This window comes from Catharus ustulatus, chromosome 1 (assembly GCF_009819885.2).
Source record: "Catharus ustulatus isolate bCatUst1 chromosome 1, bCatUst1.pri.v2, whole genome shotgun sequence".
NCBI lineage: Eukaryota > Metazoa > Chordata > Aves > Passeriformes > Turdidae > Catharus > Catharus ustulatus.
Genome location: NC_046221.1, coordinates 141322503 through 141394591, shown reverse-complemented (window position 1 = coordinate 141394591; position 72089 = coordinate 141322503). Strand labels below are relative to the sequence as shown.

General features: G+C 38.3%; 1 protein-coding gene across 1 annotated transcript; it reads left to right on the top strand.

Moving 5' to 3' along the window:
• Positions 1–13017: 13017 nt before the first annotated feature.
• Positions 13018–64384, top strand: LRP12 (LDL receptor related protein 12). The gene is made up of 7 exons (XM_033068056.2): positions 13018–13163; positions 41675–41731; positions 48471–48606; positions 50014–50216; positions 54764–55865; positions 56713–56845; positions 61163–64384. Exons 1-7 carry the CDS (start codon positions 13085–13087, stop codon positions 62024–62026), a joined length of 2574 nt encoding a protein of 857 aa, XP_032923947.1. The 5' UTR covers positions 13018–13084; the 3' UTR covers positions 62027–64384.
• Positions 64385–72089: the final 7705 nt, after the last annotated feature.

The following is a 72089-nucleotide window of genomic DNA, read 5'->3' as shown; positions in this document are numbered from 1 at the left end:
TTGATATTAATTAGAAAGATGTAATTTCAAACATTGTCATTTGGATACCATTAAACTCTACTTAAATTAAGAAATGGGCATTTTATTTTTTTATTTTCATAATTTTGTATCATCTGATTACTGAAATTCTATCTTCTGTATTTCACCAGTGACCAGCTACAGCAGCATTTTGGGTTCGTTGTTTTGTTTAGTTTTTTTGGGGTTTTTTTAATAAGAATTATGACAGTAGATCAAATGCTAAATGGGTTATCTAACAGATGTTTTACATTTTTCAATTTACCAGTCTTTGATGACATTTTGTTTCAAACAATATTTTTCTGATTAAGACACTCTGTATGAACCCTTTGTATCCTGCAGCAGTTGACTTGACTTCTTTAATTTGTCAATAATTACTCTTAAAGGACTGTTTGCTGAGCAAGCTAAATAAATGTAGATAGCATTCCACCTCCACCTCGAGGTCCTGCATGATAATAAGTACAAACTACTCTTCTGAATTAAAAACGTGCGAAGAGGAAGATTCTTGGAATTAAGATACTTTGGACAGGATGAAATATAGGTCAGATAACTCAGAAGAAGAAAGACTGGCAGTATAAAGCCATGAAAGTGAAATGTCATTGCAAATTCCCTTATCCCTGCAGCTCCTCATTGCTAGCACTCTTCAGACCTTGGTGTAAGAGCCATACAGTCAGGCTGGTGAGATTACAGACATGGGCTTAGACCTTCATCCTGGCAGCCTCTCTGGCACAGAAGAGCTCCCTTCAGTGGCCAAATCCATGTGGTAGCCACAGAGCATATGTGCTTGATACTTCACCTCCAGCATCCACATCCACTGCAGTTTTCTCACACTTGCACTGGAGTAACCTGGCAGGGTCTGTCCATTTCACCTCTGGAGAAAAGTGTACCACCCAGCACACCTTCACTTCTGCCCCAAGGGACCAGCTGAGTGGTAGATAGCTGGCAGTCATCATCCTAATGCCCTGCAAAATACTCAGAGACTGCAGCAATAAATGGAGTGTAAAATCTTTGTGTTGAATAAAATAGTACAAAATATTATCTGTCTCCCACAGGCATTCATGGGTCTTTTGTTGTTGACTTCAAATTCATGTAGGATTCCACCTATGTTTTCTCAAGCTGGAAAGTTTTCTTGAAAAATTCTGTCAGATTTGGAATTTTTTTTTTTAATGAAGGCTTTCTCTGTATTTAACTAGGCTCAGCTTGTTAGAGTATGTTGCTAATAACAGCAGAATTGTAGGTTCAATCCCCATACAAACCATTTACTTAAGAATTGGACTTGATCCTTGTGGGTCCCTTCCAACTCAGAATATTCCATGAATCTGTAATCTTACATTCATATTGCTGTTGACTATGGAATTTCTCCTCTTTCCATAACTCCCAAAGTCTGATTAGATTTTACAGTTGTATCTAACAATCTAAGGAAATCTAAAACATTAAGGTGCTATGTACCTTTGCGTCTATATCCTTTGAATTGTTATTAGTCCTCACTGGTGTAGACACTTATAGATATTCTTATTTATGATCTGAATTGAATTTATGATAGTTCAAGGTATGTTTAGCAAATTGTAATTACAACTATTTCTTTATATATAACAAAAAAAATTAATCAGTCTATCTTTTCATTTCCAATCCCTTAGATATAATTCTGGTTCTCCTTTAACTTACAAAATATAATTACAAGTCATAGAGTAATTTTATTAGTGAATACCCTGAAGACTACAGGATGCATATCTTCTAGACTGGCTCATCCTTGTATATTCTGTTTCTTCATGTATTCCCTTACCTGTCAAATCACTAGATATAGTGGCATAATCTTCATTACTTAATTATAATTATTAGTCAAGGGGTTTCTACCCCAAACATGCAGGTTTTGAGCAGTCTGTTGAACAGATTAGCAACAAGTTTAAAAAATAAACCATCTGATGATGGGAGTATCATCTACTAGCAACCTAAGAACAGTAGGAGAATAAATACACCTTTAATATTTGGAGAGTTCTATATAATGAGCAAGTACAAATATAGAATAAAGGCTGTTTGAGCATCCATTGCTAAAATTTATTATGCACTTTTGAATGCACAGCAGTTTAAAGTACTTTTTCATGTAACATATGAATTATGCATGTATATATATACATATATCAAAAATGTTTGCATATTCCTTATGTGGGCTAGGGCATTTCTTGGAGGAATTAAAATAAGAGAGGAGGGACGTTTGATATTCCAGGGAAATCTAATTTGCAAGCAATTTGCAACTATAAATTTCACTCAAGAGATTTCCAGGTGTTTGTTGCACATCTACACATAGGAAGAATTTCCCAATAAACGAACCTTTAATGGCTGCAGTAAAATGGATCAGAGACTTTACCTTTGCATCTCTACTCTGCGAATTTCTACTTTATGGATCTGCCTTTTGCTTTTGTAATGTCCTTGTTTTTCTAAAAGAAGGCAGATGAACAGGCTTTTTACTAATGAGTTATACTAAGAGGCTGCTGGATTTCCAGACATATATGTCATGACCTATAGTTATATTTTACAAAGACAGTTTTTCAATTCAGTTTCCTGAATACACTATAGCATGCTTAAAATCAGAATCCTTGAATTATGGACACTATACATTTTTGCAGTGAGACATCCACCATCAAAATCTTCCCAGTTTAAAGAAAATGGTGGATAAAAGAATATTACCTCATTCTTTGCCTTGGAAACTCTGAAAAATTTTGGTTTTCACAAGAATGAGGATAACTGGAGCAGAGACAAGAAGATATCTCTTGATTTAGCGCCAGTTTGTGCCAGCTTCCATGGATGTCCTGTCAGCAGCACTCCAATCTTCTATTACTCTTGGTCTTCCTTTTTTTCTTTTCTGGCAAAGTCTAAATGTCACAAATTGTCACAGAGCTAAGTAGATCTTATATAGGTAGGCTGGATTATCCTATGCAGAACTGTCTGTACTGAAAGTGATACTTTAGTCTAGGTCTGTTTAATCGGCAGCTGAAGGAGTCAGCAAACTGAAATACCAAAGTTCCACTTCTCTGCAGTCTTGTCTTAGAAGAGCAAGAAATTAGTAACTAAAAGTCTACAGAAAAATTGCAGCAATATGTGGAACTTTCAGTGACCTTTCCTTTGCCAAGAACACTTCAATCCTTAGAGCAACAAGCACGTCTGTATTGGGCCTGGTCAGGAAAAGCCAGAATGTTGCCTGCAAACAGCCCAACAGCAGCTGAATGGGAGGTTGTCTTGATTAATTTCTTGATGCCTCAGATTGCTGGAATGAAGTTTTATAGTTCTGTCCCTCTTTTCATCAGATTTTATCTCCTCCTACTGGAAGAAATTGCCAGGATTTTTTCCTTCACTTTATGTCCACATTCAGGTTAGTTAAAGCAACCAAGGAAGCAACCAAGGGAGTTTTATCTCCTTCTTGGTAACTACAGCAACTACTCTAGAAAGTTGTATCTGTTCAGGGCACTTAGAGATTAATGGCAGGCCAGAGTGTATACTCTCTGGACACACAGATTTAGTGTGAGGAAATACTGGCTTCCCCTCAAATTTTATCCTTCCAGCTCTAGATCTGTGATGAATAAGGAAGGGGAGAAGGGCACACAGGGGAGTAAAGTAAGAGATGGGTGCAGCAGTGTCAGCTATCTGGATTTCTGTGACACAGGCCAGTCATCAGGGACAGTGATAGAGGGTTTAGTGCTGACAGAGCCTGTGTCTTTACCCTTTGGCCCTGGACAGTCATGAATAAATAAGTAATTGTGAAAAATGACAACATGTCTTTCTGAATTTTAAGAACCTCACGTGCTAGTTCTCATGAAAATTATTCCTGCTGCCAGTGTTTCCAGGAGTCCCAGATATTTCCTGCAATGCAATTATGCAGGCTCAGTAGTAAACTGTTCTGCACATTTGGAGCTAAAAGACAATGTAACAAATGACTGCAGTGAACTACATTGATATTGCATCAAACTGCATCTCAATCCACTACTAGTGGGTTTTCTGGTGTTGAAAATCTGCCCTTCAGGATCTCATTGTCCTCTTGTTTGTCTGCTTACATCCTCCTTGGTACAGCAACACCAGTGTGAGTCCGAGGTAGATTAGGAGCAGCTGTTCTGTAGCAAACAAACAAAAGCCTTTGTCTGTTAACCACTATCCCTTTTTTTCCAGTGGAGGAAAAAAAGCCAGATGTCTGTTTGCAGACAAGTGAAACTTCATTAAAAGCTTGAACTTTTCACAAATAGAAAATCTGAAGCTTGATCCAAGAGTGATTTCAGGCAAATCTGATCTTAGTGGAGTTTCATTCACTTTGAGGAACAATGCTGATTCCTGCAGTTTATGATACAGCCTCTAACTCAAAAGTCTCTGAATGCTGCCATGAAAATATTTCAGTGTTATTGTGGTACTGCTCACTTGGAGTGTGTCAAAGGCCTAACAGGGATATATTAAAACAATCATTTCAATAAATAAGCAGCGTAACATAGCTGAATTGCCCGGCACAGTGTTTTACATTTACTAAAATGTAATACAATTGTGTCTAGTCCTAAATGTATTTTTGGTATTTTGAAATGCTCCTCCAAATCATCATTCTAGTTGTAACCCACTGATATCTGTAGCTACAGGTATACAGGGAATATGAGGACATCTCTTATGCTGTGAATCTCCCACTGCCACTCATGGGAGATGCATTGAAAGATGCAAATGGAATTTAGATACTCAGGCTTTAATTTACTCCTGTAGCTCTAATGACTAGATGTAAAATGTACTGTTGATATGTTCTCTGAAGAATAGGTGACAGGGTGTGAATGTCATAATTTTAATCTTCCTTTCACATTTTCTTGTATTTTAGTTAAAAGATGGGGAAATGCTAAAATAAAAAGGTAATACATCTTTCTTCACCACAGGATATCACCCTACCACAAGGTCCAATTAAAATACTGAATTATTACATTTAGGACATTTTGTTTTGATTTATATTACTTGAATATACTAAGGTACATGTTCAGGAATATGCACAAAGTCTTCAAATGCACTTGCTCTATCTTATGAGCTATTTAATACAGGTTTGCTTTTACAAATAAGGAAAAGTTTGTTATGGGACTTCAAATAAAGGTGTTTTCTTCAGAGTAGACTAGAATGGTCTACAAAATACCTTTGTAAATAGAAACAAACTACAGAATTAAATTTGCTTTGAGTTCTAATTTACATGCATATTTTGTGCACACTTCAGAACTAAAAAGTTTGTGTTCATCTTGGGGACATCCAGAGCTTTGTAAATCCCTGGCACTTTTAACATATTAGCATATGGTTTATGTCTTAGCTTTACTACATTGCCAAGTTTTCTGAGTCAAGTAATATGCAAAGTCTTATTGAGAGCCATACCATTTTTTAATAACCATGCAATTTGGGGCATGGGAAGGTGAGAACTAGGATGACTCCTGGGATTTTTTGAAATACGTACTATTAAGATTAAAGTACCTCAGTAAGAATGGAAGGTGTAACAATGTATTTTAATGTAATACATATACATACACACTCACACATACACACAGACGTATGTATGTGTCTGCTATAAATTTGGACCTTTGCCAGAGTAACTGTCATGTTCAAAATATAGGCAGAGAAGTTTGGTACTCCTTGGAATGCTTTTACTCAAGCTGGTAGCTGTCAATTGTTCCATCTGTAATTAACAGCTTGAGAGAAGCTCTTAGAAGACCCTCTCATCTAACCCTGGCAATCCTGTTGCTTATCAGAAGGTCTTACTATAGTTAGATGATGTGACTCACAGTTCTCATGAACCTAAGAGATACCATTGCTTTTGGATTTAAGAATTGTAGTTCCTCTTGCCAAATGCAGTTCAGTCATGCCTTAAGACCGAAGTTATGACTTTGAAGGACAGTTTCCACTGGTTGGAACAATGGAAAGGATGAGTAAGACTGAAGTATGTAATCCCACTCTGAACATCCGGCTCCTCTAGGGGCTCCTCTCTTTGAAGTTAGCAATTATCCTACAGAGTGCTCATAACCACCTCTACAAGTTCAGACCCCATGGTTTTCTCCAAATCACAAATCACATCAATGAAAGGGCATTAGATATGACTAAGCCAAACAAAATCTGATAAAGATTTTAAAATAGCGTCATTTCAACTGCCATCATGCAAGAAAAACAAACCGCTTCATTCTTGGTCCTGGACAACTGCAGACATCAGTTCTGGCATCCACTAAGGAAGGAGACTGGATTAAGTCCCTGAATCATCACAGAATTGGGTTGGGTTAGAAGAGAACTGAATGATCATCAAGTCCCAAGCCCCCTCCCATGGGCAAGGACACCTTCCACCAGGTTGCTCAATGGACCATCCAATCTGGTCTTGAATATTTCCAGGGATGGGACAACTGTAACTTCTCTGGGTAAATTATTCCAGTGCCTCACCATCTTCACAGTAAAGAATTTCTTTCTAATACCTAATCTAAACCTGCCCTCTTTTCAGGTTAAATAAATTCTTCCTTATTTATCAATATCCACCTACGTAAAAAAACCCTCTCCCTCTTTTTTATAAGCACCCTTTAGCTACTGACAGGCTACTTTAAGGTGTCCCTGGACCCTTCTCTTTTCCAGGTTGAACACTGTTAGTTCTGACAGCCTGTCTTCATAGGAGAGGTGCTCTAGCCCTCAGATGATCTTCATGGTCATCCTTTGGACTCACTCTAACAGGTACACAGCTTTCTTTTGCTGAGGACTCCTGTATCTGGGATCCTTCCCTCAGACTCAAAGTCTTCCCTTTGGAGGCTATGGGTGCACAGTAGAAAGAGATGATCTGGAACAGTGACTAAATACTAGCTGCACTCAACAAGATTAAAAAATCTATTTGGGCAAAATATTATCATATTACGCTTGTTGCTTTTTCTTCCAGGTCTATCAACATGCAGAACACGATTACTACTATAAAACTACAACTTAGTGTGCTTCTTCAAAATTTAATAAATTCAGTAAACTTTAAACTGCTGTACTTTAGAAGTAGTTCACTACTTCAGACTTTGTGCTGTTTCTGCTTTAATGACTAGTGGAGACATAATGTGCATGTGCAGGGCAGATAAAGGAGGTTCTAATTTAACCTAATTAAAAATCAAGAATATGACCAGTGTCAGTATGAAGCTTGAAAAGATAATTGCTTCAAAACTTATATGTAAGAAAAAATAAATTTAATTTAGAAAATGAGAAAATCCACCAAAAAAGTCCCCAACTGTGTGCTTTTAAATAGTTCTTTCCACACTAACTAATTAGGCTCTTAGGTTTTGAAAACTGTTCGTGAAATGTTCTGTTAGTATTGAAGAGATTTTTTTGGGGGGTTTTTTTTGCAATCATGAAGTCTTTTGTCTTGGTTTTTTCTTTCTTTCTTTCTTTTTTTTTTCTTTTCTTACTTTTTCTTCCCTTTTGTCTTTGGGCTTGCTCTAAAATTAAAATAATAATTTAGTTCTTAATTTTATCCATGAATCAGCTGAACAGTTGTGCTGTTTCTGTGACTGGATAATTGTTAAAAGATATTTGAAAGCTTTATACAAATATCTTCAGCTATAAATACATTGTTTTAACTAGACTTTAAACTCAGGCCTTCCTTATGGGTTTATTATGTTTTATATAGTTATGTGTAAAAATCAAACAGATTTCAGTGATAGAAATGTCTTCCAGGTATCAACAAGCAGATCTGGTTCCTTAATCCTGAGAAGATAAAACTGAAGGTAAGAGAATTGCTGCAAAGAGCAGATTTAGGTCTCAAATAACTGAAGTGAAAGACTAAATCTTCTTGTGGGATGCAACGTAACTATAGACTCTGATTATCTCATATTTTCTGATACTATTCAACCACTTGAGATAATCACTGCTGTTTATCTAATGCACTGGAAATTTTGTAGTAAAATAATGCTAATATAATGGTTCTTAAACCACTTCTGGGGCTGTTATTAAGGAAGCAGGCAAAAGAATGAAGATATCACCACACTTGTTGATCTTTGCCTGTCATCTAGGTCCACATTGCTACAGTAAGAGTTAAGTTGCTTTACTTAACAGTAAGGAATGAACAAAAGCAGTTTTAATACCGGTGGTGTTACCACATTGTACTTATCTAAGCAATAAGTTATGCAGTGTAATTGCAGGCTGAATTAGGTCACACTTTGTCACATGGCTTATTCCAAATTGATGTTACTTCTGTTTGATTGTCTTTTCAGAAGCAGCAAAGTACTTCAATAAATGAATAAGCTTCAGTAACATTTCCAGAACTGTTTAAAACTACAAAATTAGGCAATTGCTATTCATGCAGCATATGACAGAAGTGCTATTACTGTTAGAGAAACTACAGAGCTTATGACCACAACTCATGATTTATTCTGCAGAGTCAGTTGAACATAAACCAGTTGTAAAAATATTTAAAGCATAATATCTGATATATGTAAGAGAGACAGTCCAGATTTGGATGACAAGCAAAGGAAACCCCAACTACTATCATATTAGGGACATGAAGTACTTTTAACTGAAATACGAAATTTTGCAGACAGTTCTTAAAACTCGTTTGTACACAAATCCCTTTCTGCTGAGGGGGATAACACAGTTACTTTGTTTAGACTCTAGGCAAAGAGCTTACAAACTGTCTACAAATAGGTCCTCAGTCCAGAAAGCATGGAAAAAGAACGGTGACTTACTTACTCCAAGTGCTCTGCAGTGGTTTGAAAAAATGAACGTGAATCCCAGAAGAAGCTAGTGGAGTATAACACTTAAACTAATGTGCCCTACAAAATTAGTTTCGGTGGGTGCAAGCTACAAGGATGCGGCTACACTGTCACTGTCTCCAGGCACACCTCATTTGCTGTTAGCTGAACTATATTTCACTATTTTCACTGCTAAATGTACAGCATGTCCTATGTTTGTAGAGTCCTTAGCAAAATGGGACCCTGCTCTTGACTGACCTCTAGACTGCACAATGATACTAATAATAAATACCAGGGCAATAAATGATGACTTAACACATTTGATATACTTTCTCCAGTATGGAAGAGCAATATGAATATGTATACCAGCACACTGTAAGCATAATCTGATGTATGCTATATATTTTTAGCACAATGGCCTTGATCCAGACATTTCTGACATCTTCTACTGTCTTTCATCATTTTGCAGTTATGTAGAGTACTCTAGACTCGAGGTAGCTGTGCTCTAGTGTTAAAATTAACGTTGTATAAAAATGTAGTTTAGTAACACCCTTTAGACAACTGCTTTGCAAACAACCATTTGTTAGAAAAAATAAATGACTGACTAGATGGCACAAATAACTTTTGTCCCAGTGTTCATATGTTGTGTTGCAAAATAAACATAAGTCTAGAAGAGAAATTCACTTCCTCTGCTATTTGCTATGCTTTACTGTTTATAAATAATTGTTTTTTTAAAAACTAGTAAGAATTTAGAACTCCACTGCTGTCCCTCTTATGATGAACTTCTGCAAAAAACAGCTCAAGTAAATTCAGATGTTGTAGAAGGCTCACCAAAAAGTTAAATACTGGTACTGATTATAGCAATGTTTCTTATCACTTCAGGTAAAGGGAAGTTATGGGACAGAAAATAATGAGTGGTAAAGGAAGAATACTATTACTTTATTTAGCTGAGATCTTAGTCAACATCTTAAATTTTCCTCATTCTCACTGTGTATTAAAAGGGTGCTGAGAGGTTCCAACCAGGACTTGGCATTAGAGAGACACTGTAAGATTTTTTCCGATTTTACATACAGTCTCCAGTATGCTCCTACACACAGAGCAGGAATAGAGAGAAAGGAATTAAATGTGGAGTAGTGTTACAGTAGGCCATAAAACTCCTGTTAAATCTGTGGGTGGCATTTGGGTGGCATTTGCTAACATCATAGTCTGAACTGGGAGAACTAATGAGGGAAAAGAAAAAAAGAAGAGCAAGGATGGCAAAAAGGAAGTGCATTTAGCAGGCAGTGAAGTGAAACTGAAGTGACTATACCCAACTGATCATTAAAAACATGAGAATGTTGCAAAGAAAAGTACAGGAGGAAAAAAATTCATATGTTGATATTGTCAGTGAGTGCCTGATAATTCTTGCTGAAGCTGCCTCAGTAGCTTTAGGTGCCAACCTAAAGCATCAGACAGAAGAATAACTGCCTGTAACAGCAATCTTGATTTGGTTCAAGGTGAAGCACGTGTGCTTTGAGGATGTTTTATCTTTACCTGCCTTCAAATACAAAAGAAAGATGCTGTCAACATCTGTGCCAGTTCAAAATTATTCCTAGTAATAAACTCCTATTAGTCATCTTCAGATAAGAGTACAGGAAAGAAATCCAAACAAATAATGCAGTAATGATTAGAATTTCATGTACATAAAGTTATGACTGTGATTTACAACATACTTTTCTGGCATAGGAGTAAAGATGTTCTCCCAAAACATCAAAGAGATGAAGAAAGTTCTCAGCAGAGACCAAAAGGAATAGCAAAAAAAAATGCCAAAAATGAATAAGACTTTTTACTCAGGCAATTTGGCTAGGAAAGAAGTTCGTAGATCTGGTGGACTTGCTAAGGGTGTTATGTGAGTAGATGTTGCTTGACATCCTGAGTGTTTTATCTGGACTGCTAACACGTTTTCTTCCCTGGACTTGCAAGATCTGGCTCATCTCATATGCAGGCAAACTGCTCCTACAGTTTTTTTTTTCTTTAGATATCACTTTGGTATTTCACCTTTAGTTTGCCAAGCTCATTTAGTACTGAGGCAAGACTCTTTTGCATATAAATCTTCACTCTGCATCTTTAAGAAGCATGTTGGAATAAAGCCCCTGATACCAGGGGTTGATGGTCCGCTCTCTGTCATGAACGGTCAACCTGGGTACAAGGGTAGCCACAGTAGGTTGAAAGTAGGTTGTAGTTTTGCCAACAGAGATATTTGAGTTGCTTGGAATTGCACTTAATCTTAAAAGATAATTAGTGTTGTCTTCTTTGTTATGCAAGAAAAATCTATGGAAAGAGAATCATATCACACCTCTCAGTTTCAGCTGTAATTACTGTGGGAGGGTTAGAAGTTCCTGTGTGTTCATTAGCTTTGTGTGGTGTCTGTTCATAAAAGCAGTAATGCCTCTCTCAGTAGCTACAGACCAGACTTCCTGAGCATTCCTTCAGTGCCCTATTGTTAGTAATTAAAAATAAAAAAGGAATGGGATAGAATGAATGAAAAAAGGCCACCTGCAGTTTTACTGAAGAAGTTAGACTTGTAGCTAGAAAGAAACCTAAAAGGTTGTTGGCCAAGCTGCTGTGAATGCTTTATTTATTTGTATAAAACTACAGGTTGTGTATTCTTCCATGAAATGTTAATTTTGGGTGCAACCTCATGGCTCTGGAGAGATGAACACTCATAGGTTCAAACTGCGACTGGACAAATGCACTGAAGACCAATCCATTGAGTATTGTTAAACTCAGTGATGCCATCTCAGGGTGTTTCCAGACAACAACTTGGAAAGCATTCATCCTTGGTTGGTTTACCCTCTTTCTTTCATGACAATTATTAATGTTGAATCTTCATCCTGATGGTGATCCTTAAATAAACATCTCCTCCCTTTCAAATGAGACATACTCCCAATATATTTTTCTTCCTTCCCAAATAGATGGGGATTTGGAAACAAATGCAGGAGAAATCACAGAACAATAAATGAAAGGATGTGGCATCAAGTTGTGACAGAAAAAGTTATTGGATATTAGGACACATTACTTCACAGAACGGGTTGTCAAGGATTTTAACAGGCAAGTAATTGACTCACCATTCCTGGAGTTATTTAAAGGCATGTGGGGACATGATTTAGTAGTGGACTTGGCAACAGTTGGATTTTAAGGGTGTTTTCCAACCAAAATGATTTCATGATACTATGAGAAAATTACATGAATGAGAAGAAATAGCATAGAACACTCCCCATAGCAATGACCATTTGTGGAGAAAGAACTCTGGTCTGATTAAACACTGCTTACAAGGTGCAGCTATAAAAGCCTTACCAACGAAAGTAAACTTTTGCTTTTCTTAGGAATGGCAATACTTTTGTTATTCCAAACAAATGATGGTTCTCGTCAAACAGGGTCAATAAACACTTCTCATGGTCTGCAACAGGCACTGAAAAATTAAAGCTAAATATAAAAATTGCACTGTGAATCCCACTTGCTTTTGACAACAGATAACTACGCAGCAGGAAAATGGGCAACCCTAATCGAACAGAAGTGTCACAAGGAATTTCTATGGGGTCCATAATTTAGCATCTACAGCAGTTGCGTTTTTTGTGCTCCCACGGCAATTTTTCGGTCTCATGTTGAAATGCAGATTAGGAGGTCAGAAGCACAGCAGCCGCCAGCTGCCAGAGTAGCCTGTGCTTTATAGACTGGGTTTGGATTCAGGCACTTTTACTCAGGGCGGAGAGCCAGGGCACTTAAACACCCACTGGGTTATCCCGTGCGGGCCGGGGATTTGGGCTGCTCAGCCGCCGAGACTTTCACCCCTCTCCGCCGGACGCGGCCTCAGCCTCCGCGGGTGGCGGCGGCCGCCTCCTCGGGACGGGACGGGCCGGGCCGAAACCCGGCGGCTGCGGCGGCGACGGAGTGGGAGGGGAGGGAGGAGGTGCCGCAGGAGGAGCCGGAGGAGCCGGCAGGGCGGTGCAGCGCCGAGCGCGGCGGCCCGGGCCCGCCCCCGCCGTCTGGGGGCCGCCGCTCCGCCCGCCCCGCCCCGCTCGCCCGCCCGGCCCGCGGCTGCCGGGAGCGGCTCCATGCGCTCGGGCCGGCAGTGCGCAGCCGCGGCGGAGCCCAGCCGGGAGGAGGAAGCGGCGCGCGGGGAGGGAGGCCGAGGCCGGCGGTGGCGGCGGCTCATGGCTCGGCGGGCGGACGGGCGGCCGAGGCGTGCGGGCCGCTAGCGCTCCCCGAGGCGGCGGCTCCGGCGGGCGAGGGGGCGAGGCGCCGCCGGCCCCTCCTGCGGCGGCGGCAGCAGCTCCGGCTCCGTGTCGGGGGCGCGGCGGTGGCAGCTCCGGCTCCGCGCCGCCTCCCCGCGGGCGGGTGTTATGGCCCCTTGGGGGAGCGCAGAGGGCTCCCCGGCTTGGAGGTCAGCGCAGCTCCTGCTTCTCGTCGTCTCCTGCTGCGGTAGGTACCGGGCGGTGACGCCGCCCGTCCGCCTCCGTGTCGCGGGCCGGGAGGCGGTCGCGGGGAGGGGAACAAAGCGGCCTTTCTCCCGGCCGGCCTCGCCGGGGTCCCTGGAGCCTCCCAGGAGCGCCGCCAGGCCCGGCTGCTGTCCCCGTACTTCCCTTCTCTGCCCCCAGCCTCGTCTCCTCCTTCGAGCTCGACTGCTCCAGAATTCGCTCCGGGCTTTTTTTGTTTGTTTGTTTTGTTTGGGGGTTTTGTGGGTTGTTAAGTTATTTATTTATTTATTTTCTATTTGTGGGGGTGGACGGAAGTCTCTTCTGGGAAGTCCTTAAAACTGCGGCCGGGATTCTGGGATTTGGCCCAGCTGCCCTGGGCTTGCTCTCCCGCAGATGTGCGTTGCCGAGAACTCCGGAGTTGGCGCGGGGCCGCACAAACAAGCCAGCCCCAAATCCTCTGAGTCACGAGTAATCGCTGCCTGTGGATAATAGGGATGGATGCTTGGGAGATGTTCCACGTCCGGCCGGGACGAACGAGGCCTGGTGTCGGGGGCAGGGCGGCCCCTCCGGGCCGCGGGGTCGGGGGCTGGCACTGGTGATGAGTTGGTGACACATCAGCACAGGCCTGAAGACCTTCCGGGGACCTTTGCTTCTACTCAGCCTGTCTGCAGTTCATACCCGAATAGATTTCATCCCTGGGTATAAACACGTCTTTAAAACAGAACTGCTAATGAAAAATATTTGCGTAAATGTACTGAGGTTGGTTTTTACAGTATAAAGGTGGCCCAGTAACACATGACAGATCAAAACAGATACTTGACAAAGAGAGTTGTGTCGTGTTTTCTCAGGGAGTTGTGTTTATTTTATGAAGTCGAGCATAGGTTGTGTCCGTGGGCCTCAAGAAGAAGAAGCCGCCTTTGGCACAGAGCTGGGCATGTGCTTGCCCTGAGGAGGACAGCGACAGGGGCCCTGCTTCAGCAGTTTCTGAAGTAGATGCCTTTGCTGTAAACAAGCAATTGAGCATAAGAAATTGAAATCTCTTTCACTGTTAAAGAGTAAGCTTATGTCTGGAACATCAAGATATTTCAGATTTGCCTTTGCAAAGTGTGTTGTCCAGCACATACCTGTGCCACAACAATCAGTCCAAGCTCTAAACATTTAGATGTACTATATAAACTTGTAGGAGCATTTCCTATTTCATATTTACATGAGTAGAAAGGTAAGGAAGGCCTCTTCGAACAGAGCTACAGCTATACCAGTACCCATAACCAAATAGTTACAGTAAAGTTTAAGTTTTGAGTGGGTGTATTTGCATGAACAAAGTGGGGTACTGACCGGTCTTTTAAATTCATATTGTGCAAAGCAAGAGAGTTTCATGTCAAAAGGTAAACTACAGGCAGAACTGAAAAGGAGTTAGCTAATGGTGGGGCAGGAAGTGGTAGCAAAAATCTCAAGTTTGGGTATATTAAACTGTTCTTCTGTTTGCATACCTATGTTTTGCATACTTAACGTACTTTAAAAAATTAATTTCTGTGAAAACGTTTTGTAACAAACTCGATGTGCTGGTTTTGTTATGCTCATCACAGAATTGAAATGAAAAGTCAAAATTAATAATATTGCTCATCAGCCTGACCTAAGTAAAACATTTTGAATTGTGGTACTGTAACTTAGGTGTTACTGTCAGCATTTCCCTTACAAAAGCTTAAATCACAAGCGTAGTCTTTGTTTAAAGAAAAACCAACCAAATTAAATTCTTTCTGAATAACATTTTCCATAGACCTTTAATCAAGACTTTTGAAAATTCAGCCAAGAAGGCTTCATAAGTTTCCTCTGCCTTGCTGAGAAACATGTCGCCATCTGTTAGTACCACTACTAGGAAGGAGAAGGTGCTTCTGATTTTGATCAGCACACTGTGTCACTTCATCCTCCTGAGGAATTTGTTTCTCTTAACAGTTTTTTTAAAAAATGTCTGAAGTTCTGACCAATTTCACTGCTCAAAGGAAAGGAACTTTATCTTCCCCAGGCTGTAGTATCCAAAACAAAGGCAAGCATTTACTGTGTAGTGTAGCCCCTTCTCTAGCTTTCGCTTTTTACATTGGGGGAAGAAAGGGAGACTGGGAAGCATGTCCTATTAAAGCATTTTACCTCCCTGTACAACTACTTTTAGCTCTTGCAAACTAAACTGATTGAGTATTGACATGAATTTGATCAGGACACTGCTGTCAGCATAGTTCTGACCTGTATTGTTGATCCTGAGCAGAGCCTTGCAGATATCATTATGTTAAGGCTTTGAATGCAGTAGGCAGTACCCAAGGTAAATGCATGCTTGGAAAAGCAGTGGTGCTTCAGTTGCCTTCCATTATGCAGTTGCGCAGCTAAAATGTCTAGAATTTTCTGCTAATTAAAATACTAAATTCACCAAGGTTGTTATGTGGGCATTGAGCTCTCCAGAGAATGTTTCTCTGTTTCCCTGTAGTTGGTGAATTTTTCAAACCTTCTTTCTGATGATGACTATAATTATAAACATTTGAGAAGGAGGAATACTGATGAGTGAAATATTGGAATAGCACTGACTAACAAGAGTTACAGCTTGGTAGGGCATTGGCCATTGGTGTTTTTTGTATGTTTCCAGCCTTCCTGTTGGCTTGAGAGTTTTATTTCCAAGAAATAATTGTTCTTATGTGACTCTATATAATCCTGGCCTAGCTTTTACTGGGACAAATAGTAAGATATTTCTGCTTATCTCAAAGGCTATAACAGTTATCTGAGTTTGAAACAGAACCATATGTTGTACAAGTAATTTTTTTAGGGGAAAAAACGCTGTTTGAGAAATCAGTCCTGTTCTTGAGGGAAGTATTTTTCAAACCAAAATTTTGTGATTGATCATCCGGAAATTAAGTAGATCTTGGAATCATAGATTTAGGTAGGTTGGAAAAGATCTTCAAGGTCACAGAGTCCAACCGCAAATTCAGCAAAGTCTATCATTGAGCCATATTCCTAAACAACACATTTACACATGCTTAAAGTACCACCAGGGATGCTGATCTTACTTCTTTCCTTACAAAAACATGAGCTTAGGTTAGAGAACTGAATTTCTAATATTGCTATTTTGTTTGATTTTATTTAACTCTTGAGAAGGATGATGATTTATATCTAATTGGTACTGTGATGGAGCACTTACAGGAGCAGTTTGTGACGGATTGGTGTTCAGAGCAGAGGCCGAGTTATGAAAAGTCTCTGAGGTGGTATAATGAGGAAACTAGGACATGCTTTCCTTTGGAATGGAGTCTGGAAGCATGGATATTTGGCTTCTTCAGATTTCTGGAAATTCGAATTTTATGTAGTCTTAATTATATTTGTCACCCAGATATATTAATTTGAATTTCTGTTGCACTGAGCAGAAAACTACAGGCAATTTCTATAATATTTTGTACAGTTGGTAGTAGTCAGTGCAGTGGTACAGTAGATGAATCTCCCTGCTTCTGACTTCCAAGTGTAAATGTGTGTCAAAAATATTTACAGTAGTAGTACAGGGACACTTAAAGAGTTCTAAGGTAGAAATGCAGCAGAAGAGGTTAGTCTTAATTATCCTTATCTCTAGGTTGGTTTTTGATTTGGTGAGTACCCTTGGAAGCATTAATGACTGGGAAACATTAATGGAGATCCGAAAAGGATTAGTCCCAAAACTGTGATTGAAAGTGTTTTATGTTGGACTAGTGAGACTACAGTGCTACTGGTATTATTTTGTCCTGTTAAAGAAAAGCATAGTACACTTATATAAACTTTAAAACATTTAATTTTTTTATTAGATCCATTCCAGGTTTCTGTGGTACAGATGTTTGAAGTTATAACAATACTGTATATATAACTCATTCTTCATTTGGTTCTAAGGGAAGACAAGTAAAATTGTCATAAAAGTTCACTTGTCAGGACCTGAACTTTTCTTGTGTGTCAGTTTGTTAATGATGGTATGAGATAAGGAAGAATGAATAGTTCTTTGAAATAATAGTCTGAATCATGTAAGCAAATAAAGTCTGCCAGCCAGTTTATTCAATTTTCTAAAGAAGTTGAACTCTAAAGCCAGAACAGACTGTCCTAAAGGAATCGCTTGACTTAATAAATTATTGCATCTTAAACTCTTGAATGTCAGTCTTTAGTGATATTTTGTGATATACTGAACAGATATAAGTTGCTAAGCTGTAAATCATATTATTGGCAAAACCACTGTATTTCATTTATTGGAACAGGTTTGTAGTCCTTTAAGAGAACGTGTCCTAATTCTAAACGCCACAGAAATTTATGTTGTCTAATAAGTTAATCGTATGTCAGCTTGTCCAAGTATGTACACATTCAACTGACTGTTCAGAGCCAATATTGCATTTACAGTCAAAACGTCTGTGAGGTCATGTGGACAATATTTAAAGCAACATTCGTTTGAGGGGAGAAGGAAAAACCCGATATCCTAAACAATGTCACAGCATAAAGTTTGAAAATTTAATATAAGGTAGTCAGTGTGACTTATTATGCCCTAAATGAGAATACTGTCAGCCAGAGAAAGAGCAGAGGTGTACTTGTGACCAGAATCATGACAGAAGCCATCTGACTCCATTCCTGTCATCAGAGCAAAGCATGTAATCAGCATGGCTTTTACATCTGTGCTGTCTTTGCTAGGAGAGGAAGAGCTCCACTGCATTAGTGTTGGAAGGACCCTACAGGTGATTCCTTTTCTTCAGTCACTGCTGTTTGAATAGCAAATATAGATGTAAGCTGTATAAGTATTATTTTCAACTAAGCACTAAATATTTATTGTTTTGTACTTGGTCTGACGAAAACTTACAATTATTATCAGTATTGTGGTTTGTTAACAGATCTCAAATTTTTAAACTTTGTGCCTTTGGTGTGTTAGGTACATTCTTTCATACATTAGCTACCTTTTAGCAGATGTCTCGAGTTTCCCAAGGTGTAGATATTATTTCCATACTTATTAAGTATAATTCACTAATTTCCTTACAGCTTTTTAAAAATTCATGAGTACCGTTTGTACTCTGTAAATAGTGTGGTTTTGCTTTCTTAGATGTCTCTGCATTTTCTAGTGTTGCAGTTCTACTGTCCCACATAGTTAATGGTTATGTTAAAATACTGGAACAGCTGAGATATCTAGCTAGGCAGTAACTGAGAGTGTAATTTGTTGACAGCCTGGGATGTTTTTCGTTTGTATGCATTTCAGAATTACTAGCTGTGGCGTTTTGCAGTGTCAGTTATTACTTGAGGTGTGTGTTGGTTGGCAAAATTGAGCCTCCATAGTTTACATGGTTTTTAAAAAATACTGGATATCAGTGCATTGGACGCTGAAAATTTGGTTGTAGATTTGAGTTCCTGTGTGCCCAGAGAGGTTTGCAGCAGGCTGTATGATACCATACTCTGAAGAACTGTGTTGTTCTATCTTCTTTTTTTGTTCCCTACATTTGATTTTTTGCTGCAGTTGTTACTTCGCTGATGATTCATTATGCAAAGCTTTACAATTGCTTTGAAATATATACTGCTGATTCTTGTGAGTATATAAGTTAAAACTACAAAATACAGCATAATTGACAGATCAGTGCAAACATTTCAAAAAAGCCCAAATCTAAGTTGTGGTTCGGACTTGTTTCTCTGAGCAGATCTTTAGACTTGGATATACTGTAACTTTTGGTACATTGTTGTCATGGTCGTGGTGTCTTCTTGTGAAGGCTAGCATATTTTATAGCTATGTACAAGATTTTTTTTCCCCTGCTGTTGTATTTAACACTGAATTTTAGGTTATGAGGGGATTTCTGCATATCTCTCAGCTGTTTTGTGAGGAGCAACTTTTTGGAACTACTCAGGAATTTAACAAGCAAAAATAAGAGCCTCCCCCAAATTAAGAAAGCTTAAAAGCAGAGCATGTTTTGAAAGGGGGGAGTCACACGAAACCATTTTGCTTAGTTCCCTGAGTCAAGGTGGTCTCTCACTTAAGCTTGTTGTTAGTTTCAGTACTTACATGGCTTTTCCAGATAGATTTATTTGGTTGTGGAATTTTTTGTTGTGCGAGAAAGCTCAACACGCTCACACTTAGTAAATGATAAATTCCACAAAGCAGTGAAAGTGACGTAGTCGTGTTTCTCTGTGAGTGGAAAGTACATTTGAACTATATATTGGGATGGGAACTGCTTGTTTCACCCATCTGTGTGTGATTCATAACTACCCTTTGCTTAACCTTGAAGATGTTTCCTCTGCTAAGTGGAAGCCCCTGGGACTGACTGTGGGTAAGTAGAGCAGACATTCAAAGTCAGGTGTAGCCATAAAACAGTAGAGTGATTCTCTAACAAGCAGTGTGAGCACACTTTGGCCTGTGGTGGAAGTCTGTAATGAAGTTGCTTGTATTTAAAAGTTAAGAAAAAATTAGTCTGCTAGAGGGACCTGTAACTTGGTTTTATTACTCCAGCTTCCTATAAACCTATTGGGAGATACAGATAAGTCCCTCTGTAAGTACAGAAGGATTGTGAGAATAGTTCTTTTGTGAAAAAAATCAGATTTTCTTCTAATTTATATCTAGTGCTACTAGAAATAAGTTTGTTCTAGTCAATGATGTCTCTTAAAAATTTAATGATCCTACTTATTTAAGGAGCTGCTCCTTTAGAAAGAGCTTTTCAATAACTGAAGGTAAGCAGTTTAAAACAGAAAAATTAAGTCTTGTTTGATGTGCCTTGTAGTGGGAAGGCACACACATTCATATGCTCTGAATTCTAGATTTTAGCTGTATATGAATTTTCATAAGACTTTGCTTAATGCCTTTTTTCCTATGCTTCACAGAGGGTGTTATAATGAATTAGTATACCCTGGTAGGGTGCTTTCCTTCTATGAGATTGTATGGAGTAGCTCAAGTAAAAGCTTCCTTTAAGAATTTTGTAGTAACTGGAGCTGAGATAATGAATGCATCACGTGCAGTTAACAAATCTATATATATGTGCTTCTCTTATCACAGAGATTAAAATGGAGACTTTAACCTTCCATTCCTTTATTTCCTGCACATAGAGTTCAGCAGAGTAATTTTCACAGATTTATTCTAGAGTCCTAATTAAGGTGAGGTTTTTTGTTTGTAATATTGTTGTATTTACTTCAGCCTGCTCTTCATTTTTTCATTTGCTCTCTTCTAAAGATGTGCTTGGGGAGAGTGCACAGGGATTTAGCTCAAAATGTGTGTTTAAACCACATTGAAATATTTGTAACTGGATGTGAGAGAATACATATTTCATTTTTTCCAATTTGTAATTTTTTAAAAGTATTGAGAAAGAACATATGTCTTTTCCATGATATAAACATCAGTTAAAATAATCTGAGAGACATGCCTACTCTTAAGTCAGGAAGATGAATGACATCAGACACATGACTCTTGATCACAGCAACTTGCAGCTGGAAGCACTGACAGGGATGGATTTGGGTGATTGTGTAATTAGTAGAAATAGCTTCCCTTGTCAGGGCACCTCCCATTTGTTCTGTTTCCTGTCTAAAGGTACTGAATGAGCAGTCAGTTCCATGGCTAAAGTTCAGCTGGTGTCTGGTTGGAGAGATTCATGGAGAGAGGAGAGCTGGATTGGCCAGGAAGGGAAAGATTGGGATGTCTTGTTAAGGCACATTTGCAGCTAAAGGTGGCAGGACTGTTATTCAGAGTGGAATAGGAGGCCAAGATGTCTGCAAGAAAAGCTCTTTTTTAAGAGATTGGGCAAATAGAAGGGAGAAAAGGAATCAGCCTTTTATTTTGAGGGCGTTGTGACTGAGTGAGCATCTAATCAGTCTAAGAGGTTACTCTTACAGGCAAGCAAAAGAAGAGGGTTTGAATGCAGGAAGAGCTTGGAAATTGCTTGAGGTCTTGATCTCTGGCCTTCCAAGTATTTGCAGACAGAGGGGTGTGTTACAGGAACATTAGATTCCTGCATTTGACCTGTACTTTAGCAAGTGAATAAACAAGTAGAGATCTTTGAACATTTTGTAATTCAGTGAATGGCCTTCGTCAGTATTTTTAAGCATTCTTTTTTGTGATCCCTTTTCTGGCTGATACTGGCATTTGGCATTTCTGCACTCCAGCAGCTTTGCTGCAGGATGTGCCTGGGAGCTGCATGTTTATAGAGTCCATTTAATAATAATGACCTACCTCCCTGTTGTTGGAAACAGTATTAACTGGATCAGCAGTGCCTGTTGCCTAGGTGTTGTGTGGTTTGTCTCACTTCAATTCCAGATTTTAAATTATCTGTTGTGTCTGTCATCTATGCATCCTGTAAGAAAGCCTCAGTAGTACCACAGTTCTCATGCAAATGACAATCCAATATACCACAACTGAGTGATAATGTTACTAACCTCTTTTTAGGTCCATAATATAATACTTTTTAGGTCCACAAAGCATTCCAGTTTTCCTCATCCGTTGTGGAAATGTGGGACAATACACAGGCCTTTTGCCTTTACACTGTAATTAAGTAAGGCTTGGGGCAGAGAGCTATACCTTTATCCTCTGGCTTTATTGAGGAGCACAGTCCACTTTTCCCGTCAATTGGAATTGCAGAGCTTGTGTGTGGCGCTGTAGTGGGCTGATCCTGACTGAACACCAGGCACCCTCCAAAGCTGCTCTAACTCCCGTGGTGTCGCAGCCTCCTTAACATCCACCTACTCTGCTGTGGGTCTCCTCCATAGGTGCAGGTGGATCTCTAGATCCCTGTGGTCCTCCATATAGGCTGCAGAGGCATAGCTGCCTCACATGGGCTGGCTGCACCATTGTCTGCAGAGCCTGGAGCAGCAATTCCCCCTCCTTTTCCACTGACTGTGGTGTCTTTGGAGTTGTTCCTTTCGCATATACTCACGCTGCTCTTCTCTGGCTACAATAACATCTGTACAATAATGTCTTTTTATCTTCTTGATAATTTATCACAGAGGCTTTACCACCATTTCTGATGGCCAACAGCACATCTGTCTTGGAGCTGGCTGGCATTGGCTCTCCTGTTCACAGGGAAAGCTTCCAACAGCTTCTTGCAGAACGCTACTCCTGTAACCCTGTTGCTACCAAAGCCTGTCCATACAAGCTCAATGTAGGTGCTTTTAGAGTCCATGAGGAGTTTCCCTGGAATAAGAGCTCCTATTTTCAAAGTGTGCAGACCAGGAGAATCAGCAGTGTAACTGTCCTACACAGTGGTGACATCCTTCAAGTCGCATCTGCCCAGAGAGTTAAGGTCATGGCTGGGGAGTTGAGAGACATCCCACACTCCTGACTAACAGAAAGTTTTATTAGTGCTTGATAGTGACTTTTTAAAACTAATGTCTTGAAAGATTCAGCTGTACATCAGTCTTAAAATGTTAAGTAAAACCATGGAAGCTTTTACTTAAGTGAGAATTAAGTGAATTGGTTTGTGTTTGACTTTCTTTCCCCGGTTTTCTGAAACCATCTGTATTTTGCAGCTTTACAAAGGAGGTGGAACTGAAGTCTGAGATAGTAGTTTACAGTGTTGGTCATGAAGGAATTTGGCATAAAATGCAAAAGCTTTCAGAAATGATTGATGATTAAAATAAAACTGAATTTAAATTTTTAATCTGAGGTCTTGCTTACTGACCATACTGCACATTTGGGAGCCAATAAAGTGTTCAAAGCACCTAATTTGAAATAAACACTCAGTTTCTCAAGTGTGTGTTGCTCAACTAAAACAATCACATCAAATAAAATTATTTGAGGGAGATGAGTTACTGTGATTGCAGTGAGGTCTGAACTACTTTAAACTTGAATTGTTGAATGTGATGTATAATTACAGCTATGAACACAAGGATCATGGTGTTAGATTTTTACTAAGCAACTCCTTCATGCCTGTACTGAAATGCATTGTACTTTGATGTGTTTTTGAGGTGTCTTGGCATTTTAATGTATTTAGACAGGTAATCAGAACTTGTTTTGCACTTTATGGGGTTCCATTGTCCTGGGAGTGCTTTTCTCACTGTATCTGGAAATCTGCTCTTAAACAGGAAGGATATGTACTTGAATTAGCAATATACTTCATTATATAAAGGCAGATAAATAGGAATTTGAACACGTAGGCATTATGTCTGACATTGATCTTGTACTTGTCACCATGCTGTGTCACATTTTTTGCTATTTTAAAATTCAGTGCCTCCCTTTAAAAAGGCTGTAGGAGAAAGTGCTGAATTTTGTTATCAGGTTGGCTTTTAATAGAGTGAAATGTATGTAAAATGAAACTATTTTTTTACTCTTTATTTTAGAGCTGAATTAATGCATTGAAACCTAATATACCTGTTTTCCTCTTCCAGCTACATTTCCTTAAAAGGAAAACCATAGCTATTGGAGCCTTAGAACCTTTTAAAAACAAAATAAAGTATCACCTGTTGTAGCATGATCCATGATTATTTAAAATCCCAAAAGATTCATTTGCGACACCTGTACAGTGGTGAAGACAAAGGCTGACAGAAATGCTGTCTGTGCTGCCTTCAGCCGCAGCAAGCCTACCCAGTTACCTTCTGGGGACTGAACCAGCTAAAATACTTTGAGTGAATACACAAATGTCTTGAGAAATCACATTGTCTTGGTGCCTTTACACTGGTAATGGCAGATTCCATTTAAAAGTTGCCAAGTAATTTTATTGCTGAGCCTCTGAGTACTTCTGCCGATGATCCAGAAAGGAAAAGCAAGTAAATAGTCAAGTGGATAACAATCAGTGTGAAGTATAAACAGTGTAAGAATTTGCCAGTGTGCTGTCTTTGCAATATCTACTTTATCACAAATAAACCTTACTCTTCAGTTTTGTAATCTCTATCAACTTGAAAATTCTCCCGAACTTTAGAAAGTTGTATATGTATCTACCATCAATAACAGATATGGAAAACTCTGGTACAATGAAATAATCCAGGCTTCCTTTATACTTCTTTCCCAGAACTGTACCTTTTCCAGAGATACCCTTTTCATTTCTCAAAGAACCAATGCACAGCAAAACCAGTGCCCTTAAACTGTGACTTATTATATATTAGACAAAGTTACCAGTAATGAATTGTAAGGGATGTAATCTGCTTTCATCAATGTAAAAGTGTAACACTGTTTTTCATGTGTATTGAAAAGAAACTACATCCAAAAGAATACAACTGCTGGTCAAATTTGGTAAATGGTATTAACGTAAGAAAGTAATATATTTTTAACTTTGCTCTTTTTCCAAAGCATTCTTCATCCCTTTCTTCAAAAACCCATTTTTTCCAGTCATATACAGGTTGAATCTGAGTGTCCCAAATAATGGCTGTTGTTTCTTTCCCTAGTTGGCTGTTAACTTCACATGTGGTATCTCTATAAAAGAGCATGTATATACCTAGAGGTGACTTGCTGGTACTGGGATTTCTTTTTAAAAATCAGTTTACTACAAAAGCATTTTATATACCTGACTTGCATCTGAATTTACTGTGTTCCAAGATGTGACATGGTTGGCAGCAAACTTTCAATAAATACTTTTGTTTTAATATATTCTTTGCATAGTCTCCTAAAAGCTCTTTATTATATGAGGTTTAATTATTAAGGTAGACTAATACAGACAGTATTCCTGTGAAGTATGTTGAGCAAGGTAGAAGCTGAAGCACAGAAATTAAGTCGCTGTTTCATGGTTGTGCATGCGTAGAGTTTGTTACTCCACGTTTCTGATCCTATACTGATTATGTGTGAGTGAAGTGGGGAGTCTTGGTGTAATTTAAGATAGTCAGTGTGGGAAAAGGCAGGCTTATTGAAGGAATTTGAGGCAACAGGAGCGTGACTTAATGATCTGAACTCCTCTTCAGAGAAGTCTCAATTCTCAGTGTAGGCAGATTAGTCTGGCCTTCAGAGGGAAGATGGAGACTGAAGAGTCGTCCTAAATTATATAAATGCCAACAGCATCCTTCAGGGAAATACCCAGTTGCTGAGTTTTTGTTGTGGAACTGCAAATAAACTGCTTTCAGAGCAGTGTCTGTTCTACTTTATTTAAAACTCCAGCTCCTATCCTTGTCTGGTTTTATAGATGTTGCTACCAACTGATTTCCTCTCATCTGCTCCTTAGAAACACAATCTATTGTATATTTCATCTGTGTTTAAGTGAGTGGATGCAGAGTGCTTTAAGGGGTTTAGTGATGATCTGCTGCTGCCGCTTAAAGCGCTCCTTCAGTCAGACCAGATACATTTTCTTGGAAGCAGAGGTGGAACATTATCATGGATTACTATGTTGTGTGGAATCTGTTACACTTAGTAACAAACCTACAATGAAGCCTCTGTTGGAATGCATATAGAATTGAAAGGGTTTTTTTCTTTTAATTTTTATTAATTGGATTTTTGATACTGTTACTCTTTTGCCAAATGTAGAAATAGTCCAGAGCATTTGGAAGTTGTGGGGAGTGTGCAGATGTGCGCAGTTGAATAATCCACAGGAAGTGGAATTGATAGTTACACTGTTGGGTAACAGTGAATATGCTCAAATTAAACAACCGAAGTGGCTTTTGGAGGATGAGATTGAACTGGATGGATAAAGAAACAGGCATCAGTCATCTGATGTTAATCAGAATTATTCTTGACAGGGTTTCCCATAGAGAAAGTAAATCGTTTTTTCAGATTATCCCATATATTTTAATAAATATTTTTAGGAAGCTGAACTGCAGAAAGAAAGTTGTTTAAAAAATATCCTTAGGAACTTAATGATTTGTGTAAACAAGTAGTGAAGATCAGAGGAGCTTGTGTCAAAGAAATGAGATGTACTAGGTGTAGGGATAGCATACTGGAAGGTAATTATAAATATGAATGTAAGGATATACAGTGATAAGGATTATGGAAATACCTGTTAGATGGCATTCTCTTCTCCAAGGTGTTCATTCCTCTTACTATGTTGAAATCGCTCTTCCTATTTGTGCTTTTGTCATTTGGAAACCTGTCCTAGAGCAAATGCTTGTGTGTGCACGTGTGTTTACACGTGGCTGCCTGCTTTTCCCTCCATGGGGAGCTGATGGTTTGGTACCTCTTTCAGAGCACTGCAGTGTGATTCTCTTTGCTTTTCTCAGTGAACATCCCCAGGATGCAAGCGTCTTTGTACCTCCTTTCCTAGTTCTGCTAGTGGGAGTGGCATGTGGGTGAGCCTGAGGAGTATTAAAAAATAGGCAACCTGATGCTGGCATGTTGAAACTGAGGGAGGTGGTATGGTTCCAACTATGGCTGTATTTCAGTGAAAGGAGGGAGCTTGTTTCTTTGTCATTCATCTCCATAGGTTTTTTCATTCAGTTGGTAACATTAAGGGGGAGTGGACCAATTCACACCTTTGTAAATGCACCTATTTCAACTATCCAACTTCCTGGAAACCTCTTTTTGAATTGCAGTGAAATTACATCTAAAGCATGATGATTCAGAGTGCAAAGTACCACCACATTTGAGTTAATTTGACCGTGAGATAAACATGTATCATGAATTTTATAGATGTTTCCAATTCCTTGCAGAGCACTTTGATAGAAATAATCTTTCTGCTGCCCAGGACTACATGGATGTAGTTGACAGACAGGAATATCTGTGCAGATTTAAGAAGGAAATTGGATGTAGTTCAATTTTCATGTTACGTAAAAGAACTAAAGATTCTTGAATCCTTAGAACTACTGTAATATAATAAAATTTGGGATTTTGTGACCCATAAAATGTGAGACTTGTTCTTACCAACTACTGAGATTAGGAACAGAAGGTGCATTAGGGTCATACAAACAAACCTTCATTTTTAAACTGTGGCATCTATGAGTAATTGTGATCCTTTAGTTTTTGTGACATACTTGCTGTGTAAAAAGCCAAAACCAGAATCCATCTAGCAAATTACTTGTGTCTACTTTAATACATTTAAAGTTTTTTGGGGCTAATTTGTGAGTCTCAGGGATGTAGTTTGATAGTGGGAAATTACATACTTAAGTGTTTTGTTGTGTTCTCTTTGACCAGTGTTACATGTACTGTGGCTGTCTTGAGGTTGTGCTGTACTCTGCTGAACTGCAGCTGCCTAAACTTTATGTAGTCAAATGCTTATCTAACTCTACAGAAAGGATTTTATTTTTCTTTATTTTGCAATTATGGACTCATAGTACTATTCAACACTTGCATTTGTAGTCTCAGGTAATAGAAGATTGTGCTTATCTTTTCTAACTATTGGGAACCCCCATGGTAAGAGGCTGTAGTACCCTACAGTCCTGTGCAATATGAGAAATAGTATTCTGACTGTCAGAAGTGCACTAGTTTCCAGTGCATAAAGGTGTTAATGTTAACTGTCCTTATGGTACAATTACTTTATTAAAAGTGTTTTCACATCATCTGTCTTGTCTCTATTACTACCTCCAGGGCAATCAACATAATTCAGGCTTTCTAAGTGTTTCATGAGAGGGGCGAGCCTTTCCCTTTGGTGCTCAGAATTTTGTACTTTCTTCTTAGTGACTTGGGGGAGAGAGGGAAGCTGAAGCAAAACGAGGAGATAGTTTTTAGCACAGGATAGCTGTAGGTCAGAGTTCTGTTTCACTCGGTTTTACTCTCCTGTTGTTCTACTGTGTTTCTTTAGCTCTGATAGCTTTATCACTTAGGAACATTACTCAAGCCCAGCCATTCTTTCCTTTGTAATTCCAGTTACCTGGGTAGTTCTGTCCATGGGAAACACAAAGTCATCATATGTGCTTTTTTCAACCCCACCTGTCTCTGCTGTGCTTCCTGTAGAGTACTGCCATTTGATTTATGTTTTGGAACATGGTAGGCTGAGATTTCCAGTTCTTTTATATATTGTGCACTGTTTTTGCTGTCCTTTCTTTCATCTGATAAAAATGTATCATACCCAGTTTTCACAAAACAATGAGTTCTGTGGGGTAAGAGTTGTTTTTGTTGTTTGTACAGTTCCTGACACAATAAAACTGTAATAACTAGAAAAGCTTTTTTGTACTGCTTCAAGAAAAAGTACCATGCAGTGGTAGGTTACTGTATCATGAGCCAAGTAAAGAAGACTCCAAATTTATCACAAATTTATTTTGCAGATTTATTTCTAAGATGCTCTATGGTGTTTGAAATAAAACAGGTGTACTCATGCTAATGTGTGAGGTACAGCACCAGCATTTTTCTTGCAGGACAAGAATCACAGGATTTATAGCAGATAACATGGAAAGGAAAAAGGAAAGAAGGAGAATTATCTTTTCAAAGAGAGGGAGAGAATTTGGGTCTTGGCGATACGCACCTATTTGTCTATTGATTTTGAAATTTTTTAAATACATATAGACAGCTTCTAGATTTAAAAAATATCCACGAGGCTCTCTGGGGTTTCCTGTTTGGAATCAATGGCTGGAATGAATGCAGTAGCTGTAGTGGAGTTTCCTCAAAGAGGAGTATAGGTCTTGCATAAAACACTGGAGACAAAATATTTTTTATTAAATTACAAATTTTATTGGCTATTTCCCTTATCATTTGTTTGCTTTGATGAATCAAGTCTATTGAACAAAAGAATCTAAAAATATCAAGGCTGCCATGCACAGAATTCTTTCATGGGTGCTGAGTGTACCCATGCAAATATGTGCACAGATGTTAATATTAGGAGCATTTAGCAATTTCAAGATCTGATTCTTATTTTAAGGAATTACTAATCTGGGTAAAATATGCCTGCAAGACATGAAAATTATCTTCTGTTAATGTCTTGTCTTTTTTGGCTTGTTGCAATTCACAGTACATTTTGAGGAATGCAATATGTTGTGGCCAGCACGTTACACCAAGTTCATCTCTTACTCTTCCTAAGTTCTGAGTATATTTAATAATCAGCATTGTTTAGACAGCTCTAGAAAGTTGCTCTAGCTAATTAATAGCATTTCCTCTCATAGCAATTGACATTTCCCAGCTGACAATGTTAGAGCAAGAACTGTGTCAATTCCATGTCTTTTCATGAGAATAGAAGCACCTACATGTTGTGGTTGCCTTGAAACTTGGTGACATCTCCACTTCTGTCTGCTGTAACTAGAGTAGATCAAATAGCTTGTAATAAATAATGAAATTAATTTTGCTCAAGGTTGTTTGCTTGAGATTAACAAAAAGCATTGTTTCACAGATGTTGAAGGAACAGGCAAAAAAATGTGCTTTGCCTTAGGAGCTCTTTCCCCCTTTGACTGTGCTTTTCACTATGTTGTTGCAGTCCTTGTAAATGGGTGCAGGGTTACACCATGCGAGGTAACTTGTACATTTTAATTAGTTCAGTGAAGCATTAACAAGGGACCGACTGTGTCTTGTGTTACTGGAAGGTAGCTGGGCAGACAGTGTGACATTTGGTTTAAGTTCAGTTTCAGTGTGAATAGGTGCGTGGGGTCTAAAAACTCCAGTTACCGCACCATGCGTAAACAAGTCTGCACAAGTCTTTGCAAGGTCTGTAGTTTCTGTGAACTTTTCTCATACATTAAAGGAAGCAATTTTTCAGGGGAATTCTACAGTGCTTTTTAATTCTATCAGAAAGAAAATGAAACACATCTAAAAGTATAAAAAGTTGTCAAATTTTTGTTTCTAGTAATAGGTAGCAAGAAGGACAGAAAACACAGCTTTATCTTTAAAATGAGGGTATTTTTCCTAGATGCAATAAACATGCAGTGTTTTTATGATTTTTATATTTGATATATGTGCAAAATGTGCTGTAAATATACTGTTGCTTTACTGCCCTTCCCAGTAAACTGCTTGCTTTCAAGTCACTTATGTCACTACAGTGAGTTCAGCTGGGATGTGTTGCTGTTCATTCTAATTTATTGTTACTGTCATAAAGGTGGAGTTGAAGCTCAGCAGCACTATACCACTCGCTCCAGTATTGCCTGGTTTGCTCAGGCTGATGTTCTAAAAAGAATATAGCACTGCTGGAAATTACGGTTTCATTTGTCAATCCCCATTTTTGCGTCAATCACAACCATGAAATTTCCTCTTTGATCTCTGTCTGGATTGTGACATTTTAGCCCTTCTGCTGAATAAAGACTTAAAGTAAATAAATGTTGTAACTTTATTTTATGATTCCAGTTAGCTTTTTGGATTTTGAAACCATTATTGTCTGGATGTATCTTTGGCCTTTTTTTTTTTTTTTGTCACATGAGATGTAGACTCACTAATAAAGGTGCTGCAGTAGAGCAGTGTTTTCCTTCTTTTCAAAAACCCTCGTGATTCTCCCCCACCCTCCAATATCAAGTACTCCTACACTATTACAGTCTTTTTTGGAAAAAAAAAGCAGTTGTAAATCTGAGTCATACTGTAATCTGGAACCAGAAGCTTGGATGTTTTGTGGGTTCCTGGTAGAGATTCATGGAGTAATAGCAGATTATATTTTCATTTCTTCAACTTTATAGTAAGTTTTTGATGGTTGCAGTTATTATTTATGAATAATGGTTTAATTTTGTCCCTTAGCACTTTTTCAGGATGGCACAGGCCCAAATCATGAGAGGAAAAGAGGAAAACCAGCAGTATTATATTTTAAGAATATATGACCTGGATAAAGTCCTGCTGTTACCACCTAACTTGTGATAGAGTAGTAAAATCTTCTGTTTGTTTGTAGATGATTATGGGGTTTTGATTTTTTTTTTTAAATACAATACACTAGCTCTACTTAGATTGTTGTGTGCTAGCATTTGTTCCTATACTTACAAAGAATTAAGATGAGAAATAATTTAGCATGATGAAGAAACAAAACCAATTTTTTTTACTGCAACCATAATTTAAAGAAACCAGTAAGTAAAAGTATGAAGCATGTGAGGAGTATGAATCAAATTTGCAATGCTCTTTCCTCTACTGTATAAGCACTGTGCAGCCCACACGCCAAAATTTTCCCCTTGTCTGGCACTTCTCAAATGTGACATAGTTTCAATCCTGAAATGGAGTTTCAGAAAAGGATAGTTACTGCGGTCAAACATGTACAAATGGGCTAAGCATTTCTTTAGTTAAAAAAATCCTGAATTTTAGTACTTTAAACAGCTGTTTAAAATAGTTTGAAACTTGGGGGTTTTCTAGTTTTTGAAGTAATATAGCAGTGGAAGTTTCCAAATAGGAGGGCAAAGTGTTAGGTTCAAGTTAATGGTAGGGTTCTATCAGTTAAGAATAGGCTCCCAAGCCTCATAATGGACATAGCTCATTTAAGGGTGGGTAGACAGTGTAGTCTCTCTTCCCCTGCTAGTTTTGGATCTACTCCTTTTTCCTCTGATTTCCTCAATATTTTTTTTGAGATTTAGTTGTAATTTAGGTGACTGAACTCACTGTTTGAATTGTTCAGTTTTGGTTTGGTAATCAGATTTTTTTTTCTACTCTCTGTCTAGTGCAAAATGCTGTGTTACATTACCATCTGAGAAGATGTACAACCTTCAGGCAGTGGTCAGTCAGGTAACCTCCTTTACACCTGACAGGGCAGAAGTCAGGTAGGGTGTGACATGAATAGAACTACTTATGTGCTTAAAATCAGGAATCCTGTTGAAGCTGAGCCAGTGTCTCTGCTAGATTTCCAATTTCCACTGCTTGCTGCCAAGTATATTAGAACTCTCTATAAATAGTTTGTGGAATTTTTGACTGAGAATAAAAAATAATGTCAGGTTCTTTTCTGTCCCTGCCTTTTAAAACAACAGCTGAAAAACTTTAACTTTTTTTTTTTTATTCTAAAACTTTCATGCAAAAATCCTGAAGTCAAAGTAGTTCAGCTGCTACTTTAAAATTTTGTATTTTAGTGACAGCAGACTCAAAATACAAGAAAGATTGGAAAGTGACTGGAAAGCCACACTTAAGGGGCTGGAATGTGAATCATTTGTAGACTGCAGCATATTCCAAACATTTGTTTGATGTTTCCTGATGGTGCTGTGGGCTCTGTTTTAAGACTCCAGCATCATCTGGCTGGCAGCATCTGTGCCAAAATTGTATTAGGCTGCATCTCAGATGATAGGGAATTTTATACATTTTCTTATGTGTGTTGTAATGGCACTCACAATTGTTGTAATATTAGTGATGTATGAATAATGTATGCTTAATGAATCCAGAATGAGAACTTGTGTGGCTTACACTGAATGGCTGCAGAGGCTGAGCTTATTCCTGAAATTGAGGTGGAGCCTCCCTGGAGCTGTGGTGAGTAGAGGACATGCTTGGGATGTGTGTAGGTACATCCCACAGCCTGGCAGGAGGGGATTTTTTGGAGCAAAACAAGTTATGCTTGGAAGAGGTCTATTGTGGCCCAGAAAACTCAGTACCTGTTACAGGTAGAAGCATATCCTCTAAAAAAATCCAGTTTACTGGTTCTAAGGCCCCAATATAATGTGTGCAAGAGATCAGATCAGGAGATTCAGAAACATGGCCCTTACCTGAACTAAAATCCTAATAGAGAAGCTAATAGATTTGTAATTTGTAAATTCAAAGCATTGACTGATCTAGTGAACTTAGATTTTTAGGGTATGGGTTGTAAAAGTCAATTTTTGAAGAAAGAATACAGACTTTTTTTTAGGTGTTACTGGTGTTTTAGGAGGTAATTGCAGTGCTAAGGAACTTAAAAGTAGTAGGATGTTTGTCTCTGGAGATTTTTAATTCAGTGTTACAAGATTATAAAATCATATCATAGAATGGCCTGTGCTATTAAAAGACCATCTACTTCACCTGCTGTAGGCAAGGGACCTTTCACTAGACCAGGTTGCTCTAGGCCCCATCCAACGTGAGCCTGAACACTTCCAAGGGTGGGGCATTTCTGTGGGGAGAAAACTTCTCTGTTCCTCACCAGCCTCACAGTAAAGAATTTCCTCCTGGTATCCAAACTAAACCTGCTATCTTTCAGAGCTATCATTACCCCTTGTCCCATCCCTACAGGCCCTGTCCAGTTCTCCTATAGGTCTCCTTTAGGCACTGGAATAACCACAGCTGAATAACCACAGCTCTCAGCCTTTCCTCATAGCAGAGGTGCTCCAGCCCTCTGATCACCTGTGTGGCCCTAATTACAGCAATTAAGGGAGGTGCAATGTTCATTCAAGTACTGATTATCTTTCGAGTTTAGGCTTTTTAGAGCAAATGTGGATTTGGAAGCTTCATAACTGTTTTATTCACCAAAAAATTAATAAAGACCTGTTTTTCAAAAGTGTCATGCAACTGCAACTGCACATTGTACACAAAGTCCCTCTGAGAGAGGAAAGGACGATGTGATAGAGTGATTAAAAGAATGTTAAGCAAGTTTTGGGAATACAGTGCAGGCTTTCAGCAGCACTCTACCCATTATTTTACCTATTCTACCCAAGAATAATTGTCTAAGCACAAAATGGTAGATGCCGATTGTTGTAAAAGGTAAAAATAAAAATCTAAAAGCTGCATAAAATTATTCTATTGCAGAATGGATTCTTTAGTTTTTGTCTTAGTTTTCTAAATAAAGTTACATCACAGTTGGTCTCAAAAAAAATTATGCTACATAAAATAACAGCGTTGAGTATTGTAAACAAATTCTGTACTTAATCTGCTTTTACAGTGAAATTTTTTGTGGTTATTTCTAGTTTTTGTATTGTTAAACATTTAAATAAGCCACTATTTCAGTGCAGTTTCATCTGTTAGTCATTTTTATTCTGAATTAAAGAAATTGCCTATGCCATTGTAGTGTTTGCATATACAACACTTTCTTATTTCTTCTAAACATTGGCTTTCACTGTTTGAAATTTTAGATATGTTAACTGTATCCTCTTTGTAGCAGATGTTGTTCTGTTATTTGGATTTTGGAATAAAGGTTGTCACTGTTGCTCTGATTGCCTTTAGTAGAAAATTCTGACTGATGCCTGCATGGCAGTAAGGCTTTCTCTCAGTGTTTCAGTGTATTGCATGTGTATTTATATATTAAAATAAATGATTGTTTAATCCATCCCTCACCTAAAGGATACTTTGCATCTTACTGCACATTTTAAATCAGATTTACAAATGATTACCTGAAATTCTGATGATTCCGGTACTTAACCGTAAGGAACTAAGGAAAAAAAAAATAAACTAGTTAATGCCCAGCTGTTGATTTAAAAGTAAGTAACACAAAATTTGTCAATAATATTTCCAGAGATTCTACAGCTATACTGGAGATTATTTAATCGGTTAATGCCTAAAAGTCAGTATCATCCCTTTCTCATGATGCTTTTTAAATTGCCTTTTGTTACAAGTTGCCCTTTGTCAAGGAAATAAGCATCAGTTGGGTGTAGGACAAAAACTAGTGGTCAAAGTGCAATACATTATGTAAAAAAAGTCAGTGAAGATAGGAAAATAGGAGATTACTGTGGTTTGTGAATCTTATCCTGAGTAGTAGCTGCAAAGACGTATTGGAGCGCAAATTAACTTTATTTCATGTGTATCTCTAATAGAAGGGATGTAGTGATTGCTAACTAAGTTGTCAAAAGGCAGAAAATAGTAAAATGGTGGTACCTGTAAGGGCCAGGGCTGGTATTGTAGAAATTCAGGAATGATACTGCTGCTTTGCTTTTTTACTACAAATGGAGATACTACAGATGGTTGCTTGGCTTCAGTGGACTGTATGTTATGAGCTCTGCTGGTCCTTAGAAGCATTCCCTGTAGTATAACTCCCTATTTCAAGGACTGTTCTGGGAGGGTAAGTTTCAAACTGCTCTTAACCTTGTTATTTTTTTTCCTTTTACTCCACTGTTTGCTTCACTTTCAGTTCCTTCACTCATGTAATTTGAAGTGTACATGCAGCTCTTCCTGTCTTCAGAGGAAAATTTGAATTTCTGTAGTTCAATTTAGCAGTGGTTGTAGAATGCATGGTGCACAGATAGAAAAGGAACTACAGGCGAAACCATAATTTTACAGGCTCTGGGTTATAAATGAGGAAGAAACACGTCTAGTCCTTTTTGCATGCTCATGTCCATCTGAAATTACAGAAGGTGTTTCTTTCAGTTGGTACTCTCAGTGCACTGAATACTGATCCTTCTGCAGTGCAGGAGAGCTTGGCAGCAGTATGGCCATATACCTGTGCATGTGTAGCTCTTGGCTGTGGTTACAGATTTAAATTCCTGCAGCTAATGCATTTTATTCTAAATGCACATTAGTTTAACAAATATAATGAATGTGTTCAAGAGATGAGATTGTGAGTGATGAGTCAAAAGGCTGAGAAGACTCCTGACTGATTTTTTTGACTCGTTAACTGCAGGTGGCCCACAAGTAAATAATTCCATACGGTATTTTGGGTTGCATACTGAACTAATGTTTTTGTCATAGAATGGTTTGTGTTGGAAGGAACCTTTATAGATCATCTAGTTTATCTGAAGAAGAGTAGCAGTACTTGCTTTTCTGTTGGTCTCCCACATGCCCTGCTCTGAGCTGTAACATCATAACCATGGATTAACCACAGGCGTGGTAGGCAGGCAGTGAGTGGCCTTTGCACTTTTCTCCCACAGGCTTGGCAGAGGAGCCTAACTGTGGTTCAGCAGGACACAGGGCACCTTCAGTGGAAACTTGTTTCTGCACAGCTGTGCTTAGGTGTTTGCCAGAAGTGGGCCTCTGGTATGGTATCAAAATGGGTCATTTCCAAGGGGTCTGGTGGAATATTGCAGAGTTATCATGGATTTTTCCAGCTCCCATATCTGTAGATGAAGAAGGTTATTTTCATTTTTAAACTCAGTAGTCAAAGTACTATGGCTAAGGGGTTTTTTAGGGAGGTAGTATGGAAAGCAGCACCAATTCATTCATGAAAGCATATGGTACCCTTATTTTCGTCAGTTAGAAGCAAGACTCAGTAAAGAATAACGCAAGGTAACTTCAGGACAAGAGGCAGCTTTGTAAGGTACAGGGTGGGAAGAAATTTTGGGAGTAGGAAGAAAGGATGTTTGGTCATGAAATACATTGTCTAAAGTAAAGCAAGTTGAACACGTATCACAATAAAGGGTTTTTAGAAACACATTATAATACAGGAACTGTTGTTGATTTCTCACCCTTGATAATTGTGGTTCAAGAAAAATATCCTGTCCAGTCTACTTAGTATTCATTATTCACCACAGTACTTTTCAGCTCAAGGTAGTTTAGAAAAAGCTCTTTCTTCATAACCATTCAGCACTTCTTTAACTTACACAGTTTTATTTATAGGGGATTGTAATTTGGCTGTTGAGAATAATGGCACAGGCTTAATCTTGATACAGAAGAATTTAGCTTCAGTGGAGATAGGTATGTGTGATTTTTCTTTGTGGACATTACCTACTTAGCGTAACAGCAGAAACAAAGATGCTGTTTAATAGCCTTTGCTACTATGATGGGGTTTTTTTTCTTTTAATTTTTTCATTTCAACAATCAGTTTTTCTGTAAAACACAATCTGAATTTAACTTAGTCTCAAGATACATGATTCAGTTCTTTCAAACTGAAGTTAGAGAGTTTGATTTTACAGTCACAGTGGACGAAATTGCATGTAGCAGGTCTTCATGTGTGCTTTTGCAGTATTTATCATTTCAGTGTATTAGATTAATATTACTAGTTAATTTGAAATGAAAATGGCTTCATTTAAGACTCACTATTTGCTGTCTCAAATATATCAGCATTTAGGTAAACTTGTTCTTTGTCTGAAGCCTTCAAGTTCATATGTATATATATTTGTGTATCTGGAGAGCAGAAAGTTATCTTGTTTAATCTGAGTATTTTGACTAAGGGACACTTAATTATAGGAGGGTGAAGGTCTCTTTGGTTATGGCTTTGTAAATGCATGAATTTGGGTAAAAATCAAAGGAGTAGCTCATATCAGCACGGTAGGCTTAGTTTCATGCTCTGAAGTTATATGCACATTATCCTTTGCATCTGATACTCATCTCATTTTGAGAGAGCTGGTGCTGTGTAGGCTATGGGGAAGGGTGGATGTAAGGGTGTAACATCCTAAAATGAAGGCTGCTGCATTGTGGTTAGCCTCCACAGTGAGGCTCAACATCACTGCTGCTATCTGGGTTTCTAATATATAGAACTTGGCAGGTAATTTTTCCAAACATGTCATGTTTTTCAAGTGTGAAAGCATTTTTTTTCTTTGCTCTTTAGTTGAAGTGTTTTCTGCTGCCACATTTTCTTTGTTGCTAACCTACTCCCCTGGCCTGTATTTAATCTCCTATCTATGATGAAACTCAGAAGTAGTTAGTGAGTCAAAATACCTTCCAATGCTATGGGGTTTATCTTTGCCTAGTTCTGTTCACCTTTCCAGACTATGTATAAGAGTCTTGGACCAGGATATTGGGAGCTGATGCTGACAGTGTCAGGATTTTCTGGGTGTGGTATGGGTTGTTTACCGTAGTTTCATATGGATATGTAGGGGAGAAATTCTCCAACTCCTGGAAAATCTGAAGGCAGACCTAGTGTCATTCTTGCTTCTGTGGTCAGTCAGCTGTGAGGCATGAATCGAAAGGATTCGAAAGTGTCTGTGGAACTACCTGTCTCTCTGCCTGCTCCTTGGATGAGGTGGCATTGCAGCCCACAGGTTTTGAGTGGAACAGAAAAAAGTGGTGGAGGTAAAAAGGTCTGGCTTTGTGCTGTGAAAGTAAAATAAAATTGTATGGATACGTCTGTAAGAATGAGTGAACAACTTGAACATAACCGTTCTTCCTTTGAACATTTGGGAGATTTTAAAATTTGAAGACAGAAAGCCACCTCAAAAGTTGGAGGTTGTTCCATGCTGTAAAATGTTCTATCAAGAGTCCAACTCATTTAGTAACCAGTTGGGTGAGTTTTTTTTATATTGCAGTCAAGAAATCTTTAGAGATATTACCATGAATAGTGGCAACAAACTCATGTGCACCTCAGTAGAAAGCCATTAAAAAGCACTTTCCATATTTTGCTTAACATACAGGTAGTCAGTAGGTTAAAATCTCATATTCTGTTTATGACTTTGTTTTGTTTAGAAAAAGCATATTGAATGCTTGATTTTATCTTGATCCTTGTCCATTTGAAATTTTTAACTTAGGTGCAGTTGCTGACTATATCTTAGGCTGCAGGGCTAAAGCTGACATACATTTCTGTTCTGTATTTGTGCTAAGTGTTTATAAAAGAACATGAAGAACATGGGTATAATCCTGGTTACAGAAGTGGTTTCTTTTAAGAAGTCACCAGAAAAAATTAACGATGAAAGATGTTGGTTTAAAAAAAACCAATCCTGGTTTCTCATAGGCAGCACAGAAGGCAGGAGCTTCTTGGTGTGTAGCTTCCAGTGCTGTGCTGTCAAACTCCTGTAACAAACCTAGTGCTAAGTTTTATTAAGTGACACCTGTTTCAGTTTAAAACTTCAGGTAGAAATGGACATAAATAGTAAATATTTCTAATATTTCATAAAGAAATATATAAAGCTTACTGGTGACTTAAGAAATTTTATTTTACGTTTTCTTTCATATTCTACTGTGTTAAATAGACTAGCAGGAATTTCAAAGATAATTATGTTCCCATATCTTAATGGAAATTTCTGATCTGTTGTCTGATATTTTGGTCTTCTGGTAGGCTAACTTTATATGTGATTATTTGGTGAGATCATATAAGGATCATTGCCTAAAATTTTCATAAAGGTGTTAGCAGTTAATAACATTTAAATGGCATCTAACACACTCTGTTTCAATGACAGTTTTCAATAGAAAAGGAAGTAATAATCTAAGAGATGTCTCATCATTAATTGGGAGTTTATTTTTTAAAAAGAACTTACTTTGATATTGTAGTATTTGGATCTGAATTCAGGCTTCATCATCACACATTAGTGCCACTTCTGACTAATCACTGAAGTTAGTTTGACAGTAAATCTGACATCACTTTATCTAGAGAGATTGTTAGATTGTAAAGCATATTTAGCAGGCAAATATTCAAGTGTTCCCTCTTTAGGTACTGGCTGAAGTTTTCTTAACCTATTAATTCTGAGTCAACACATCAACACATATGGGATTTGGATGCAGTTCCCATTTTAGTATACTTCTCTCTATTATTGATTTATAGTTTTTGTCTTTTATATATATATACTTTGTTTTCCATCACTTCAGTGTTATGTCAGTATTTTCATGTTTTGTTGTATTTTTATCAGAGCTGATTTCATTAATATTCTGGGGTTTTTGTTTTACTGGTCTTTATGTACAGGCAGCCTGGCAGGAATTCAGATTCTGGGAGCATCAATGGAGTGCTCAGATACTGACTGTCTTCAATGTACAGTAATTTCACGACTATAAGGCGCACCCTTTTGACTAAAATTTTCCCCCAAACCTGGAAGTGCACCTTATAGTCCGGTGCGCCTTATCTGATGGACAAAGTTCAGAAATTTGCCTACCCGGAAGTGAGAGCTGCGAGCCGTGGGGGGAGCCGGCAGTGCCACGGCTGCCGGGTGGAGGCGGGGCGGAGCAGCGGCGGGCACGCCCTGGCCCCGCGGAGGTGGGACGGCCCCTCCAGAGGCACCCCCCGGCCCCGTGCAAAAAACCAAAAAACAAGTGTGCCTTATAGTCCGGTGCGCCTTATATGATATACAAAGTTGTGAATTTTGCCGACTCCCGGCGGGTGCACCTTATAGTCTGATGCGCCTTATGGTCGTGAAATTACTGTAATTACTTCTGGGTTTTTCATATTTCTAGATGTTTGAGTTCCTTCTTTTTTGTCATGATGTTCGTTTTCAGTGTTCAACAACAGCAACTACAGATATAGCTGTGTGTGCTAATGCCCCTTTTTGCAAGTAAAAAGGTGAATAATCCATGGTGTATTTGAAAGATGAAATGTCAGTAAGTTATTTTTGGGTTAGACAAGAGGTCTTGAAATGTGTTAATGTTTTCTCTAGGCTGATGCAAATAATGGAAAACAAAATAATCAGAAATGTGCTTCTGTGGAATTAGTTACAAGTAAAATCATTTTCCAGCAAAGATGTTTATTTTGTAAATTGAGAGCTAAGTGTTACTGTACACACAAAATTAGAGTGGCATCATCCCTTGGCATGTCAGTGATATGCAAAGTGGGGAAATTATTTGGAGAACAGCTTTTTAAAAAATCTAGATGTATATTTTACTTTGAAAATAGTTTAATTGAAAAATAGTTGCTCACTAAGTATTTGAAATAGCTTTTGTTATAAAAATACTTAAGTGTTTTGAACATTGGGGAGAATTGTCGCAGTGTGGAATTTTTTTAACAACTGAGACAAAGCAACTTAGTATGTAAATATATGCAGTGAAATTAGTACTTTGGAAAAGGGGTGGGAAACATGTCACTTTGAAGAGCCAAGGAATTTGGTTTTTAAAAATAAATAAATTAAACTTACTATTTTTCTACAAATTCTGATCATCAGGTTTCTAACTGTGTTGTGTATTTAAAAAGTTAAAATTACGGCTTTCTGTATTTGGTGTCAGCCTTGGGAGCAATTCCTGAAACATCTTCTGTGTAATCATTCTACCAGAGGAACACTGAGGTGCTTGCTTAGGTATGCTGTGTTCTTGGTCAACTTGTAACAGTCTTTAAATTGGTATAAAAGGAATTTGTGTTTTCTTTGTGTATTTAAGGTTCTTCTTACCTGGACATAGTACACTGACATTGCAGTGCTGGTAGAACAACTGATATCACATGCATGGACATCTGTGTGACACTGCAAATCAATATTAAAAAACTTTGAAGTAATAAGAGCTGTGGTTTTAAAATCTGCTTAGTGAAGTATTTTACATTTTAGATTGACTGCCTGTGTTTAAAAGAGCTTATGTATCAAAGTAGGTCTTTCCTCCTGAAATTTTGGAAAGATTTTACTAAAAATTTATTGTAAAGATTAAAAGAAAAGATGATGGATAAAGGAAGGGAGAAATGCACACAAATACGATTTGATGTGTCACATCATGTACCAGGACTGCCACCTGCCAGCAAGTATGTTTGCTTTAGCAGACTTTTACTTTGATGAGTACAAACATGGGGTTTGAAGGGATAACTTTTTTGGTCTCTTATTCTTGATGGCCACATGGGTCTTGTTCATCTTTGCAAGCCTACTTCATTTTAATGATCACTGGTGGGGTGTTACTCTTGAAGGTAGCTGATTCCCTGCTGTATCTGAGCTGTTTTTCTGGATAAAGGGTACAGGCTGCAATTTTTATCCAGTAGGTGGGTATAGTGCCCTGGATGTCTTTATTGCATAGCATTTACTTAAAAATCTTGCTCCAGAAGGAGATGGGGAAAATACATTGAAACAGACCTTTCTTGAAAATAAAATAGCCGTTGATGCAAAATGCAAAGTCTACCATCTAACATGTATAAAGTTTCTCAAAACTGGCAGTATCAGTCTCTGCTTGTTCCTTAACTTGCTAGTATATTGAATTTTCCTAGTAAACTAACAATGCTTGGGTGGGGATATTTTTATTGTAACGTAACTTTCTCTCTAGTTTTTCTCTTTAATTTATGATAAAACTTATGTTGGACCTTTCATGTTTAATATTAATTAAAATAACTTCAGGTTTGTTCGTTCTGTTCTGTAAAAAGGTATCTGAAGAATTTTTACAAATTTTATCTTGGAAATTAGCTTATTCATTATGTTTAATTTTAGGAAATGGTGCTCTTGCAGAACATTCTGAAAATGTGCATATTTCAGGAGTGTCAACGGGTAAGTCATTTTTTGTAATGTTTAAATTTCATGCATGACTTAAATAGTAAATATTGAAAGCCACCTGGTATCTTATGAAGAGATATTTGGCTATAAAAATTATTACTGCCTTTTGCAGCATGTAATAAGGAATGAAGCAACTGGAACATGGAAAAATTCTCATAAGATAAAACTGATACCTGCATGCTCATGAACAGATTATGCCTTTCTAAGTGGACTGCTTAATTATTTTTCCATACAAACATTGAACTAAGAGAAAAGTTGGTTTAAGTTGAATTGATATTTTCTTTCCACAGTAAAGTTTTTGTGAAATGAAATTTACTGAAAGGTAATTTTGGACACTGCTACTATTGAATAACATAAATCCAGGAGTTATGCGTTTCACCTGATTAGATTTAACTAAAACGACTGTGCACTTGACTGCACATTTTCCTTAATACAAGAAAAAAGATTTAAAACTCATGAAACTGAGAAACTGGTGAGATGCTAGGAGAATATGGGGTATAAAAGCAGCACACACTACTCAAAGGTTTCTGTGTTCTCTTCCAATAAGTCAGTTTTAGGCCTCTTCTGGGCAGCAGCTGCAGTCAGGTTTGTTGTGTGTTAGTGGTGGGACTGTGTGGCCATTGAGGCATTGATGTGCAGTCTTTGTTCTTCAGATGCAGTGTGGTGTCAGCAGCTGCTGGGCGTGGTTTATCTTACAGATACCCAGAATATGTGCAAACGGGGAGATAAGGGCTCCTCAGCAGGTCGCAGGATACAAGCCTCATTCTTTCCCTAGGAAAGCTGCCTCTAATCTCTAGAATTCAAACTGATTTTCACATCCCCTTCTCCTAAAATAAAAGTCAAAATGCAAAGTTGTCCTTTTTGAGAACAGCTTGTATGTCTCACTGTAGTTATCCTTGCAGTATTGTTTTAAACATTACATTGCTACTTGTATGGTTGTGTTTTTGAATAAATTTGTGGTCAGTGCATAGTCTCTGACACCGACTGCTTTCTATTTCCCTTTTATTGTTTGTCACTCAAAGACTGTTAAAAGTCTATTTATAGAAGATCTTTCTTACCCATTCTTGTGCTGCATCGTGAAGAATGCTGTTGCTTTTTAACAGTACTGGTGCACCAAGTATCATGTACACTTAATTTATGGCACACTGTAAATAATAAATATCAACATAGCTACTTGCCCCTCTTGGAAACAATTATTGCTGGAATTGGCATGGATGAGAGACACTAAGTCAACTGAAATCTCGCTATGCAGCTTTCAGGGTACATTGTAAGAACCCCTCATGCCTTTGTTTACTGCAATGGTTGTGTCACAGGTCACAATACAGGCAGAAAAGCATCTGCTGGGCAGGAGGTGAATGGAATTTTTGACTCTGCTTCCAGTACTTTGGCCAGCATGCTTGAAATAGGCAGTACCAAGAAGAGCAGAACGCAACGTACTTTGTACACAAGATAACAGCAGCTGGTAGCTAGAACTCTTAACTACTGAGAAGAAAGATCCATTTAGAAGTAAATAATGATAACAACAACAACAAAAAAAATCTCTTATGTTCTTATGTTTTTAAATAGATTTCTAGATCAGAAAAAATAAATACTGTACTTCTAAGTTTCTTTTTTAATACTAAGTGCAAGTTCTTCACTGGAGAATTTCAAGGTAATGGGGAAGGAGTGCTCTGTTAAGGACAACCTGAAGAAAGTGTATGGACTGACCTAGTAATATTTTCCTTACTGCTCTTTGTATGTACATCTTAAAATATAAGTACATAGCCCAAGTATAAAAGATAGTGATGAATTAAATTATTTTTTTAGTTCCTTTTAGATAAATTGGGTCTCCCAAACATATTTTCTAACTTGCAGATTATATGTTTCACCAAGCTACCTGGACAGCTTTATATTTAGCAGAACAATTTTATGCAGAGTTCCTGTTTAGAACCAAATAGAACCAAAGACTTCTGGCCTTTAATCTTTCTAAATCCAACTTTCACTTGGTGTTGAAACCAAGCAAGCGATTTTCTTGGACAGTTGTACAGAGATGGGATTTAAAATGAAATTTTTGTCTGCTCCTGTAAGACTACGTGACCTACCTTATTAAATTATGTTTTAATAGCACAGACCTCTGTAGCCTTTGGTATTTATGCTTCTGCTGTGTGCTATATTGCCAAGTTACAAATACTCCTCTAATATATGAACATGCTTTTTCTGTCAGCAGCAATTAATGGAATGTTGTCTCTTTGCATATAAGCTATCACTGCCAAGCAAGTGTTTATGCCTTTAAAATCTGAAGAGTTCAGAAATATTTTCAGGTCTGTCTTTGAGGTATGTTGAGCCATAATTGTCACAACTGCAAAACCAATTCCCCATCTCCCCAACCCTTCACTCTGCATTTTAAAGAACACACATATATAGATAGATATCTATATATAGATATCTGTCTATATATATATATAGATTAATGATTTGTATTTACTGAATATGTCTCTGTGTTGTACAGCAAAGGGCATTTTAAATCAAAGCCTTTTGGCTTGACCTGAGGGCAGAGATTCCTATGCCTTCTTCCCCTGTAGTTCTCCACATAAGACTTTCGTTTGCTCCTGAGAGTTACAATGCAATAATTATCCTCCCTGTTCACGGTTTAGACTTTATCACAACATTATTCTCTTTTTACTCTAAGCTGTTTTAAACACCTTCAGATCATTTATCCAGCTGCATTCATGTCCTTACCATGTCCAATATAATGCATACCTTATCATCCTGTGGTTCACATTGAAAGCTAATTCTTTTATCTTTTCAACTAATCTCCTGGCATTACTGTGAAGATAAATCCCTAATCTCCCTCTCCCTGCTTTTCTGAAGTGACTTTTTTCTTTGACATGTTGTTCACTCTTACTACAGGTACTTTACTTCTCTAGATCTTGCTACAGAATTTTTGCATAGGTTTCTTAATTATTTTCTTGTTATAACTTACTAGTTGAATTTGGTACAGTAAACTTTTAATTAGCTCTCTTCTGTTGACCAGTCAACATCCTATAGTTTACCATAATGTTCTGTAATGTGGGATGGTAAACAAATTTCTGGGAGAAGGAAATAAGAAAACCTGTTATATCTATTTTTAGAAAGTCTAATATACACCAGAAAATTATGTGTAAACTCTTGACCATTATTTTCCATTGTAATACATGAAACATCCTCAGTCCAGTATTGCAATTTACTGAACAGTTATATCAGAGTAGCAAACTGAATTGCAAATAGATTAATTCAGTAAAGGTTATCAAAGGAAAGAGTTTGAAACAGATAGGAGATGGATGAGCAGAATTGTGCCATAGAATACAAGAGTATTGAAGGGAATATAAGCAGACACAACATTGATGTAGAAATGGTTGTGCAAGAGGAATTTGTTCCCCCCTCCAAATATTACAGCCACCAGCATGAGATTTGAGAACACCTTGGGCATGCATCATTAGGTGTCTTTGCTTCTCTACAATGCAGCCCTCTCAATTTCTTTCTTTGGTTGCAGGCTTGTTTCCTTTTATCCTGACTCAATTAATTTTCATTCTGCTGTTCTCTTATGTATTTTTAATACTTTAAATAAATTATTCTAAACCTAATCAGTTTTCCTGTAACTTTAAGTTGTTATGGACACAACTGACCTGTATGACAAATGTTTGTAGGGCTACTAGCAATTGAGATTAAAAGTCCAAGTTTTCCTCAACTTAAAGTAAGGATGCTTGCCTCTATTGATGCATTTCTGTTTTACATGCTGATAGTTGGATTTTTTTAATCCCATATCCTTCATTATGTTGCTTACATTCTGCACATTCACAAATACATGAACAAAATGTTTGTTACATTATAGTCTGTAAAGGTGTAAGAGAAACATCCTAGTTAGGCAAAGGGTCAGAAACTGATTTTAAAGGCTTGCTATTGTCTTTATAGTATATTCCCCTTAAAACTGTTCTATTTCAAAAAGTTAGCCTTGATTTTTAAAATCTCTGAGAAATTATTCTCTCTCAGAAAGACAGCACTTCTGAAATGCAGCACAGTTGATCTTGACCTTTATACATTTTTAAGCAAATAGGAGATTTCTGTTGTCTCCTGAGTTATAAGTTATATGAATATTTATCAAGTGTGGAGTTAAGAAAGCTGTAATCTGCTTTTCAAATCCATTTCCTTTTTTTTGAACCCCCACTTTGTCACATGAATGTTTTGTTCAGTGTTTTCTATAGCACTTCTAGAGTTTTGTTCACCCTGTATTATTGTGCCTGTGGTCATTCTTGGTTCCTCGTGCCCTCCATAGTCTGCTTCTCTCTCCCCATATTGGATGCTTTTGCAAATGATCATCTTTTGCTCTCAGCTCTGTAGTGTGAACTTTACAGAGAAAAAGACATCTTAATAAAAGAATGTAGAAATGATAGGCATAAGGTTGATTCTGCAAAGGATAAAACAATCCTGAGTTTGAGTAAAACAGGAAGCTTTCATGTGCTTTGAGAGCACTATCTATGTTACACAGGATTTTCATGTGTAATTTCTTCTTTTTATGCTTGTGTACGTTACTGTTTGTACTGCTACAGGGTTTAACACGTTAACGTTTTTGGAGATGAACTCTGTAAAACTGAACTCATCCATGTTGAATGATTGTTTTTTATGTATTTTAGTGCTAATTTTCCTTTGTCAGGTAAACTTAATAGCTTCTTTAGAGGTTCTCAGTGCCAAAATTTTGTCTGTCAGTTTGGTAATATCTGATAGCAGGTGTATGTTGTAATGTAAATTTCCGGGCAAGGTTTTTGAAACTGGGGACTGTTTCAGTAGTAACCAAGTAGTATGTGGAATTGTTGCCAGCATTTGCAGGCTTGGTACAAAATGTCTTATACATTCTTATTTTTTTTTTTTGCATGTTTTTGTTCTGTATGTTGTTTGGTTGTTGTTAAACTGCTATTTTACTTTAACAGCTGAATAACCAGCTTTTCTTTCAAGTCTTTACATTTATTGCCTGAATAAATATTAAGTATCAAAAGATCACTTACACAGGAGCTGTGTTCCAAATTATCATGGTGTTAGAGCACCACCTATAGGGTTCGCTCAAAAATTAAAAAGAAAGTGGATGATTTCATAGTCAAATGAAATAGCTTTCTGTATTTTGTGAGTTTCATCCTGAGATATTAGGGCAGCTCCTGTGTCCTACAGTTGAGGTATGTTAATACTTGAATGTGAAGCATGAATAAAGCTCCAAAAAAGGAACATGCGAAGAACTATTTAAAGCATTAGTCTCTTACATATACACAGGAAAACCGAAAATTTCCTGAGTGTTATTTTTGCTGTGTTTTTTAAGTTAATATAGACAATTCAGACATATGTCAGCATTTCTGTCTTTTAGTCCTTCTGAAATATATTTTAAAGCCTATTTGTTATGCCATACAGAAATGCCTTAAAGTAATAATAATGTAAGATTATAACTTTTATTTCAGGTAGTATTGCAAAATTATTTTAAAAGCTTGGTTGTGTATAAAAATAGAAAAAAATAACCTGTCCGCAAATTACATTGCTGCAACTTTTCCACTGTTATAAATGCAGTTCGTTCTTGTTGTTTCTTTATTCATCAGTTCTGATTGACTATTTTAATCAAATAGGAATTTTAAAAACTTTTGATGATCAGACAATAATGGAAGTGCTTCCTTATTTGTAATAGTTCTTGTGTTCAAACTACTGTGTGTAACTTACTGGGCTCCCGGTAACTTTTGACAGCTTGGCAGATTTTGGACTATCAGTGATAAAATTAAAAAACAAAAGCACAGAGGGTAGTTATTTTTAATGTGTTTTCTTACCACTGAGACTTCCTCATAATTTGAAGGTCTGCAGCGAGTGTAGTCTAGCCTTTCTCTTTATGTGAAGGTTATGTATATACTATATGACAGGTGTTGGATATAAGGCTGCTAGGTGAGGGGGAAAAGAGGAAAACAAAATGTGCAAAGTTAAGTGTAAGTACATTTCTTCAAATAAAATCAGAAGAATTGAGAATGCTCAAGCTGTGGAAGGAGCAGCAGCTGAGTTAAGGCCAATGCAGAAAGCTACACCTATAATAAAGTAAGAGTACAAATGACTGAGTTGCTTCAGTTGCATATAATTAGACCTATAAATATCAGCTTTCTAGTCCATTATCAGAAATGTAGCTATGCAGGTCTCTCTGCTGCAGTAAGTGCTCTTTTCCTTTCAAGCATTTAGAATCATGCATATGGAGATCATTTCCATGCCAAGAACTGGAAGGGGGAAGGTACTTAAATGATGGTCAAACACTGGGTCTACCTAAGACGAAATTTCAGCTGCTTGATGATTTAGCTTTAATTTGTTTTTCACCTTCTAAGGCAGTTGTCAGTATAAGGTGTTTATGCATGGTTAAAGTGAATTGAATCTTTCTAAAGACTATAAATAAAAGTTAAAAATAAAAAATCTTTAACCAAATAAAGTCGTCAAAGTCCACATAGAATATTCTGGTTTAATCTGTAATAGTAATTGACATAACTAAAAGCTGCTGCACTGGCAGTGTTGGAAAACATCTTTTGGCTGACATGTTCCATGACAAACTCCTTTAGAAGTTGTGGGGTTTTTAAATTGGTATGTCATCTAACTCACTGATATTCTACCTGATTAGGTGCTGATTGATTGGGTGGGGGGTTTTTGTCCTATTGGCTTTTAAAAAAAATGGAATTAATCAAGTCACTTTCAATATATATGTATTTTTTAGCTTGTGGAGATATTCCAGAACAAATTCGATCACCAAGTGGGACAATCACAAGTCCAGGGTGGCCCTCTGAGTATCCTGCCCGAGTTAACTGTAGCTGGTACATCCATGCAAACCCAGGGGAGATCATTACTATAAGGTAACAGTGCTCCTGTATTATCTGTGTGGATCGAAGAAGTACTAGACATTTTTAACTGCCAGTTGTGCACATACCTTTTTTATTCCTTCCTGTAAGTGAAGGATTTCAGTGCTCTCTGGTTTTTGCCTTTCCTTTTATCTGATTTGCTTGCATATGTAGCATTTGTTTTTAGCTGGAGCATCAGTCGCTAGAAAAAATCTCAGTGTGGTCATTTATTTGAATTTTTTCAATGTGTTTGAAACATAGGATTTTTTCATTAAAAAGTATGTAGACTAAATGCTGTAATGCTTCATTGCTGTGAGGTCTCTTGGTGTGCTTAAAAATGTCAGGGACAAATAACCAGCCAATAGATATGACTGCAGTTTAGGAAAGGCTGAGTTTTGTTGAAGGGAGCTCCTCACAGTTTCTCGTATCTTGTAACTTTTCCAAAGTAGTAATGTAAAAGCCTGTGCATTCAAGTTCTCAAGTTCATTTCTGATTACTGATTTCTTTTAGCATCAACTTAGTACTGCTTCATAGACTTTCTTATGAAACTGCATTACGTGCAGATTTTCTTTAGTTTCCAGTTCAGACTTGCTGACCCAAGAAACTGCTCTTCATTATGAAGTATTTGCTTTGACAACAGTTACTTGTTTAAACTCTACTTCTTAATTTAAACACTCTTTCTACTAAATATTTAACTGGCATAAATGCAATGTAAAGTAGGTAGCTGCTAGAATGCTTTCTGGACTTTTCATACTGTTCATTTTTAATAAAACTCTTTTTTTCTTTCATGTTGTTTTCTTCCACTCATACATACCATATTTCAGTTCTGACAGTGCTCTATTGTCTGTACAGATCAGTTTTGCACAGTCTCCCCCTCACACATTAGCATTGTATTGACTGAGTACAGTTCATGACATAATGCTTGGGTAGCTGAGTAGTGCAACTGGGAGAAAGTCTTACCTGAAAACATAATTTTGAACAGTTTAGATGAATTTGTAATGTCAAATCATATTATTGCCATAAGTGTAGCATTAGCTAAAACTGTGGTGAAATTTGAGTTAAAATCACTTAGTAGTGTATGAAAGTCATTAAAAAACACACATAAGGACAATTTCATTACCAGAATTATAGATTAAAACAATGTGTGGTTTTGTGGCAAAATTGCATTTCTTGCAATTCCACAGAAGTGGTGAATGCAATATTTTGTTTGACAGAATGGATCCTTGCTGTCCTCATAGTATAAAGGATCAGCACAAAGTTAAATCCTATTTCTACATGGGTAGAGAAGCTGCTCTTTTTATTTCAGAAGAAGTAGTATTTCTTTATTTCAAAAAGTAACTTCACGCTAATTTTCATGTAATTCAGCAGCTTCATTGTGTCATATGCAGTTCAGTAGCAATTTTGACCTTTTCTGTTTTTCAGCTTTCAAGATTTTGATGTTCAGGGATCTCGACGATGCAGCTCAGATTGGTTAACAATTGGAAGCTACAAGAACATTGAAGGCTACAGAGCATGTGGCTCTTCCATTCCCTCACCATACATCTCTTCACAGGATCATGTTTGGATAAGGTTTCATTCAGATGATAGTATCTCCAGAAAAGGCTTCAGATTAGCCTACTTTGCTGGTATGTTTCAGATGATACCTAGTATAATTTTATGGTTTCACTTTTTGTTTCCTGTTTCCAGAATTACTTCCTTGTAACAGGTACAGTACTGACTACAGGTCTTTTCTGTAGTCTCCTCAAGGTCTATTGAAATCAGAGAAAATACAGATTAGGTAATGTATTTTGATTCCATGCACAATTTGAATATTCAAAGTGGGAGCAACAATTGCAGACTGAATTATATTTGGGAATAAAAGGTTAGCCAGTAGTAGTAGGCGCCTGGAAGTTCTTTTAACATAATAAGATTTGAAATAAATTCATTGAAGTAGTTGGGTAAACTTATGAGTATTCTACGTACCATGAGAGGTAAGAAATGGCAGAATGTTTTTGGGTTTTTTTACATTTCTCACAGAATTTGCATCATTTTTCCCATCTCCAGAAGGCATACTATCTTTTAAAAAAATAAATCTTAAAAAACCCTGGCACATTAATACGATAGATTAATCCAGCCGAGTGCAGACATGGTTCTGTACATGCAAAACTTCTGTAATTACAGGATGTGATAAAAAGCTAGTTACCAGTAGTAATAGTTTGAGACTGTTTTGTGAGCCATTCTTGTTCTATTAGAGGTTGCCAAGAGAGAGGAGGAAGCCAGTCGTGGGTCAGGACTAGTTCCAAACTTTTCCTGGCTTAAAGAGGTATTACAGTTTTATGTAATAGCATGACTAAAGTGTACTGCATCATGATCATCCCAAATACATGATTAAATTTTTCTTGGTTTTCACAATGATTTCATGTTACCTTGCTTTTTCCAAGTGTGCCTATATCCACTCACTGACCTGCTCCAGATCTCTGTGCACGCCAACTTTTGACTCTTCTTCTCCATAAAACAATTCATACCTGTAAACATATCCAATGCTGTCCACCTTCAAAACTGTTCCAACAAGATGCAGTAAATCTCCTTTAGTCTAAGCTGTATTTACTCCTGGTTTGTACGCCGCACTCTTCTTACCTAGTAGCTTCCTCCACTGTGTCAGTATCTGACAAACAAGTTTCCAAGCAGGCTTGTCCCTCTTTTATCACCTGTTCTCCAGTCTACAAAAAATCTCCCTCTGTGGTTCAGCTCCTTGCCCTTCAGGTTTTGGGGAAGTAATGCAGCCTTGCATTTGATGCTGGCCCAGCTTTCAGGGCAGTGGTCTACCTGGGTTTTGTTCACTGTGTCACCAAACAACGTCAGGGAGCAGGGAAGAAAGCAGTGGCTAATCAGTCATCCTGTGCTGCTGTTTCTGCCAATGGACCAGGTGAACACTGTTACCCTGTGTCAGGCATCAGCTTCAGCCCTTTTCACCTCCCTCTCCAAGCATATGCAGAGGAAAGGCAGCATTCCTTCCTGAGGGGTTTTGAGAAGGAAGGATACCTTGGATAAGAGTGTGGAATGGGTAGGGGAGGTGAGCCATGGGCTTTGTAAAATTATTCCGAAAACCCTTTCCTCTCTTATTCTCTGATCTTGAGACAATGTCATTATGTGACCCCTCTTGGAAGAAGCTGTAACATTTTCAATGATAAGCAGTTTTTCTGCAAATTGATCTCTTCTAATTTTTTGTTGTTGATTAGAGTGCTTAAGACTTTAATCCTATGTTTATAAATGTCTTTTTTTAAAAAAAATAATTTATTTTGTGGAGATTTGTTTGTGTTTTAACAAACAAGCCTTACTGAAACTTTGGCTTGAGTGTGCTCCCTATGTTTGACACAATACTTAGGAAGTATTTCACAATTAAGGTGAAAGTGTAGTGTTTCAGTGATCAGAGTGGTCTCTTAATGTTTTAAACTAACCTGTATATAGGAGAAGAGTTGACAGTTGCTTTAATAATCGTCTGGTAATTTCTGCCTTTGAGTGTCAAAATAGGCTTCTGAAATGCTAACACTTGCTATGTGTTCAACTGTGCCATTATGTTTGATTTCTTCTCATCAGCGTCATGTAGTACACAGATTAAGACCTCAAAAGACTATTTTATTCAGTGTTTTTAAGACTACTCTCAAAGTTGGCAAGTCATCATAGAAGAAGGGGAAAAACCAGTAATGCATTAGTTACTTGGATGCAAGTTAGGCTTATCTGTGCTGGAATGATAGAAATACTACAGATTCCAAGTGCAAAAGTGCCCATCAGGGAGCCCCATGTTTAATATCTGATGTGGAACATAGATCATGGGAATCATTTGAATTAATCCTTGTTTAAAGAAAAAAATATGTAAATATTTATATTTAACACAAAACAAGCCAGTAATGGGAAAGGAAAAAGCATTACAGGTAAGAAGGGACTGGACTAGAAAGTAAATTTTGTGCTTCTTTTATTTGTCTTTCTTCCCTCTGCCTTCCTCCCATTACTTAGCATTTATCAGCCTTTTTAATTATGGGAGTTGAAATGGGACAAAGTTTACTAACAGTGATGTAGAGTGGAAAATAAATTATCAGAAGCACAGAGGTCAATGGCCACTGTAAATGCAGGGAAGACTTGTGTTAGCCCTTTGGCTACAACTATATGGGTGCTCCTAATGATCTTGTGCTAACCTTAAGTCTTCTGTGGTACAGCTCCCAAAGTTAGTCTTATTTAGTACATTTCTTATTATTTTAAGACTCTAATTTTTGATTCATAGGTAAATTTTCTTCATGTAAGGGTTGCAGGATTGGTGATTTAAAAGCTGAATCAGGATCAAGTATCCCAGCTCTTTTCTGGGATATTTAAAAGGAAGAGCTTGGGTTGAAATTGGATTCCGTTTTGTTACTGCAATATTTCCATCAATATAACTCTGTGTTACAGCTTTCTTCTCGACCTCTTCCAGGTTCTGCAGTGCAGAAGGACAGAGCTAGATTATAATCAGTACTTGAACAGGTTCAACGATACATATTCTAGTTCCTCTTACCTACTATTCTGTTACCTCCGCCTATGGAGCATAGTCATTCAATTTAGGTAGGACTAGTCTAGCAGTTGAGTTTTACAGGTTTTAGATTCAAGGCCAAGGTTCCAACTTTGCCTTACTAATGTTGTGTACCATATGTATGTGTGTGAGTGTACTGTATATAAATACTTATATATCTGTAACAGAACAAGAAGATGGTGTCATTTATACTGCATCTGTTCTTTGGATTTTTTTTAGTGAAATGAATGTGTTCTGGCAGTTAGTCACTGGCAGCACATACATTTTGCTCTCCTTTCAGTCTTCAGTCCTCTAAAAGTAAATTTGCAGACCTAAACATTCTTCAGCAATGCTTATAAAATTTATCACTCTTGATGATTTCATTTTTTCCTGCATTCACTTTTTAAAAGCTTTAGCATTGTGAAATGTAAAAACTGTGTTAGATTTTTCTAAAAAAAATAATTTTAAGTTAGAGTATTTATTTTTAACACTTTGTAAGAGGTATTAAAGTAGAAAAAAAAGGGGAAGTATGATAGAAAAAAAAGGGGAAGTATGATATGACTTGACCCATCGCAACAGATTAGTTCCTGCAAGAAAAATTCAAGCTAGCTCTGAAAACTTTTATCATGTTCTATAGTAAAGCACTGAAACTTTAAAAATACTTGGTTGGAGAAGGCCCTGAAGACCCTAATCAAACACCAGTTGGCCTTGTTTTGAGCAGATGATTTTATTAGATGCCCTCCATTCCAATCTGAATTATTCTCTTGTAAAAAAGATAGAACATACTTCTCCTGGAAACATTAGGATTTTGGTGAGTTCATCATGCTCTTTCCTGTTTCCTTATTAAAGGAGGGCTCCTTAGAATGAATGTGTATTTCCAAACTACTGCTACGTAGGACCATCTGCATTGCAGACTTGTTTTAAATATTTAGACTATGACAATTTGTTTTATAGCAAATTTTTGCGGTCTGTACTGTGGTTTGTAGAAACAACTGATTAAAAATGACAGTGTTTGACTCGGCTGAATTGTTGCAGAGCTGAAATAACTTGGATCCCAGGTATGCTTCTGTGTTCAGCATGACTGGAACTTTAATAACTAAATGCAAGCATGCATTTTTGCATTTGCTGCACTCCCATCTTAGTTGCTCCAGGAGAGGCAGGAGCAAACAGTAGCAAAAGGAGAGGACAGAAGTTTCTTTGTTTCTTTGGTTGGTGGTAATATGTAATCTTCAGCTGTCAACTTCTCTCTTGCTTTAGATCCTTTGGTTCAAAGTAGGAACCTCCAAAAGCAGAAGAGAATACTTTTCTGGGAAGGAATATGAGGAGATAACCTCACAAAATGTTTCTGTATTTTGAGTGATAGTGTTTTTCTAACTTACTTTTAGCATATTAGAAGTCAGGTGTCTCAATAGCTATAAATAAGTGTTGTTTTCTTGCTTGGGTTAAAGTTATTTGACTGAAATCAGCTAAGGATAAGGTTCATGCTGATGTGTTGATAGAATTTTGACTTGAAAAAACTGGTTTGTCTTGAAATTTGCTGAAAGTTGCCATGGTTTTTGCTTTGCCCTTCTGAAGTATCTGGTGCAGCAAATAAATATGCAACACAAACCATAAAGTGCTAAACTCTTAAAATTTTATTTTTTTTACTTTCAGGGAAATCTGATGAACCAAGTTGTGATTGTGACCAGTTTCATTGTGCTAATGGGAAGTGTATTCCAGAAAGTTGGAAATGTAACAATATGGATGAATGTGGGGACAACTCGGATGAAGAAATGTGTGCCAAAGCTAACCCTCCAACAGCTTCTTCCTTTCAGCCTTGTGCAAACAATCAGTTCCAGTGTCTTTCCCGCTTCACCAAGCTTTACACTTGCCTTCCAGAATCTTTAAAATGTGATGGTAACATTGATTGTCTTGACCTGGGAGATGAAATAGACTGTGATGTGCCAACATGTGGGCAGTGGTTGAAATACTTTTATGGTACTTTCAGTTCTCCCAATTATCCTGACTTCTATCCACCTGGCAGCAACTGCACTTGGCTGATAGACACTGGTGATCATCGCAAAGTAATCTTGCGATTCACCGATTTTAAACTTGATGGTACAGGTTATGGAGACTATGTCAAAATATATGATGGATTAGAGGAGAATCCACGGAGGCTGTTGCGTGTACTGACAGCATTTGACTCTCATGCTCCCCTCACAGTTGTTTCATCCTCAGGACAGATAAGAGTGCATTTTTGTGCTGACAAAGTGAATGCTGCAAGAGGGTTCAATGCAACCTATCAAGTTGATGGCTTCTGTTTGCCCTGGGAAATCCCATGTGGTGGAAATTGGGGGTGCTACACTGAGCAGCAACGCTGCGATGGCTACTGGCACTGTCCAAATGGAAGGGATGAAACCAACTGCACCATGTGCCAAAGAGATGAGTTTCCCTGCTCTCGAAATGGTGTTTGCTACCCTCGTTCAGACCGCTGCAACTACCAGAACCATTGCCCCAATGGTTCAGATGAAAAGAATTGTTTCTTCTGTCAGCCAGGCAATTTTCACTGTAAAAATAACCGCTGTGTGTTTGAGAGCTGGGTTTGTGATTCTCAAGATGACTGTGGCGATGGCAGTGACGAAGAGAATTGCCCAGTCATTGTGCCCACTAGAGTGATAACTGCAGCTGTCATTGGGAGTCTTATTTGCGGATTGCTGCTTGTCATTGCACTGGGATGTACTTGCAAATTGTACTCACTCAGGATGTTTGAGCGGAGGTAAGTAGAGCTCAACTTTATTAAATGTTTTGGTGTTTTCTCTTGTTTGTATTGAAGTAGTTTTATTGTCATACGGATATTGTTGCACGTGATTTGTAAAGACATTGCTCCTTTTTCTTTGATAGTGAAAAGAGGCTAGTTGCTCATAGAGTTTATCAGGTTGGAAGGGACTCATAAGGAATATCAAGTCTAACTCCCTGCTTCTTGCAGGACATCTAAAGCTAAACCTTGTTATGACCTATGGCTGAGCATTGTCCAGATGTGCCTTGAACTCTGAAGGCTGGGTGCCATGATCCAGTTTCCTGGGGAGCCTATTCCAGGGACTGACTACTCTCCCAGTGAAGAAAAGAGGATAGAAGTATTGATCACTTCACTGTAGAGGGTTAAAGCTTTCAGATGGTGTTACCAAAAAGGAAGTGTGGGAGAACTGCAGTTAATTCATTTGCAATTTATATCACAGTTCTGTATATAACAGCATGTTTCTTCACTTGTAGGCTAGTTCATACCAGGATTACATATCCTTCAATATTTTACAATAATATAAGCTCATGGTACTTTCTATATTTTGCCCATGGGTTTGGGCTGGTTTGTTTGTTTGTTTGCTTGTTTGTTTGTTTTTAAGAAATTTTTTGTTGGGTTAAGTTTTTTTACTCTCATTTCAGCTGGACAGACTCACAGAAATGACTATATTATTTGTCAATTAAATTAGCAAAACTTCATCTTCTGAAGTTTTTTATTTCAGATTATAATAGTCTGATGTACTTTTATTCATGTAGAGATACAGATATAGATATAGATGTACATATCAGTGTCTTATGTATTCTGAAATTTCTCTTCTCTTTGAAAGATCATTTGAAACTCATTTGTCAAGGGTTGAGGCTGAACTGTTAAGAAGAGAAGCTCCTCCATCCTATGGACAATTAATTGCCCAGGGTTTAATTCCACCAGTTGAAGATTTCCCTGTTTGTTCCCCAAATCAGGTAAGATTTCAAAATAGCAGGCAAATCCCTTAAATTTTAAGGAGACTGAAATAAAGATATTTTAATTTCCACTTGCTTCCTTTTCCTCTACAGCATTTCCTTTTTCTCCTTTCAAGTCAATAATGTTATACGGATTATTAGCCCTTAAACAAAATCATAATATAGGTAACACCACAGTTTCTTTTGCAGACTTTCTTTTGTTGATAATGCCAGTAATGCACACTATAGGAACCCCATTTTACATGAAAAGTACAGTAAATTCACGAATACAAGCCGCACTTGAGTATAAGCCGCATCTCTGGGTGTTGGCAAACATTTCGGTTTTTGTCCATAGATAAGCCGCACACGAATATAAGCCGCTCTGTCGTTCGCAGCAAGGACCCGCGTGCAATTAGTAACAGAACCGCGGGAGGGCGGGGTTTACTGGCTGAGCTAAGGCTGTGCAGGCTCGGCCCGCTAGGGGCTGCTGACGGGGCCAGGTGGCCCAGCCCGGTGCTGCCGCTCGAGGCCGGCCGCCGCTGCCACTGGGCTCGGTCACCCCGGGTCGGCGCTGCCCCGCGGCGGCAGGCAGGGACGGAGCTTCCCCTGCTCCTGCTGCGGCGGTGGCGGGCGGGGACAAAGCACCCCGTCGGCTCCCCGAGCCGCGGCAATGGCTGCGCGGGGCTCCCGTCGGCTCCCCGGGCCGCAGCAATGGCGGCGCGGGCTTCCCCCCCCCTCCCCGGGCCGCAACAATGGCTGCGCGGGCTTCCCCCCCCCTCCCCGGGCCACGGTAGGGGCGGCCCGGGTCCCCCCTCTCCTCCCCGAGCCGCGGCAATGGCGGCGCCGGGCCCCCCCCCGTCTCTCCCCTGGGCTGTGGCAGAGGAGGAAAGAGAGCTCTCCCGCCTCTCTCCCCGCCCCCCGTGCTGCCTACAGGGAGCCAGGCTCCACCCGCGGTGCAACAGAGTAGCGATTTGTAACAATCGCAAAATGCCGACTTTGCAGCTGCTCAGCTCAGCACTCTGGCAGGCACTTCTGAGGTTGTATTAGCCGCACCTGATTATTAGCCGCATTTCCGGTTTAGGAGCAAAATCTTAGTCAAATTGGTGCGGCTTGTATTCGTGAAATTACTGTAATAGATTGGTAGATCTAATTGTATGCTCTGTATTACTGTTGTGAAAGTAAGGACTGCAAGATGGCACTTTCTGATTTGGGAAAGAAGACCTAAACTTCTAATGCAGAACGGTGGTTCCCATGCACAGTGTGTTCATGCCTGCTGTGCATAATAAGATGATGAAGAAGGGCAGGGTGTAATGTCATATAAAATTATCGTGAACGAGTAGCAAAGCAACGCTAGTAAATGGCAGTTGATAGTTTCTAGTCATCCAGATTCAGAGTGGATGACTGGGGCATTTCTTACTTGGTTAATTAATAAATTTTTGTCAGAAAAGTAGAAGTAGATAAAAATGCCTTTTGGTTATAAAGGTCTTGGGAAAAATAGAAGAAAAGTAGACCTGTACTCTATTAGAGTTGGTATTAATTGTATTGTGTTGCAGTTAATAAAGCAAAGTTACTGTAAGAAAATACATGAATATCACATGTACTTTCATGTTCACATGTTCACCAGCAGCTGGGAGCTGTCACAAAAGATTTTGCAGAGGAAAAGTGGAAAATAAATTGCAGTTTGCATGAGAGACTTTAAAAAAAACATTATAAAAACTTTTTGGATAGCTAAATTAGCAATGAACTTCATCAGTGAATTTAATAAATGTCTGTAGTGAACACTGTAGAATCCCTTGTTCTTTTTCAGTGGGTTACTGTGGTTATAATAAAGATCAGTATGTTTCTGTTTCAAACTAATTCTGTACTTGTACAAATTTGGCTTGCTGTCCTCTTTTCCAAAAAAATTAACCTTCGCCAGTTTATGATGGATCTGTGTTCACAAGTCTCTTGAGGTAGGGTTAGCTCAAAAAAGTCTCTGGAGACAATGCAGTTGTCATGATGTGCAAGTTCTCTAGTACAGATAACTTGGAACAAATCAGTGTTTCCTGCAGATGCCTGCCATGTGTGGAGTACTTCAGCTTTGGTGCACATGAATATGTGTAGGAAGAATTACAAATTTTAGAAAAACCTAGCTTTCTCAGACCCCTTTTTCATCTTGAAATCCTGTAAAGGTGATGTAAAGATCTTGGGTTTTACTAAAATGAAATCTCCTCATAGAGAGGACAGTTCTGAAAAACCCAGACATGTAGTGACTCGCAATCAGAGACTGGTACTGGAGCTTTTAAAAATCTATGTAATTACTGAAATTTTCTTTGCTCTTCAGTTTGACTTGAATTAATCACTCTTTCTTTGGATACATTTTAAATTCATTTCAGAATATATTGGAATTATATGACAAACTTTTGTAATTAAACATAATAAAATGTAGTTGCTTCATAGTTTTTCTATGTAATCATGATTTTACACGCCATAAAATATCAATGCCTGTACAATAGTTTCGAACAGTGGGAGTGTTACTGAATTCCTATTATGAACACCAGTGTATCGAATAAGACTTGTGGCCATGAAAACTGAAGTAACTACACTGAGCAATTAACTAGCATGGAAGTAAGAAATAGTATTGAGCAGGCCATCAAAAGTAAGGAAAATGTCATTCTAGAGCATTGATGCTTCCATGATAAAAGCTTTACTCATATTTAACCAATGAAGTTGCTTTGTTTAAAACCTTTGTTTTTCAGAGGAGACATTAGTAAAAACTCAAAGCAATGTAAATTGAATTCTATAAATTAAAAAACTCGATTTTTAATATTGTAAAGTGTTTGGGGCAAGGGAGTCAGTATTAAGTCAAGGTGTGTTAAAATTTGTTATCAACAAAATACTGTTTTTAAGATTGCAAATCTGTGTAGGACTGAAGATGGTTATTACAGTTATGCTAGAAGTCTCAAGCTATAGAAATGTTGGATGCTCTAATTTAAGTGTAGTACTTTCTGCCTAAAACCGATACATGCTTTCAGTGCTGGATTTTCAAAGATGAGTAGCAGTTTCTTCGGTAACTTTTAAAAGTAAGGCTGCTGTGCATACATACTGTGTGCTAGAATTCAGTCATCCTGTGAGCTAAGGGAAGGGAAGAGGTAGGTTGTGCATGAAGTATTGTGCGGATATTCTGCTGTGTTGTCTGAAGGAAGGTGGAAGGGAGATGAAGGTGACAGCATGAGAACACTAAATTTCAGGTTTTATAAATGAAGGGAAATACATGCATATATATTAAGGGTTTAATTGGGAAATGGCTCTTCTGAAGAATATTTTACTTTTTTTGCTATAATTTTCATGAAAAGCTGTGAATATGGGCTTTATCCTCTAATTAAACACATTTGTGAATATTCTTAGGATGATGGGCATCTTCCCTATTTGAGAATTGAGCTACTTAGCTGAGACAATTGCTTCCTCTAAGTTTCAGTACAGGATCCCCAAGACAAAGGAGTTTGTGTTCTTATGTTTGTGTTACCTTACAGTTGAAAAGTTATACAGAATTTTAAACAGGAAAATTCAGGCATGCATTCTTCTGTAGCTAGATAACTGGAAAATGTATACTGAATTTTGGAAATTTGCAGTTTAGAACACATAAGATAATTTTATTTGAACAGAAGCATTCAAGCATTTTGAAACTGGAATTAACTGATTATACCAGAAAGGGAAAAAAACCCAAAACTATAAGCCTCTGCTGGAGAAGTTACTTAATGTAGTCCCTTTGAGGCAGCCCTGTGATAGTGGATAAAGAAAGCGGCCACCTTTGTTAAATATTTTTCAAAAAGACATTGTTTACAAATCCTAAACTTTCTGAGACATATTTCTATGTACTGTACTCTAAAATCCATGGTGACTACCTTTTTGGTAAGACTGTTAGTAATAGATTTTGCCTGCTCTACTGGCTCTGTAATTGTACTTTTCTTAAATCAGTGTTCCATATCCAGACTATAGTGCCTATAATGCTTTTCACATTGTCTTTATTTAGAGATCCTTGATTAGGGCAGAAATATACCTTGTATAGAAGTCATTGCTGTTTTATTGCCTTTACATATATATTTCCACTTAATTTACCTGTTTATAATTTTATTTCCTCTAGAGCATCTAGACTTTTGTCATGCCCACTTTTTTGAAAAAATAGCCTATTGCTACATATACCAGATCCTTAATAAGAAAGATGCAATTTTCTAATATTTATGATTCTACATTTAACTTTGTTAAATGCTGTTTTGCACAATAGTTATCTTTTTTTGCTTTGCTGTAACAGTACCAGCAGACTGTCAATGCTTGATTGTTGCTTGTCTTCTCATTTAGGCTTCAGTTCTTGAAAACCTGAGGCTGGCAGTACGATCTCAGCTTGGATTTACCTCAATCAGACTTCCTATTGCTGGCAGATCAAGTAACATTTGGAATCGAATTTTTAATTTTGCGAGGTCACGTCATTCTGGATCGTTGGCATTGGTCTCGGCGGATGGAGATGATGTTGCCAGCCAAAGTACCAGTAGAGAGGCTGAAAGAAATAATACTCACAGAGGTTTGTTTTCAGTTGAATCTGATGATACAGACACCGAAAATGAAAGAAGAGACACAGCAGGAGCAGTTGGTGGTGTTGCTGCCACCTTGCCTCAAAAAGTCCCTCCTGCAACAGCAATAGAAGCAGCAGTGGGAGCGTGTGGGAGTTCCTCTGCTCAGAGCAGCAGCTGCAGTACCACGGATGGTGGCAGAGAAGTGACAAGTGTAGAGCCCCCAAGCACAAGTCCCGCACGCCACCAGCTCTCGAGCGCACTAAGCCGTATGACTCAAGGCTTACGCTGGGTACGCTTTACTTTAGGGAGATCAAGCTCAGTGAATCAGAACCAAAGTCCTTTGAGACAGCTTGATAATGGGGTAAGTGGAAGAGAAGAGGATGATGATGTTGAAATGTTAATTCCAGTCTCTGATGTAGCATCAGACTTTGACATGAATGACTGTTCAAGACCTCTACTTGATCTCAGCTCAGATCAAGGACCAGGGCTTAGACAGCCTTACAGTGCAACACATCACAGTGTGAGGTCATGCAGTCGAGATGGCCCCTGTGAGAGCTGTGGCATCGTACACACTGCCCAGATACCAGACACTTGCCTAGAGGCAACAGTGAAAAATGAAACTAGTGACGATGAGGCATTATTACTCTGCTAGGTACGGATTGTTTAGGAAAGATTGTGTACAAGTTGGAGCAATATCTGTCATTGTTTTGTACTTCACAGTTAAAATTAGTTTTTAGTTTTAAAAAATCCAGGACAACATTATGTTAAAGCTATTTTAACCTGTGTGATTGATTAAACTTGTTATACTGGATGACATTATGGAACTATAAGAGGGAACATTTTAATGGCTCTGAATACACAATGTGTGTATCCAGTATAATCAGATTACTCTTTAAACTGAAGTTTTCCCCATTAGTTTGAAATTTAGTTTATCCTGGTACTATAGTTCAAACCTAAAACATGGCTGCTCAAGACTTATTGGCTGCCTGTTTAACCCCATATTAACAGGTGAATTTGTACAGAATTATTTTCCTTTAGGAATTGACTCTGTTGTATTATTGCCAACATACTTGTAACTTAATATACTAAATACTGGTAAGGATTGTTAATGTAAAATATGTACTTTTCTTTGAGTTTATTCAACACTTTGTCTAAATATTCTTGAATTTCATCATAATGTGAACTTACTTAAAGGGAGGAGAAATTTTTTCTCCATGAGCATTCTTTTTCTTTTAGAAGTACAACATGCAATGATACATGAAATTTAGGCATAGTAGATAAACTGATGGCAAAAGCTTTTTTAGCACTGACTTTCCTAAATTGCAGTCTAATATGGTACAAGCCAAATAGTATGTAAAATCCCCAGTCATTAGTCTTTTTGATTTGAAGTAAAAAAGGGCCGAAGATAATACAATATGTGTTAGTTCTTTAAATATCCAATATGTACAAATACACTACAGAATAAGTTCCAACTGGTAATAGATCTTTCCCTAATACTGTAGGGTATAAAGCTTGTTTGGACTCAAGGGATTTGCACTAAAATCATATTAAGGTCTCTAATGAGCTTAGTGCACAAGCACTATCACTTTAAGTACTATTATTGTCTAATATTGCAATGGCTATATATTTCCATGGCTCTTTTCTTGGGGTGTTGCGTTTTTGTTGCAATTGAATTTGCTTTACTAATTCCCTATTTATTCATTGTATTTAAAAACTGGTTTACTCAGTCACAGACTGGTTGTTTAAAAGAAACCAAAAGAAAACCCTTTTAGTGTATTTTTTTATGGTATTACATGTTGGAACAAAACAGATCAGTGAGAAAAAAGCTCATAACTTCCAATTTTGTGATAAGCAGGTTAATATGTGGCTACTAGTGTGACAACAAGAAATTACACCTTTTAAAAAAAAAACCATCAACTACTGTTTTATTTATTCTTTGCCAGTCTGTTTTTAGTAGGCTTAAAGATCCAGTATGAAATGTATTTGTGTGTGATTGTATGCTATTTATTAAATTTTAAATACTTTGTTGAATGTCATTTTAAAGCATGTTTAAAGTCTTGTGCATTTCTGTCGTGTTATGCTGTCGGGCAGAACTGACTAAAATTTTAATATGTATCAAAATTAAATTGAATTTTTGTTATGTTTTTGAGGTACTTTTAAAGATAAATCCAAGGTCTGTCTGGCTTTTTATTTTTTTTAAATCCTCATCTCTGAAGTACAAATCACATGCAGAAGAAACAAACAATTGAATGGATTCCAAAGTGTATATATCTTCTCCCTCTTCTCTTCATTCACAGACACTGGGATGAGAAAAATAAATGATTTTACCATCTGGCTCATTTTTTTATGAGAGTTAGCAGGTAAATTCTGAGTTCAGAATGCAAAAATATAGATTTGTGCTTTTGAGGAACCTTATGTGCAATACAGTTGTAAAAGATTTTATTATAACCCATGCGGTTTCAAGTTTCAGAACAGATCACATCACACTGGTACCAGATCAGGTACAAGTTGGCCCATAATTACACATACTCAAGTAAAAGTCATCAATGGCCATTTTTATTCACATTGAATAATATCTAAATCTGTGGGTAATCTTTAGTCTGATTTCAGTAGCATTGCTTATAGAGCAGGCAGCTTTGCAATAGGAACATGGTAACACTCCCTGAAGTATATGTGAACAGTATGTCCTGGTATAAAATACTGGGTTTTTAAACCTTCCTAATTAATTGTCATTAAAAAGTGGTTGTAGAAATGCTTGTCCCTGAGGCAGATAAATTTTAAAGGAAGAGTCTTCACAGAATACCTTCAGTGTTTAACACACATAGTGATCTAAATTTGTTCCATTAGATGCCCCAAATAGCATGTACCTATGGACTCCATATTGCAGATGTAAAAAGAACACAATGTTCAATTTGTTTTAAAGGACAAATGCTACACATTTAACTGAGAAGTTGGATTTGATTGATAATTTGGAAAATTGTAAATAAAATTCATATTTGTATGAGGTGAATTTGTTGCAGTGATTTTCTTTTCATAGCAATAATAAAAGGAGTGATTGATTTTTCTTTTGAGTAATGTATGAGTGTATGTAATGTTACATTTGTTTAGTTTGGTTTTATTGAGGTTTCTGATAAGACGTTGCTACCCTGTTTCTTTTTATGCTGAAGAGCTTGAATTAGTGTTTTGTTTAATTGTCTCTTGATTTAGCTGTGGTACAATATTAGGGCAGTCTGAAAAGTCAGAATTATTTACTGTGAAATTATCTTGTTTTCTGTAATAAATCACTTTCATCTTCCAGCTTTGAAGAATCTAGGTTATTGTGAGGCAAGTTTTTTTCTCATGTAAAGTTATTTAAACATGGAAAGAGTTTGTCATCGTTCTTTTTCACATACCACACCTTTTTTTTCATTTGATTTGCACTGAAACATTAGGGAGGGCTGACTGAGCTTCAGATGGTGCAAGGGCTTGTTTTGTTTCCTAAGTAAAGTTCATTTTCAGTACAAGTTCAGCAAGTGTTGCTGATAAATCTGCTTTCAAAACAGGTTGCTGGAGCGGATGCTGGAATTAGTTACTGTATTACGTGTTCCACTTTTTATCTGAATGCCAAAGCATGAGCTTGTGCCAAAGCTTGGATTCAGTCCAGAGAAATCAAGTTCAGGTTGGGACACAAGTAGTGTTCAGTGAAGTTTATATATTAAATACTCACTGCAGATCAAGTCATGGCTTTTCCTATTGGGATGATGTTTTGCTTCCTTTCTGAAAAATGAGTGTTTTATTCTCCCACATACATCTCCAGATATTCAGCTATGACAGTTGTCCTGAGGAAGTGCTACCCGTTTCCCTTAAATCTTGGTTTAAGTCAAAAGTTTTAATCTTCTTCCAGTTGTGATTAAGCTTTTTGTGAAGTGTTTTGTTAGTTTGTGGGGTTTTTTTACTCCATCTCTTTTCTTCCTCCCTTGGGAGTTTCTGAAAATAAGCAGTTGGTAACTTAATTCCTCCGGGACATCAGCTACAAGTCAATTGCCCAGAATGGGGTGTGTTCTGACCAAAAGTACTTAGAGGTAAGCAGATTGATTGATAGTTAAAACTCTTCCCTTCTATCCTCCACTGGGATTTAATTGTTGTAGTTAGCTTTTCCTTCATCCAAGTAAATTAAGATCCATAATTTTTGGACTTGATACAGAGAAGTTTTATAGCCCAACATTCACGTCAGTATGTCTATTTGAGGTTTCTGTTCATATGCAGTACCCACTATCTGGTGAGTAGTAACTTGGGGAAAGAGAGTGTAGTATTCACTAAACTGAAGTATTATCGAAGAATTCAGATGGACAAGACTCCCCATGTCATTCATGGAGGAAATAAGAGATGTCATTCTGAGCAGTGTACAGTAGTTTCACGAATACAAGCCGCACGGATTATAAGCCGCACCCCCGGTGCCTCGACAATGTTGCTGTCTTTGTCAATAGATAAGCCGCACCCCGAATATTAGCCGCACTTTCGTTCGTCGCGAGAATCCGTGCGCAGCTTTCACAAATTGGCCAATTAGTAACAGGATCGCGGCATAGCGGGCTTTACTGGCTCGGGGCGGGGCCAGGCAGGCTCGGCCCGCTCATGGTTGCCGACGGGGCCGGGTGGCCCAGCTCAGCGCCACAGCTCGGCAGGGCTGGCCGGGTGGTGCTGCCGCCGCCGCCGGGCTCGCTGGCCCCCCTCTCCCGTCAGCACCACCCCGCTGCCGCGTTTGCTCGCCCGGCTGGCAGGGCTGCTGCCGCCGGGCTCGCCGCCCGCCCCGCTGCCGCTTTCGCTCGCCCCGCTGCCGCTTTCGCTCGCCCTGCGCCGCGCCTCGCGAGCGCCGCGCCCGCCCCGCGGCGCTTTCGCGAGCGGCGCTTTTGCTCACCCCGCCGGCAGGGCTGCCGCCGCCGCCACCAGGCTCGCCGGCCGCCCCCTCCCGTCTGCACCGCCGCCGCGTTTCCTCGCCCTGGCCAGCACTGCAGGCCCCCGCACCGCCGGGCTCCCCCACGCTGCTGGCCCCGATTCTGCTGGGCTTCCCCCGCTGCCAGGCAGCCCCACCCGCCGGCCTTCCTGCTTCTGCCATGCTCCCCTGCACTGCTAGCCCCAGTTCTCCCGGGCTCCCCCGCCATGCTGGCTCAGGCTCTGCCGCCCTCCCTGCCCCACCCTGCTGGCTCAGGCTCTGCCGCCCGCCCCCCACACTGCTGGCCCCGCCTCTGCCAGGCTTTCCCACCTCTGCCGGGGCCGGCCGGGCTCCAGCTTGGCTTGGGGCTGCCGCGGGCTCTCACTTCCGTGTTGGCAGCTTTTAGAATTTTGTTAATAGATTAGCCGCCCCGGAATATTAGCCGCACTTCCGGGTTTCCACCAAAATTTTGGTCAAATTGGTGCGGCTTGTATTCGTGAAATTACTGTAATTAATGATTCCTAATTTTGAGAAAAGGCATCTACAGTAAACAAAATTTAGCTAATATTTGTGAATATCCAAGCACAAATTTGTGTTTGTGATATTTTTATATGCACACTGAAATCTAGCAGAAGAGTTTAGCTTCCAGCATTAGTTTCTCCTTATGACCAAGTTATATCCTGTTATCAAAGAAAAAACTCAAATGCAAGTGAAGTTTTTCAGATTGAGATTTTTTTCAGATCATAATTACCCTGTATGCTGCTTCTGCAGGAAAGAAATGGGTGGAAAACACAGGAAAAAAATTTGGATTTTGAAAGGTAATAACACAGGCTAGAAACTCTAAAGAAATACAATTGTATTACATTGCACAAGGGATTTTTTTTTGAGACAAAAAATTACAGGAGACATTCCCAAAAATAAGTCATAATGGGTAGGACATGTCAAATCAGGAATATATAAGAAAGAAGGGAGTTACAGTTCAGCGTGGACTTCCCAATGAATAATGTAAAGGACAAGGTAATAAACTGGCTGTAAGGAACAAGGACATGATCCCTGAACTAAGTATACTTTATGCATATACTTTATGCCTCTAACAGAGGCAGGAGTCTGAATTCAGAGCAGAAACGTCAGATGTCATCACAGCATTGTTGACTTGTGGTGTTACAGAGATTTAGTAGAATTGCATTTGTACCTTTGCAATGAAATAATCATGCATCTGAAGGTATGCCAACAGAAATGAAGAAATAGATTTGTCTGCTTCTCCAAGCGTATAAAATTGAGGAAAAACAACTGGTAAAATGTATTGGTTTAAATCTGTCATCTTTCCTCTGGTTAGTTAAGAACCACCTTGAACAGCCACAGTTGAAGGAAGAAGTTCTGGTGTGCCAAAGGAAAAATGTACAATATACAGGATAATGAGGAATGTCATGAACTGACACTGTGTTTCTGCAATAGCATGGCAAGGAACAAAGATACTCAGTTTTGGTTTCTATCACCTACTCTGTTGAACTGCAGTTATAGTTCTGGCTTTGTGTTCCTTCAATAGATGTTGAGCTTGAGAGCTGGAGAAAATACAACTAATATTTTGCACAGTTTTTTTAGATAATGCATTAGTAAAAATAACAGTTTCCAAAGATAACTAATCCCTGTGCTTTTCTGGTTATGTTTCTTGGAGTTTGAAAAAATCCCACCTAAGATATTAGTTTCTTTGACTGAGATTGTACACCGGAAGTAATTGACAGGTATGATGACTTGGTTTTTTTTCAGAGCATTGTGAGACTTGGAACTTCAATGCCTGAGTTGAGCTGTCTCACATATTTAGAAAGTGGACATTTTATTGGACCCCTATTGAGCCAATGAATTGACCAAAAGAGCAAAGAACACAGTTGCTCTTCTGCTGGATTCCTGGTCATTCTTTTTTGTTTATTGGTTGTACTGTGTGTGTTTTACCATTTGTGTTTATCAAAGAGGAGAGGGTGCTTGACCTTACGAAAATGAAAGAACAGTCACTGCTTATTGTTACTCTAAAAGGTAGAATGGTCTTCAGCACACGCACACCTTTGACTGCCTTCCTTTGTGTCACATGTGTGGGATCTGAGGCTGGGTGCTAATGTGCTTCATCACTGCCAATGTATTTGGAGAAAGATTGGCACTGGGATCTTGGATGTAGCCCAGTATTTAGGAGAGCATATTTATAATAATTCAGGTGATGTGGAACTAGAAGATTCAACTCCTTTCTTAATGTTATTTAGCCTTGTTTTATTATAGAAAACCATGGGGCATGCTTCCTAGTTTTGGAAAGCTTTGACAGCTGAAGAGGGCTTTGGTGATCAGGTTTTGAAACCTCACCACTTACTTGTGTCTGAAAATCCACCTCATGAAAGTACCCAGCAGACTTCAGAAAACTTGTGAGGTTTTGACAAGGGCACCAGACTTGTCTCACAATTTTGAAGACACTACAGGTGCAATTGCATTTGAACCATTTGGTTTTATTGAATGAGTATTAAATTCCCATTGCAGAGAAGAGGAGTGTGAAAGTAAATCCCAGGTGAGCAGGCATGGATTTTTTACAGGAGTTGCAGAGAAATGCCCACTGAGTATTCAGTCCTTCTGACTTTCTGAATATGGGAAAAGATAACCATTCTTTCCTTTCTGCAAATCCAGAGTGCACCTCAAACTCATCAATTCTCCAAAACCTAGTGCTTTATCTACTTCATTACTCAAAGTTGTTGGTACCATTTTTGTTAATTTTCTCATGTTGCAAATGTGGTTCATGATCTAGTCTTTCTTCCTTGAAGGAAAGTTGTCAAAAGTAAAAAATATATTAATTGCGCATCTTCATTAGCTGAGCTTTCTTCTTGCTGGTCCTTCACAAAATATCTGTTCAAAAACCTTATTTGTCTGCTGGTCCTGCATTTTGAGATACATTTCAGCTTCACCAACTTTAATTTGAAGGTTAATGCCGGTAAGAGTCCTGGAGTTCAGAAAAAGCTGAAGAGTGTGTGGTAATAGAAGAGCTTTACAGCACTAGGGTGTGGTAAGAAAAATGTGAAAATGGAAGCAAAGGGAGGATAAGGGTACAATGTGATAATTAAAGGAGAAGTTAAAAATGAATAGTATTTTATGTGGGGACATAGCAGTTAAGGTTTCCAAGATGTAGTGGGTGAGAGTATGTGTGTCTCGGGAGACTTTAAAATGATGGAGTCTGCATTATAACCACTTCTAGAAGATGACCTCAAGGTCTGTTGGATGTTTGAAACTTCAGTCCTCCATTTCTTGCAAACTTTTTCCTGAATTTTCTAAACTATTTTCATTTGTTAAATCATAGGTATGGATTGTATTTCCTTCAGGGTTGTTCAAATGGAATCAGTTAATCATTAGGCTACTGAGAAACCTCCTATGATTGCACTTCTCTGATAGCTACACTAAACAAAAACCTATGATTGCACTTCTCTGATAGCTACACTAAACAAGACACTCTTGTTTAGATTTCCAGGATTATTTGCTTTCCTAGACATAACAAAAGCATTACCACATGATTCAGCTTCAGATTTGTGAGCTTGGAAAGACTTTCTGCCACAGCTCTCAAATCGTTGAGCTGCTATGAAACGTTTTAGGATCAGTAAATGTTTCGTAACAGGAAACTTCTCTGCTGGGTTGTGGTTTAAGCCCCGCTGGTATTTGATCACTGCACAGCCACTCACTCAATCGATTTGGAAGGGTGATAGTTTGAAAAGTCATGTGTTTGAGATAATGACAGTTTAATAAGTAAAGCAAAAGTGAGTAAAGCAAAACAAAGGAATTAATTCCTTGTCGTTAGGATACTGCCAGGAACCAAGAAAGCAGCCTTGTTCTCAGGCTACTCAAGGACAACACGAGAGAAAAAAAATTAAAACAATGATTAAACACCTTCTGAAGACGTGAGAGACACGATTTTTTTATAAAAGCATGTTTTCAAGAGGTGTTGCCTTTCTCAACCCAATCAGATCATGTCTATCCTCGCTCCACAAACTACTATATAAAAAGTGTAGTGTTTCTTTAAATAAAGGGCTTTTTACTTCTCCATTGCATGAAGGAACTTATTGTTGCATTCTTCTCAGTGCTCGTATAGCCTTGAAAGGCAACAATTCCTCACTTCCCAGGGTCAGGCAGTTGTTCTGCCATCTCCAGCAAAGCAGGGCTCCACCATCCATTAACAGTGACTTGGGAAGACAAATGCTATATATGCCAAATATCCCTCCCCTTCCTTCTTTGCCTAGTTTTATTGTACTGTACATCACATGGCCTGGGGTATCCCTGTGGTTAGTTGAGGTCAGCTGTCCTGGGTTTGTCCCTTTCCAGGTTCTTGTGCACCCCCAGCCTCCTCACTGGTTGGGCAGTATGAGATGCAGAACAGCCCTTGACATGGTGCAAATACTGCTCAGCAGAAACAAGAACTTTCCTCTGTTACCAGCACTGCTTCAGCACAGATGCAAAACATGGAGCAACACCAGGTATTATGGCAGAGTTTAACTCTCTTCCAGCCCAGACCACTACAACAGTGCAGAGTCAAGAGATTTATTTTAAACTCTGCAAAGAGAGGATAAAAAAGTAAAAGTTTTGTGGGTAAGTAAATACTACAAAGCCAATGAGGAGCCAGAAGCCCTGTTGGAGCAGCAGTAGGTATTCAGTGATGGCTAAGAATATAGGGCCAGTTGTCTTCTCTGAGTGTTTTAAGTATTATTTCTGCTCCACCAGTGGTATTTCAATCTATTTTTTCTAGGGACAGCTGAGCTGTGAAATATTAAATATTTACCAAGTGTATATAAATGCAACTGATGAGAGATTATCTTTTTGGTCTTTTGGTTTAAATAAAAGGGCTGCTTAGACAGAATCTTGTTGTATACCAGTACGTTGTTTAATGTGTTCAAAACCACCTGTGGGATAAATTCAGTTTTCCTAGGCACAGCATTGTAAGATTTTATGTTGCTGGTTTGTGGGCAACTCTGCAGTTCTGAACTGAGCATGAAATTACAGATATGAAGGCTTAGGCATTTAAGACTAGGATCCACAAAGTCTAAATTAGCCAGGAGGAAATCAGAGGAGGAGAAGCAGACTTCAAGCCTGTTCTTGTTCTTGTTCAGAAATGGACATAAATAGGATTTTGAGCTGTGCCACTCTTCATGCATTTATGTATCAAAGTTGTATCAGCTCTTTCCTGTACAACACACAAAAATAGGGAACTGGATATCTCAGTGTGCACTACAATCTGCTGTGATGTGGCTGATCTGCCTTGAGATCTCCCTCTCCCCAGTCTGGTGGAAAGATTTGAGCAGAAACAGTTTGCCACTGCCACTAGGCTGAGTGTACTCGGAGATGACTATCTAGGTCTGTCATGTCAAAACTCCCTTCATAAAAAATACTAAGTAATCATTGGCCAGGGAGAATTTACAATAAAGTGACTATTTTAGGTTGACAGTTTAGGTACTGAGGTGGTACTGAAACTTCAGGGTAAAGTCTCTGCCAATAAATACTGCAAAATCTGTTGATGCTGTTCTACATCAAATAATTAAATATCCATTGGGGTGGGCATAAGAACTTGACTGCTATACCTCACATGGCTTGACATGATCAAATGAACCTCTGGCTTTGCTACCCCCTCTCCTCACTTAACAAAGGCCACTTAACTTATATGAAGTGAAACTTTTCCAAATTAGTTTTGGAACCTATTCTGTTGCTGTGTCCAGTTATAAATCCCAGGAGGTCTCTGTTCCATTGCACAAAGATTAGGTGTAAGACAAGATACTTTGGGATGAGCAGATAGAAA

Coding starts and splice junctions, on each gene's coding strand:
- LRP12 (XM_033068056.2), top strand. CDS start 13,085: ATGGCCCCTTGGGGGAGCGCAGAGGGCTCCCCGGCTTGGAGGTCAGCG. Junction 13,164..41,674: donor TCTCGTCGTCTCCTGCTGCG/GTAGGTACCGGG, acceptor GTTTAATTTTAG/GAAATGGTGCTCTTGCAGAA. Junction 50,217..54,763: donor CAGATTAGCCTACTTTGCTG/GTATGTTTCAGA, acceptor TTTTACTTTCAG/GGAAATCTGATGAACCAAGT.